This window comes from Urtica dioica, chromosome 3 (assembly GCF_054948205.1).
Source record: "Urtica dioica subsp. dioica isolate 48M chromosome 3, U.dioica_male_clone48M_v1_H2, whole genome shotgun sequence".
Taxonomy (NCBI): Eukaryota; Viridiplantae; Streptophyta; class Magnoliopsida; order Rosales; family Urticaceae; genus Urtica; species Urtica dioica.
In genome coordinates this window covers 14078676-14150460 of record NC_142758.1, presented here as the reverse complement: position 1 = coordinate 14150460, position 71785 = coordinate 14078676, and the positions used below count along the sequence as shown (strand labels likewise).

The 71785-nt window shown below is 48.1% G+C and overlaps 1 protein-coding gene across 2 annotated transcripts; it reads right to left on the bottom strand.

Annotated features, from left to right (window-relative positions):
- Positions 1–47673: 47673 nt before the first annotated feature.
- LOC149402403 (putative peroxygenase 4) lies at positions 47674–59806 on the bottom strand. Of its 2 annotated transcripts, XM_089609447.1 has the most exons (7): positions 59689–59806; positions 59262–59360; positions 57003–57088; positions 56603–56697; positions 56384–56509; positions 48018–48171; positions 47674–47802 (listed from the first exon to the last, which is right to left on the bottom strand). In XM_089609447.1, the coding sequence occupies exons 1-7, from the start codon at positions 59729–59731 to the stop codon at positions 47800–47802; spliced, it is 606 nt and encodes a 201-aa protein (XP_089465573.1). In that variant the 5' UTR covers positions 59732–59806; the 3' UTR covers positions 47674–47799. The 2 variants fall into 2 exon arrangements, with proteins under 2 accessions (XP_089465573.1, XP_089465572.1); XM_089609446.1 differs by having other exon boundaries at positions 47687–48171.
- Positions 59807–71785: the final 11979 nt, after the last annotated feature.

Sequence of the window (71785 nt, the reverse complement as noted above, 5' to 3'; positions counted from 1 at the left end):
CTCGACTCGAGGAATCGCGTGAAGAGTCGGCACGAGGAGTATTAGTCGACTCGCGGACTGGGAGCTCGACACGAGGAGCGAGCTCGACTCGAGGAGCGAACTCAACTCGAGGAGCGAGCTCGACTCGAGGAGCGAGCTCGACTCGAGGAGTTGCGTGAAGAGTCGGCGAGGAGTATTAGTTGACTCGCGGACTCGGAGTTCGAGTCGAGGAGCTAGCTCGACTCGAGGAGCGAGCTCGACTCGAGGAGCGAACTGGACTCGAGGAGCGCTCTCGACTCGAGGAGTTGTGTGAAGAGTCGGAACGAGGAGTATTAGTTGACTCGCGGACTCGGAGCTCGACTCGAGGAGCGAGCTCGACTCGAGGAGCGAACTAGACTCGAGGAGCGAGCTCGACTCGAGGGGCGAAATGGACTCGAGGAGCGAGCTCGACTCGAGGGGATATGTGAAGAATCGGCACGAGGAGTAACGGTCGACTCGTGGACTCTAACTCGACTCGAGGAATGTACTCATCTCGAGGTGTTACGGGGGGAGTCTCCCTTCGGGACCTTCGGCCTAACCATCGACCCCTTGAGACTTTACTATTATTATTATCTGTTTTCTGTTTCGAGAGAGTTGGCCCAACACGTTTGAGCTGACGAACCGAATCCAAAGACGTTTGGACGAAGTGATGAAGTCGCTCCAGATCGACTAGACGAAGTGGCGAGCTCGACAGATGAGGCGACGAGCTCTACCAGGCGAACTTGACCAGGCAAGGTGGCGAGCTCGACTAGGAGCTCGACCAGGCGAAGTGGCGAGCTCGACTAGGAGCAGTGGTGAGCTCGACTAGGAGCAGTGGCGAGCTCGACTAGGAGCTCCGCCAGGCGAAGTGGCGAGCTCGACCAGGAGCTCGACCAGGCCAACTGGCAAGGCGAGCTCGGCCTAGGAGAATTGGCGAGCTCGGCCTAGGCGAACTGGCGAGCTCGGCCTAGGCGAACTGGCGAGCTCGGCCTAGGCGAACTGGCAAGGCGAGCTCGGCTTAGGCGAATTGGCGAGCTCGGCCTAGGCGAACTGGCAAGCTCGGCCTAGGCGAACTGGCAAGGCGAGCTCGGCCTAGGCGAACTGGCGAGCTCGGCCTAGGCGAATTGGCGAGGCGAGCTCGGCCTAGGTGAACTGGCGAGCTCGACCTGGCGAACTGGCGAGCTCGACTAGGAGCTCGACAAGGCGAAGTGGCGAGCTCGACTAGGAGCAGTGGCGAGCTCGACTAGGAGCTCCACTAGGCGAAGTGGCGAGCTCGACTAGGAGCAGTGACGAGCTCGACTAGGAGCTCCACCAGGCGAAGTGGCGAGCTCGACTAGGAGCAGTGGTGAGCTCGACTAGGAGCTCCACCAGGCGAAGTGGCGAGCTCGACTAGGAGCTCGACCAGGCGAAGCGGCGAGCTCGACTAGGGGCTCCACCAGGCGGAGTGGCGAGCTCGACTAGGAGCAGTGACGAGATCGACTAGGAGCTCCACTAGGCGAAGTAACGAGCTCGACTTGGAGCAGTGGCGAGCTCGACTAGGCGCTCCACCAGGCGAAGTGGCGAGCTCGACTAGGAGCTCGACCAGGCGAAGCGGCGAGCTCGACTAGGGGCTCCACCAGGCGGAGTGGCGAGCTCGACTAGGAGCTCGACCAGGCAAATTGACAAGGCGAGCTCGGCCTAGGCGAACGGGCGGGCTCGGCCTAGGCGAACTGGCGAGCTCGACCTAGGCGAACTGGCAAGGCGAGCTCGGCTTAGGCGAATTGGCGAGCTCGGCCTTGGCGAACTGGCGAGCTCAGCCTAGGCGAACTGGCGAGCTCGGCCTAGGCGAACTGGCAAGGCGAGCTCGGCTTAGGAGAATTGGCGAGCTTGGCCTAGGCGAACTGGCGAGCTCGGCCTAGGCGAACTGGCGAGCTCAACCTGGCGAACTGGCAAGGCGAGCTCGGCTTAGGAGAATTGGCGAGCTCGGCCTAGGCGAACTGGCGAGCTCGACCTGGCGAACTGGCAAGGCGAGCTCGGCTTAGGAGAATTGGCGAGCTCGGCCTAGGCGAAGTGGCGAGCTCGACTAGGAGCAGTGGTGAGCTCGACTAGGAGCTCGACCAGGCGAAGTGGCGAGCTCGACTAGGAGCTCGACCAGACGAAGTGGCGAGCTCGACTAGGAGTAGTGGCGAGCTCGACTAGGAGCTCCACCAGGCGAAGTGGCGAGCTCGACTAGGGGCAGTGGTGAGCTCGACTAGGAGTTCCACCGGGCGAAGTGGCGAGCTCGACCAGGAGAACTGGCAAGGCGAGCTCGGCCTAGGCGAATTGGCGAGCTCGGCCTAGGCGAACTGGTGAGGCGAGCTCGGCCTAGGCGAACTGGCGAGCTAGGCCTAGGCGAACTGTCGAGCTCGACCTGGCGAACTGGCGAGCTCGGCCTAGGCGAACTGGCGAGCTCGGCCTAGGCGAACTGGCGAGCTCGGCCTAGGCGAACTGGCGAGCTCGGCCTAGGCGAATTGGCGAGGCGAGCTCGGCCTAGGTGAACTGGCGAGCTCGACCTGGCGAACTGGCGAGCTCGACTAGGCGAGGTGGCGAGCTCGACTAGGAGCTCGACAAGGCGAAGTGGCGAGCTCGACTAGGAGCAGTGGCGAGCTCGACTAGGAGCTCCACTAGGCGAAGTGGCGAGCTCGACTAGGAGCAGTGACTAGCTCGACTAGGAGCTCCACCAGGCGAAGTGGCGAGCTCGACTAGGAGCAGTGGCGAGCTCGACTAGGAGCTCCACCAGGCGAAGTGGCGAGCTCGACTAGGAGCTCGACCAGGCGAAGCGGCGAGCTCGACTAGGGGCTCCACCAGGCGGAGTGGCGAGCTCGACTAGGAGCAGTGACGAGATCGACTAGGAGCTCCACCAGGCGAAGTAACGAGCTCGACTTGGAGCAGTGGCGAGCTCGACTATGTGCTCCACCAGGCGAAGTGGCGAGCTCGACTAGGAGCTCGACCAGGCGAAGTGGCGAGCTCGACTAGGGGCTCCACCAGGCGGAGTGGCGAGCTCGACTAGGAACTCGACCAGGCAAATTGACAAGGCGAGCTCGGCCTAGGCGAACTGGCGGGCTCGGCCTAGGCGAACTGGCGGGCTCGGCCTAGGCGAACTGGCGAGCTCGGCCTAGGCGAACTGGCAAGGCGAGCTCGGCTTAGGCGAATTGGCGAGCTCGGCCTTGGCGAACTGGCGAGCTCAGCCTAGGCGAACTGGCGAGCTCGGCCTAGGCAAACTGGCAAGGCGAGCTCGGCTTAGGAGAATTGGCGAGCTTGGCCTAGGCGAACTGGCGAGCTCGGCCTAGGCGAACTGGCGAGCTCAACCTGGCGAACTGGCAAGGCGAGCTCGGCTTAGGAGAATTGGCGAGCTCGGCCTAGGCGAACTGGCGAGCTCGACCTGGCAAACTGGCAAGGCGAGCTCGACTTAGGAGAATTGGCGAGCTCGGCCTAGGCGAAGTGGCGAGCTCGACTAGGAGCAGTGGTGAGCTCGACTAGGAGCTCGACCAGGCGAAGTGGCGAGCTCGACTAGGAGCTCGACCAGACGAAGTGGCGAGCTCGACTAGGAGTAGTGGCGAGCTCGACTAGGAGCTCCACCAGGCGAAGTGGCGAGCTCGACTAGGAGTTCCACCGGGCGAAGTGGCGAGCTCGACCAGGAGAACTGGCAAGGCGAGCTCGGCCTAGGCCAATTGGCGAGCTCGGCCTAGGCGAACTGGTGAGGCGAGCTCGGCCTAGGCGAACTGGCGAGCTCGGCCAAGGCGAACTGTCGAGCTCGACCTGGCGAACTAGCAAGGCGAGCTCGGCTTAGGCGAATTGGCGAGCTCGGCCTAGGCGAACTGGCAAGCTCGACCCGGCGAACTGGCAAGGCGAGCTCGGCTTAGGCGAATTGGCGAGCTCGGCCTAGGCGAACTGGCGAGCTCAGCCTAGGTGAACTGGCGAGCTCGGCCTAGGCGAACTGGCAAGGCGAGCTCGGCTTAGGAGAATCGGCGAGCTTGGCCTAGGTGAACTGGCGAGCTCGGCCTAGGCGAACTGGCGAGCTCGACCTGGCGAACTGGCAAGGCGATCTCGGCTTAGGAGAATTGGCGAGCTCGGCCTAGGCGAACTGGCGAGCTCGACCTGGCGAACTGGCAAGGCGAGCTCGGCTTAGAAGAATTGGCGAGCTCGGCCTAGGCGAAGTGGCGAGCTCGACTAGGAGCAGTGGTGAGCTCGACTAGGAGCTCGACCAGGCGAAGTGGCGAGCTCGACTAGGAGCTCGACCAGGCGAAGTGGCGAGCCCGACTAGGAGCAGTGGCGAGCTCGACTAGGAGCTCCACCAGGTGAAGTGGCGAGCTCGACTAGGAGCTCGACCAGGCGAAGTGGCGAGCTCGACTAGGAGCTCGACCAGGCGAAGTGGCGAGCCCGACTAGGAGCAGTGGCGAGCTCGACTAGGAGCTCCACCAGGCGAAGTGGCGAGCTCGACTAGAAGCTCGACAAGGCGAAGTGGCGAGCCCGACTAGGAGCAGTGGCGAGCTCGACTAGGAGCTCCACCAGGCGAAGTGGCGAGCTCAACTAGGAGCTCCACCAGGCGAAGTTGCGAGCTCGACTAGGAGCTCGACCAGGCGAAGTGGCGAGCCCGACTAGGAGCAGTGGCGAGCTCGACTAGGAGCTCCACCAGGCGAAGTGGCGAGCTTGACTAGGAGCTCGACCAGGCGAAGTGGCGAGCTTGACTAGGAGCTCGACCAGGCGAAGTGGCGAGCTCGACTAGGAGCAGTGGTGAGCTCGACTAGGAGCGGTGGAGAGCTCGACTAGGAGCTCCGCCAGGCGAAGTGGCGAGCTCGACCAGGAGCTCGACCAGGCGAACTGGCAAGGCTAGCTCGGCCTAGGAGAATTGGCGAGCTCGGCCTAGGCGAACTGGCGCGCTCGGCCTAGGCGAACTGGCGAGCTCGGCCTAGGCGAACTGGAAAGGCGAGCTCGGCCTAGGCGAAGTGGCGAGCTCGACTAGGAGCTCGACCAGGCGAAGCGGTGAGCTCGACTAGGGGCTCCACCAGGCGGAGTGGCGAGCTCGACTATGAGCAGTGACCAGCTCGACTAGGAGCTCCACCAGGCGAAGTGGCGAGCTCGACTAGGAGCAGTGGCGAGCTCGACTAGGAGCTCCACCAGGCGAAGTGGCGAGCTCGACTAGGAGCTCGACCAGGCGAAGCGGCGAGCTCGACTAAGGGCTCCACCAGGCGGAGTGGCGAGCTCGACTAGGAGCTCGACCAGGAGAATTGACAAGGCGAGCTCGGCCTAGGCGAACTGGCGGGCTCGGCCTAGGCGAACTGGCGAGCTCGGCCTAGGCGAACTGGCGAGCTCGGCCTAGGCGAACTGGCAAGGCGAGCTCGGCTTAGGCGAATTGGTGAGCTCGGCCTAGGCGAACTGGCAAGGCGAGCTCGGCCTAGGCGAACTAGCGAGCTCGGCCTAAGCGAACTGGCGAGCTCGGCCTAGGCGAACTGGCGAGCTCGACTTGGCGAACTGGCAAGGCGAGCTCGGCTTAGGCGAATTGGCGAGCTCGGCCTGGGCGAACTGGCGAGCTCGGCCTAGGCGAACTGGCAAGGCGAGCTCGGCCTAGGCGAACTGGCGAGCTCGGCCTAGGCGAACTGGCGAGCTCGGCCTAGGCGAACTGGCGAGCTCGACCTGGCGAACTGGTAAGGCGAGCTCGGCTTAGGCGAATTGGCGAGCTCGGCCTAGGCGAACTGGCGAGTTCGGCCTAGGCGAACTGGCAAGGCGAGCTCGGCCTAGGCGAACTGGCGAGCTCGACTTGGCGAACTGACGAGCTCGAAATCCGAACAATCCGTTACTCAACTCGAGGACTCGTGGAGTCTGCACGAGGAGTTACGTGATAAGTCTTTCCTTGGGACCCCCGGCCTAACCATCGGCCCCTCGAGACTTTGTTGTACTTTAGTTTTTGTTTTTGAGTTGTTTTTTATTGAGCATTGATCCCTGTTAGCCCCCCGAGTTTCTTGCGTTTGTGAGACGAAGGCCAAGAAACTCTCATGTTGGAGGTATACAATAGTGTGCGTTACAACAACTCTTTATTGCAATAAAGGGGATCGTTACAGGTAGTCATGGCACTTGGCCTTCTTTTAAGAAAAATAAAATTATATTTTTGAAATAAAAGCGATCACGAGGTCGATCGAGTTCGGTCGTGAGTTTAAGGGTCGAAGTAACGACAATCATGGCTTGCTAGCAGATGCGACGAATTCCTTGAGATCCCCACCTTGAATCAGGGAATCAATTTGCTTCCTAAGTTGGTAGCATTCAGTGGTTGCGTGTCCGTGATCTTGGTGATAGTCGCATTGCTTGCTTCTGTCCCGCGTCGCGGGACCCGTCTTCAGCGGGGCCGGGGATCCTAGCTTTTCCTTTTGTAAGCTCAGGATCCGGTCGGGCGTTGCGTTGAGAGGGACGAAGGATCGCTTCAGGATTGGGATGGGAAGGCCATTAGGTGCTCGACCTTTTCTGCGTCTCTTCCATCGTGAGCTGGGAGCGACGGCTGATGCGGCGAGTGTGGCGGTGCGTTTCACTTTGGGTGCGTCGCTCGCGATCTCGCATCGGGCGTTCAGTTTTTCTCTCAAGTCAAACTCGTGATCTTCTCTTTGAGAACCGAGGCGGTCTCTCAAGTGTCTGGAGGCCGTCCCTATCACCCTTGGTAAGGGCGTGTCATTCCGACGACGCCCTTGATGGGGGCCACGACCATCGATGTTGTCATCTTCACAAGGGTTTTAGACGCGGATGGTGAGCTTGGAGCGTTCCTTTCGGGACCTCGAGACTAAGCATCCTCGAGTATTGCGTGAGTTTTGACGCCTTGGCGTGGTCGCCCGAGGGTGTCCCCTCTAGGGCGCGTGCGCGTGCTCATCAGAAAGTTGACGTCTCGGCGCGGTCGCCCGAGGGTGTCCCCTTGGAAGCGTGCGCGAGCGTCCCCTTTTGTGAACAACGTGGTCGAGGTTGGCCTCGTGGTTGACGTCGTCGACGTCGTTGGAGTCGAGGAGGTCGGCGACGAGCGTGTCGGTGATGCCGGGGCGGTTTAGGAGCTCGGCGAGCCTCCGAGCCTCGTCCTCTCGGACTGCGGCCTCGGGGTCATTCGCCGGGTCTCGGGGCTGGCTCTCATTATCATGAGGTTGCCCTTCGAGACAGCGCGCAGAACTTTGGGGGCCGTACCTCGAGCTAGTCGCTCGGGCGCCCACGGAGGTGGCGGGGGCATGACTCATCTCTCGAGAGTCACCGTCGAAGGTGGAAGAAGAGTGGTAGAGGGAAAGCGTCGATAAGGTCGGGAGATCCCCTCCCTCTACTAACGTCGGCTCAGGTGGCTGTCGACCTGGCAGGAGCTCTTCCTGCCGACGCTCGTGGCGGGCCGATCGGGGGTGAATCTTGGCGAGCGCCGAGGCTGGATTGCGAGCGCCGGGGTCATCCAGATCTACAGCGTCGACTGGGTTACGAGCGCCGAGGTCGTCTGGATCTGCAGCGTCGGCTGGGTCGCGAGCGCCGGGGCTGGATCGCGAGTGCCAGGGTCGTCTGGATCTGCAGCGTCGGCCGGGTCGCGAGCGCCGGGGCTGGATCGCGAGCGCATGGGTCGTCTGGATCTGCAGCGTCGGCCGGGTCGCGAGCGCCGAGGCTGGATCGCGAGCGCCGGGGCTGGATCGCGAGCGCCGGGGTCGCCCGGATCTACAGTGTCAGCTGGGTCGCGAGCGCCGGGGTCGTCTGGATCTGCAGCGTCGGCAGGGTCGCGAGCGCCGAGGCTGGATCGCGAGCGCCGGGGCTGGATCGCGAGCGCCGGAGCTGGTTCGCGCGCTCTGGGAGATCTGAGATGAAGACCCTGAGGAACCTCTTTTTTTTCGCTGGAGATCTGAGATGAAGACCAGAGAGGAAATCGTTGGCTTAGATTTTCTGTGGTCTTCCGTGGAGGAAGCGAGTTTGCCGGTGGAGAGCTCGTGGTTGTTCTCGATATCCCCTCCTTCTAGCGCCAAAATGTTGTCGCCATTTTTCGGACAACTATTTAGGAGCCACAGGCGGTTAGACCCAAGGTCGGACCGAGTGGTCTCGCCCGGGCTCGAGCGTGTCGGACCTGGTTGCCCAGGTCTTCCCTTGGTTATCGGTGGTGTCTGAGCTCACCGGGGTACCTGGAAAGGATGAGAGAACCGTGAGCTAAAAAGGGAAAACAGGGGGGGTGCCCCTGTTTACCTCTCCGACGCTCAACATTAGTGGGATTGAGGTGGATAATAGAGGGTTTAGGTGTTTAGAGGCCGAGACTTGAGAGAAACGAGCGAGGTACGAGCTCGGCAGCGTTTCAGTACTCAAGAATGGATTTTTGGATTACCTTTTTGAAGAGAGTGGGCCTCTCGTATTTATAGGCGACCAAAGGGGTCATTGGTGGGCCCCTTGGCCGAGTGAAGCAAATGGCCGAGTATAGGCCTTGGCAAAGGATAATGCAGGTTGACGTCAGTGGCATGTCCTAAGGAGAGGATAATGCGGGTTGACGTCGGTGGCATGTCCTTGGCAGAGGATAATGCAGATCGGCGTCAACGGCATGCCCTTTGGCAGAGGATAATGTAGGCTGGTGTCAGCGGCATGTCCTTTGGCAGGGGATAATGTAGGCTGGCGTCATTGGCATGTTCCTTCGCCGAGGATGGGCCTCTGACACCGAGCGAAGTGACGAGCTCGACCAAGGGCGAGCTGGCGAGCTCGACCGAGCGAAGTGACGAGCTCGACCAAGGGCGAGCTGGCGAGCTCGACCGAGCGAAGTGACGAGCTCGACCAAGGGCGAGCTGACGAGTTCGACTAAGGGCGAGCTAACGAGCTCGACTAAGGGCGAAGGGACGAGCTCGACCAAGGGCGAGTTGGCGAGCTCGACCAAAGGCGAGCTGACGAGCTCGACCAAGGGCGAGCTGATGAGCTCGACCGAGCGAAGTGACGAGCTCGACCAAGGGCGAGCTGGCGAGCTCGACCAAGGGCGAGCTGACGAGCTCGACCAAGTGAAGGGGCGAGCTCGACCAGTCAAAGTGGCGAGCCCGACCAGGCGAGCTCGACCAAGCGAAAGGGTGAGCTTGACCGAGTGAAGTGACGAGCTCGACCAGGGGCGAGCTGACGAGCTCGACCAAGGCCGAGCTGACGAGCCCGACTAAGCGAAGTGACGAGCTCGATCAAGGGCGAGCTGACGAGCTCGACCAAGGGCGAAGGGGCGAGCTCGACCAAGGGCGAAGGGGCGAGCTCGACCAAGGGCGAGCTGACGAGCTCGACTAAGGGCGAAGTGATGAGCTCGACGAAGGGCGAAGGGCGAGCTGACGATCTCGACCGAGCGAAGTGACGAGCTCGACCAAGGGCGAGCTGACGAGCTCGACTAAGCGGAGCGAAGTGACGAGCTGACGAGCTCGACTAAGGGCGAAGGGACGAGCTCGACCAAGGGCGAGCTGACGAGCTCGACCAAGCGAAGGGGCGAGCTCGACCAATCCAAGTGGCGAGCTCGACCAGGCGAGCTCGACCAAGCGAAAGGGCGAGCTGAGGCCGAGGTCGTCCTCGCGGGGCCGAGCTCGGTTTTTGGGCCGAGGCTGTCGGGCCGGCCCTTGTCCGAACAGGCCCACGGGCCGATCAATGGCCTGGGCACGTCTGACCGCTTTTTCCCCTATGATTGGTCGCGATTGGGGCTGGGCCGATAACAGATTGTTGATTTCTTCATGTTTGGAAAACTCTTGAGTTCACGGCGGTGCATAATTTTTTTTTTTAATAACATAAAATTTTTTGTCTTGAAATGAAAATTATGTAAAATTTTCGGTCCTTAATGGTTGGAAGCTTGCGTCCGTTAAGGGCCAAATAAGTGATTTGGTCCGAAGCCGAAGAGCACTTGTGTCCAAAAATGCCCAATTTTAACGGTGAATCGTTATTTCGATAAAATATATATTTAAAAAAAAAAAGTTTATGTAGATATGTACTCAAAATGTAACTTATAAGATACGTTCAATACATTGTCATACTCAAGAGAGACTATGTAATCATCCAAGGAGTTTTTGTAAATTCGAAATAGGATCATTTTGGCTTTTTATCAATAGTCTTTCATATATATATTTGTAATCAATCATTCATTACTAGTATTTTATTGCTAAAAATATGGATTAATCAACAAGAGAAAATATGGATTTGGTGAATTTGTAAATATTTTTAAGAGTTCTACAGAGAAATTGACTAGGCCTAGTATACATTGGGTGACACATTGAATCAAGTATTGTGACATATTAGTTACATCTCACTCATAGTACTTGTTCTTATTCTCAAACAGCTAATAAGTTGAATGAAATAATAATTAGAAAGCTAAAATGGTGATTTTTTTATTCTCTCATAATTCGTGAAGGGTAAACTTTGAAAAGAATTCAATTAATCTAATGTATTAAAGAAGTAATGCGACATATTAGCCACATCTCACTCATAATACTTGTGCTTATTCTCAAAAAACCAATAAGTTGAAGGAAATAATAACTAGAAAGGTAAAATAGTGATTTTTTTTAATTCTCATATAATTCGTGAAGGGTAAACATTGAAAAGAATTCAATATAGATCTAATGTATTAAAGAAGTAATGCATAGAGCACAATCTTAGAACATATGAACCGATATATTTTCAATGTCGATTCGTTAGTGAGTCAATTGACCTTCGGAATGAAAATTGGAAAGCGTGTGTGAAGTTTCGAGTCTAATGCTTTAATATTAAGCTTTCTTTATATGGGTCTATACGCTCTCTCCCCATCTAACCAAGGACTTGGGATATATTGAATTTTGGAATGAGATTCAAATGTTGGATATAGATCATTTTGAGAAATCGAACTAGAAAAGTCATTAAGTTCAAAATATGATTTTGTGGTTTATCATATGATGATAAATTAAATAAATATTAAAAGTTATATATTATAATATGGAATATTTATAAGGTAATAGGCAAGCTTAATTCTTAAATTTACACGTGTTATTTTCTTATTAGTCTTTAACTATTTATTAAGGCTGAGTGAAATTTACAAAATTGATTGGTTGATGAAAACATCATAAGTTGAATGCGCGCGCTCTCTCTTTCTCTCTCTCTAGACACTTTCCCATAGCTTCTTCTTAAGTTGGCTGATAATTTCAAGTAGCCATTTAACAAAAAAAAAAAAGATTGATGTCTAGTCACATGATTCACTTGTAACCGCACAAAAGTGTTAAGACACATTTATTTGAGATTATTTGTAGATTTGTTTGTTGGATTGCTCGTGCGCATCCATTCAAGAATGATAGGAGAGGTGTGTTCATAAATCCAAAGGTCTACAAAGTTCAAGCACGCTACAAAAGCTACTAAAGGTTGGTAACATTTTGTTATTGTTTAAATTGTCATGTGCATTGATTAGGTTGCATCAAATTAAACAATTTTGTTAAATAAGAAAAAAAAAAACTTTAATTCTGCCATAACATGTTATGTCAAAATATCATTTCCAACAAGTAGCCACTTACGTGTAATGTTTCCTCGGCAATTCCCTTATTTGATATATGGCACAACAGACTTGTCATGTATTTGACAATTCTATAAAGTCTCAAGTCAAAATTTGTAATGTCTAGTTCGTCAATAAAGTTTCAAAGTATGTGTCTTCGTTGCTCGGAAAACTTCATAAATTTCAATATTCATCTTCACTTACTATTACAATCCACGCTGCCCCCCTAGAAATCATATATACATATATTTGGGGACCTGCACAGAGCCCTTATTAAAATGGAAACAATTATATTAAAATGGTAGTACATCAATGACTTGTGTTTATATCTCTCGGAGCATAGTTGGAATCTTCAGCGTGTCACTGCGACCATGGCCGAGCTGGCATTCGATAAGAAAAAGTTTTTCCAATTTATGCATGATGTTGTCGGTCGTTTTCAGAAAATCCGGAACATCGAGAAGACATGCCGCTCAAGGGACCGATGGTCAGGCCGGAGGTCCTAAAGAGTGGCAACCTTCTTCCACGAGTCGACTGACAAGTCCTCGTGAAACTTACAGCTCATCGAGTCGAGTCTTTCTCCTTGAGTCGAGTTTGCTCCTCGAGTCGAATCTTTCTCCTCGAGTCGAGTTTACTCCTCGAATCGAATTTTGCGTCCACGAGTCGACTAACGAGTACTCGTGTCGACCCTAATTCCTCGAATAGAGTCTCTCCCATTTCGTGCGACTTGCGTGGAATCCCGAACTCCAAAATCCCAATGGGCTGGGTCGCCAAAGACCGCTAAGTTCCACAACTGTTAAGGCCCATATAAACGGTCCAAAAAGTCCAAGACCATGCTCCCACATGGAGTATAGAGTGGCCATTGCGTGCTCCCCGAAAGGAGCAGGCGCTCGGCGCGCCCTTCAAAAGGAGTGCATGAGCGCGCTCCTTGAAAGAGAGTGCACGCACGGCGCGCACAGCACATGGTGCGCCGCGCTGGACCGGCTGCGTGCCGCGCCCAGGCGTGCCCGCGCCGCGCTCCTTTTCAAGGAGCGCGCGCCCGGGACCTGCTCCCTGCTCCATGAGATGCGCCCATAGGGCTTGCTAGGCCTCCCCATTCACTATAAATTACCCCTCTCATCGAGAGAGAGAGACACATTCATTCCTCTCAAAGATTACTCGCTCTCAGACTGCCAGAGACTTTTTTAGCACAATTTCCTCTGATTGAGCATTTGATCTAGAGCGTAAGGCGCTCCGAGGAATTTCCACTGAAAATCCCCTACGCGTCTATGATTTTCAACTAAAAATCGCCTTCGCGTCCAACGCACCAGCCACATCCAGGATTTTCCACTGAAAATCCCCTACGCATCCAACGCGCCCGGAAATTCTCCACTGAGAATCTCCTACATCTCCAAAAGAGAGAAAACACACATTCTATCTCGGGTCACTCGATCCCGAAATTCTGAGACGTCGCCGAGGACTCCTCCGCGCTCCATCTCCTCTGTCGAGCACACCCTCCAGGCTCTACGCCTCATACAGCATTATATACGCATTGAATTACGTTCTAACTTGATCTCGCAACGCGGGTACGTGGGCAGCTCACAAGAAGCACAGTCACACCTCTCCTCAGAGAAGACCTCTGACTAGAGGAAACCTCATCTCGAGACTTTCGAGTTCACACCTTTTGTTCGGGTGCGGCCACTTGGTCCGGTCTTAGGTCGAACCGCCCGAAGCTTTAAATCGTTGTCCATTTTCGTGCGACAACATTTTGATGCTAGAAGGATGGGACTTCCTGACTTAAAGAGCCCGAAATCACTTCTATTCATCTTCTTCTTTTCTTCTGAAAACTTTGCTTTCTCGGACTTGAGAAAAGATGAGTAATCAACCACCCATGCGTTCGAAGGGCGTTAACAACCCCGATAACGCTACCGGGACCAAAGAATATTTCTTGCGCTCTCGAGCGCATGGTGACGGAGAGTCACTCCATGAAGAGAGCTCGACCAGCTCACCATCTCCATCTCTAGATAGTCGAGACAGCCGCATCATTGAGTTGGAGGAGAATATCCGCCGACTAAAGGAAAATAATGTGAGGTACCACAGCCGACTGGCTGCAAAACGACCTACGCATAATGTGGTAATCCTCAACGAGGATCCCGAGAACCTCAATGAGGGAAGTCGCGAACGCGACCTAGATTATGAGGGCACTGCTAATTTGGAGGATATCTAGACTTCTCTCACAAAGGACGGGGAATTCCTCGTCGTGAATGAAGCCGCTCCTTCGGATCCCTCACCCAAGACGAGGAATACACTTGCGGCCTCGCAAGAGGGGAACTCCCGACGTTCGGCCCATGACCGACTTGGTCAAAGGGGGAATGTTGTAGAAAGTCAGGGCACACGAAGAGCGCATCATCTTAGACGAAGCCTGTGCCTCCGTGCGATAAGCCTGGATCTTAGGGATTATCTTACTGCCCAACGCAACGAGTGCGGTGATGACCTTAGAGAGCGACTAAGCACTCTGCCAAACATCCACCTGGCAGCCCCAACTAACGAGAACCGCCGCACGGGTCAAGGGTACAATGAGAGGCGACAGGTGACTCCTCCCGAACAGGGAATTACTTCGACTACCGGTCTCGATGTGGTCACCATGATCCACAATCATTGAAACAAAGTACGAGATATCCGAGAATACGGAGTAGGGGGAAGTGCCTATGGGGTCGTCGAGGAGAATTCCTCGCCTTTCACGGCCCAGATATTGACCGAGGTATGCACGGAAAATTTCAAACTCCCGAACCTCGCTCCCTATGATAGGAAACCGGATCCCGCTTACCACATCCTGCATTATGAAACCTGGATGATGACGCAGGGTGTCGCTCCCGACGCCATGTGCCAAGCTTTTAGTCTTACCCTCGTCGGACCCGACTGCGAGTGGTTCAAGAACTTAAGGCTGGGAAGCATCCAATCGTTCAAAGACCTGTAGGATGTGTTCCTGGCACGCTTCGCTACATCTATGGTCTACAAGAAGACCAAGATGTATTTATGGTTAATCAGGCACGAGAGTAGCGAGTCTCTTAGGCGATACTGTTGTCGCTCGTTTTCGGACAACGATTTAGGAACCGAAAGCGGTCAGACCCAAGGCCGGACCAAGTGATCTCGCTTTGGTTCGAGCGTGTCGAACTTGGTATCCCACGTCTTCCCTTAGCTGTTGATGATGCATGTCTCGTCCCAACACCTGAAAAGTGAGAAAGAAAGCGTGAACTACAAAGGGGAAACAGAGGGGATGCCTCTGTTTACCTCTCCGACGCTCAATATTAGTAGGATTGAGGTAGGTAAAAGTGGTTAGGTGTTTAGAGAGCCGAAACTTGAGAGTAACGAGTGAGTTATGAGTTCAGCAGCGTCTCGGTACTCAAGTTCGGATTACCTTTGGCAGATGATGGACCTCTGTATTCATAGGCGACCAAGGGATGTTATGGGCAACCCCTTGGCCGAGTGGACACCTTTGGCTCGGCCATTGGCCGAGGCAAGCCTTGGGCCGGCCATTGGCCGAGGCTGGCCCTTGGGCCGGCCAATGGCTGGGTATGGCCTTGAGTCGGCCAATGGCCGAGGGTTCCTCGGGCCGGCCAATGGCCGAGGCTGGCCCTTGGGCCGGCCAATGGCCAAGTATAGCCTCGAGTCGGCCATTGGCCGACGCAGGCCCTTGGGCCGGCCAATGGCCGAGGGTACCTCGGGCCGGCCATTGGCCGAGGCTGGCTCTTGGGCCGGCCAATGGCCATGTATAGTCTTGGCAGGCCCTTGGGCCGGCCAATGACCGATGATACCTTGGGCCGGCCATTGGCCGAGGCAGGCCGTCGGGGCGCGCTTGACGTCGTCTCGCCTTCGTTCGGGGTCAGGCTGATAACATTAGCCCCCCAAGTTTATCACCGGGTGCAACCCGTGTGGTAAACTCAAAGTATTCTGTCACCGTCGGCCTGTCGGAGTGTTACTTCCTTCACTGCAGCGAGGTATGGTTTTATTATTATTTTTTTTATTCGCCTTTCGTCTTTTGCGTTTATCATTTTTGTCTCGACGCACGTGCCCATGGACCCCACCACCCACTTGTCGGCGTGTGAGGCCCCCGAAGATGACGTCTTCAACCTTTTCGAAGACCCGAGCGTGGATTTAGAGGAATTTTGGGCACGGTTTTCTTCTCCCCCACCCGATCACCACTTATCCTACCCAAGTTTTCCCGTTACAAGGGCAACGATGATGTCCGAGGATGATTTCTCCTCTGTTGACACGTGGCTGTCCGGCGAGGAAGGAATTTCACGTGCCGAGGATGAACCACTTCGCCCGAAGGATGCCGCCCCAGCCAAAGGACACGCCGGGAAACTTTTGCGCGCGAGCGACATCGGCCGGAGCAGCGCCAACGACCCGCGCGACCAGGGTAGGACCACCCTTGGCGAGGCCGGGGCCAAGGGAGGCGCGCCCTCTCCGGGTGGCGTCGTCTGGGTTGAGGTTGATGCCGTGGGAGATCCTCATCGACCGGGGAAGGGAGGCCGGCTGAGCCCAGGGCGCGCCGAGGGAGCGCGCGGCCCGGGTGACGACGCGCCCGACGAGCCGGGCCCAGGCGAAGGTGCGCCGGCCCTGGGCGACGTCGCCTGGGCTGGAGCCGCTGCTGGAGAAGACCCCCCTCGAACAGGGGGGAAGCTTGGCGACGCGCGAGCAGCGCTGTAGGGGTGCGCGAGCCAGGGGGCATCGCGCCCGGCGAGGAGGGCGCTAGAGACGGCGCGCCGGCTCTGGGCGACGCCGCCGGCGCCGACCTTGGTGTCGAGGGAGACCCCGCCTACCTAGGCGGGGGCACTTGGCTGCGTCCAGGCGGTGCTGGCGGGGCGCACACCTGGGGGGGAGCCACGCCTAGCGAGTTGGGCACCGGGGAAGGTGCACGAGCCCTGGCCGGCGACGCCAGGGCCGTTGTCGGCGCCGGGAAGGACCCAACCTGCTCGGATAGGGCTGTCTGGCAGGTGGGCGGCGGCGATGGAGGCTTGGGCAGCCTGGGCACGGTCGTTCCTGAGGGGGCGCCCACCGGTGGAGGACCGCCGGAGGTGGACGATGCCGCCGGTGAGGGTGCCGGTGCCAGGGGCGAGGAGCGCCGGCCGGCCAGCGTTGGGTTTGGGGTGGCGGCCAGCCGGGGTCCCCTGCAAACCCTAGACCCCGTTGGGCCGGGCCTAGATGATGAAGGCCCTCCTTGCCAACAGTTGGGCCGCGCGTCCGGGCCGAGCGCGTACCAAGGGAGCAGTCCGGCCGGCCCAAAGCTAGGCGGGCGCAAAGGAGGCCCGCTTGGGCCGGGCCTTGGCCAGGACGACCTTGGGGTCCGGGGGTCTGGCGCATGCGATGGGCCCATGGTGGGGCCGAGTGGATACACGAGGGCCTCCGACGGGCCGGACGCGCGAAGGGCAACCCTTGCCGGGCCGGATGCGTCAGTGGGGCTGCCTGTCGGGCTTGACACGCAGGAAAAGGGGCACGCGCGCACGGAGCCGGCCGGCCAACTCGAGTGATTGCCACGGGGAACCCCTTGAGCCGAGGATAGCCCACGAAAAATGTATACCTATTATCTGTTAGCCCCCCGAGTTTCTTGTGTACGCGTAGATGAGACTAGAAATTATAACGGCGTATGACAACGGTTTTTTGAGGCGAAATGCAATCCCATTACTATATTGAAACAAGTAAAATTTACATTTCCAGGCCACTGGCCTTATTTAAATTTGAAATTGTCTTTCACTAAAAAACGGAAATAAAATGAAAACAACCAAACATAAGGAAATCGGGAGCGGTCTCCTATTGGTAGTATTGTCGTAGGTGTTCGGCGTTATGTACCACCGTGGATGGCTCGGCACACACGATACGGGCCTTCCCAGGTGGGACCCAGGACTCCCGCTCCCTACACCTTAGTGTTTTGGAACACCCTTCTGAGGATGAGGCTCCCGTCAGCAAACTTCCGCAGCTTGACCTTCGAATTGTAGTACTTTTCAACATTCCTCTTCTGTGCGGTGAGGCGAGTGAGCGTCCGCCTTCCTCTCGTCTATGAGATCCAGCTCGAGCCTTATTACTTCGTTGTTGGCTGGACTATCTCGAACAATGACAGGGCCTCAAGATTTTTCCGAGCCTTCGACAGATATCCCACCATGTTAGGCTCCTTGGCTGCGTAGTCGCCTTTAACCTGGTTCACAATCAAATGTGAGTCACAATGGATGCGCAGGTTTTGGACTCCTAGCTTGTTTGCCAACTCCAAGCTAACGATCAGAGCCTCGTACTCTGCCTCGTTGTTGGAGGCCTTGAACTCGAATCAAAGGGTGTATCTCAGTTTTTACCTATCAGGATTTGTGAGCACGACGCCAGCGCCAGCCCCCGGGCGTTCGATGTGCCATCTACGTGTAAGTCCAAGACCGGCCCTATCAGGTCAATGGTCTTCTTCTTCGATGACCCACTGTGGTCGTTCTCCTTGTCTTCCTCGTTCTCGTTGTCTTTGTTGTCCTTGTCTGGTGAGGGCGCGTTGGTGAATTCGGCCACAAAGTCGGCGAGGGCCTGGCCTTTGATAGCGGTTCTCGATTGAAACTCGACCCCGTACTCGCCCACCTCTTGGGACCATATCGCCATCTGTGACGAGGTCCCTTTTTGTAAGGCCTTCTCGATGGGATGTCCCGTGCGCACCACGATTGGATGCGCTTGGAAGTAAGGGCGCAGTTTTCTTGTGCTCATGACAAGGGCGAGGGACAATCTCTTGATTTCCGGGTATCGAGTCTCGCATCGAGGAGCGCCTTGCTTACGTAATAGACCGGCCATTGGACCTTGTTTTCTTCGCGCACTAGGACCGCCCTCACGGCCCTGTCGGAAACCGCGAGGTAGACATACAAGGTCTCGCTGTCGTTTGGTTTCACAAGGAACGGAGGAGAGCTAAAGTAGGTTTTCATTTCGCGGAACGCCTCATCACACTCCTTCGTCTACACAAACCCGTCGGTCTTCTTCAATGCTTTGAATAATGGTTGGCACCTGTCGGTTGCCTTGGAAACGAATCGCGTTAAGGCGGCGAACCTTCCCGTCAAACTCTGTACTTCCTTGACTTTTTGTGGCGACCTCAATTCCAAGATCGCCTTGATCTTCTCGGGATTAGCCTCGATCCCGCGGCGGCTCACCATGTAGCCCAGGAATTTTCCGGACTCAACCCCAAAAGCGCACTTATTGGGATTGAGCTTCATCTTGTATCGCCGCAAGATTACGAACATCTCCCTGAGGTCTTGAACGTGGTCGTGGGCCTTGAGGCTTTTGACTAACATGTCGTCCACGTAAACCTCCTTTGTTCTGCCAATCTGGTTGGTGAACATTCGGTTTACCAGCCTTTGATATGTTGCACCCGCGTTTTTTAGGCCAAAGGGCATGACCTTGTAGCAGTAGAGTCCGCGGTTCATAACAAAGGTGGTCTTGATCTGATCCGGCTCATGCATGCGGATCTGATTGTAGCCTGAGTAGGCGTGCATGAAGCTTAGCAGTTCATGGCCCATCGTGGCATCCACGAGTTGCTCAATTCTCGGGAGAGGAAAGCTGTCTTTCGGGCAGGCCTTGTTGAGGTCTTTGTAATCGATACAAATCCACCACTTCCCTTTAGGCTTCTTCACCATGACTACATTGGACACCCACTTGGGGTGTTCCGCCTCCCTAATGAAATTGGCGGCGAGAAGCTTATCGACCTCTTCACCAATGGCCTGGTACCTCTCTCCGCTGAACGCCCATCTTGGTTGGACGCGTTCGGTCACCCTCTTGTCATCATTGAGGCGGTGGACCATTATCTTGGGGTTGATCCCCGGCATGTAGGCGTGTGTCCACGCGAAGACGTCATTGAACTCACGGAGGAAGGCTGGGAGCTGGAGTAAGATATCGATTGGGAGTTGGGCGCCTACCTTGACTACTTGGTCAGGTTTGGCATCGTCCAGCACGACGGGAGCGAGGTCATCCGGTGTCTCCATCTTCCGACGCTCAACATAGTCCCTCTGGTCCAATTCCCCGAAGGTGCCGCATTCCTCGATCTTGCACTGGAATTTGTCTCCGAGCTAGAAGACGGTGCTCACCATCTTCCCATTCCCCTTACCATCCACAACTTGGATGTAGCACATCCTTGCCATCGATTGGTCTCCCAACATTATGGCGATTCCTTTCTCGGTTGGAAATTTCATCATTAGGTGGTAGGTGGAAGTTATGGCCTTCAACCGATTGAGAGTCGGGCGGCCTATGATGATGTTGTACGCCGATGGCTGGTCCACAACTAGGAATGACACGACGTGGGTGACCTCGATCCCCCCAGGTGTCCCGAAGGTAACCGGGAGGTCGATGGTGCCCTCCGTCATGACTCTCTCCCCGGAGAAGCCGAAGAGTGGGGTCGAGATCGGGGTCAGTCTCAATCCGGTCAGCTTCATCCGGTCCAAAGCCGATTTGAATATAATGTCGGCAGAGCTGCCGTTGTCGATCAGGATTCTCCGGACAAGATTGTTGGCGACCGGGGCTGAGACGACTACCGATGGTCCCTCCATCACTCCTCGTTGTGGGTCCGTCTCTCTCCGATCGTCGTGTTACAACAACAATAATAATAATAACAATAGATTTACAAAAAATCCTATACCCTTTGAATTTCGGGTATACAAAAAAATCTAGAAAAGCAAGAATAAAAAATTCTACGATCAAGCACAAATCACAATTCACATAATCATATGAACTCGCGGAGGAAGGCTGGGAGCTGGAGTCAGATATCGATCGGGAGCTGGGTGCCTACGTTGACTACTTGGTCAGGTTTGGCATCGTCCAGCACGACGGGAGCGAGGTCATCCGGTGTCTCCATCTTCCGACGCTCAACATAGTCCCTCTGGTCCAATTCCCCGAAGGTGCCGCATTCCTCGATCTTGCACGGGAATTTGTCTCCGAGCTAGAAGACGGTGTTGTCGCTATTTTTCGGACAACTATTTAGGAGCCAAAGACGGTTAGACCCGAGGCCGGACCAAGTGGTCTCGTCTTGACTCGAGCGTGTCGGACTTGGTATCCCAAGTCGTCCCTTAGCTGTGGATGTCCCTTGAGTTCGTCAGAGTACCTGAAAAGGAGTAGAGAACACGTGAACTACAAAGGGGAAACAGGGGGGGTGCCCCTGTTTACCTCTCCGACGCTCAACATTAGTGGGATTGAGGTGGAGTATAGAGGTTTTAGGGGTGTTTAGAGGCCAAAGCTTGAGAGAAACGAGCGAGGTATGAGTTCGGCAGCGTTTCAGTACTCAAGAATGGGTTACCTGGACCAAAGGGGGTGCCTTGGTATTTATAGGCGGCCAAGGGGTGGTTTGAAGACCCCTTGGCCGAGTGAGCATGTTTGGGTCGGCCTTGGAGGAGGCTGGGTCGGCCAATGGCCGAGTGAACATGGTGGTGAGGTTCACTAGGCCATTGGCCGAGTGAAGGTCTTGGGCCGGCTGAGGTTCACTCGGCCAATGGCCGAGTGAACTGCTGAGGCAGCTGGGAGGTTCACTCGGCCATTGGCCGAGTGAACTGCTGGAAGGTTCACTCGGCCAATGGCCGAGTGAACTGCCTTGGCGGCTGGAGGGTTCACTCGGCCATTGGCCGAGTGAACTGCTGGAAGGTTCACTCGGCCAATGGCCGAGTGAACTGCCTTGGTGGCTGAAGGGTTCACTCGGCCATTGGCCGAGTGAACTGTCCAATGGCCGAGTGAGCCATTTGACCCAGCCAATGTCCGAGTGAGCCATTGACTCGGCCCATGGCTGGGCTTTGACTTGGCCATTGGTTTGGGCCGGCTCCTGGTTGAGTCAGGGTTCCGCCGCCCAAGACCTCGTACTAGCCATGTGGGTCGAAGAGATGCCCTTGTTCCCGTTGGCCCTAGATGGGCCAACAACATTAGCCCCCCGAGTTTCCGGTCGAGCGTAGGTCGAGTGGAAACTCAAAATCTACGCTTTTATGCGGACACGGGATGAATGCTCTCGGGTTTGCATCATGAGGAATGGCCCTCGCGCGTCGCGAGTGACGACTTTTTGGTTCGGGTTGATCGTGCGTGGCTCATTTTCTCGATCTACCAATGGGGGCGTGATCGATTAGCACGGCTTTATTGTGTTGTGCGCGTCTTATTTTCTCGACCTGCCAACGAAGGCATAATCGATTTGCACGTCTTTGTTGTATTGTGCGCGTCTTGTTTTCTCAATTTGCGAACGAAGGCATAATCGATTCGCACGTCTTTGTTGTCTTGTGCGCGTCTTGTTTTCTCGATTTGCCGTCGAAGGCATAATCGATTTGTGCGTCTTTGTTGTGTTGTGCGCGTCTTGTTTTCTCGATTTGCCACCGAAGGCATAATCGATTTGCACGTCTTCGTTGCATCGTGCGCGTCTTATGTTCTCGATTTGCCAACGAAGGCATAATCGATTTGCACGTCTTTTTTGTATTGTGCGCGTCTTATTTTCTCGACTTGCCAACGAAGGCATAATCGATTTGCACGTCTTTTTTGTACTGTGCGCGTCTTATTTTCTCGACCTGCCAACGAAGGCATAATCGATTTGCACGTCTTTGTTGTATCGTGCGCGTCTTATTTTCTCGACTTGCCAACGAAGGCATAATCGATTTGCACGTCTTTTTTGAATTGTGCGCGTCTTGTTTTCTCGATTTGCCACCGAAGGCATAATCGATTTGCACGTCTTTTTTGTATTGTGCGCGTCTTATTTTCTCGATTTGCCAACGAAGGCATAATCGATTTGCACGTCTTCGTTGTATCGTGCGCGTCTTATGTTCTCGATTTGCCAACGAAGGCATAATCGATTTGCACGTCTTTTTTGTATTGTGCGCGTCTTATTTTCTCGATTTGCCAACGAAGGCATAATCGATTTGCACGTCTTCGTTGTATCGTGCGCGTCTTATGTTCTCGATTTGCCAACGAAGGCATAATCGATTTGCACGTCTTTTTTGTATTGTGCGCGTCTTATTTTCTCGACTTGCCAACGAAGGCATAATCGATTTGCACATCTTTTTTGTATTGTGCGCGTCTTATTTTCTCGACCTGCCAACGAAGGCGTAATCGATTTGCACGTCTTTGTTGTATCGTGCGCGTCTTATTTTCTCGACTTGCCAACGAAGGCATAATCGATTTGCACGTCTTTTTTGTATTGTGCGCGTCTTATTTTCTCGACTTGCCAACGAAGGCATAATCGATTTGCACGTCTTTTTTGTATTGTGCGCGTCTTATTTTCTCGACCTGCCAACGAAGGCATAATCGATTTGCACGTCTTTGTTGTATCGTGCGCGTCTTATTTTCTCGACCTGCCAACGAAGGCATAATCGATTTGCACGTCTTTGTTGTATCGTGCGCGTCTTATTTTCTCGACTTGCCAACGAAGGCATAATCGATTTGCACGTCTTTTTTGTATTGTGCGCGTCTTATTTTCTCGACTTGCCAACGAAGGCATAATCGATTTGCACGTCTTTATTGTACCTTCTTTTTTTTTTTTTTTTTTGAGCGAGCGAGCTCTAGTTTCGTTGAGCATTGTTTCCCATTAGCCCCCCGAGTTTCTCGTGTACTCGTAGAGGAGACTAGAAATTATAATGCAGCAAGATAAAGACTTCGAGGTGAAATGTGATACAATTATCATGCACAAATAGTCAAAAATTACGTCCCTGGGCCATTGGCCTTATTGAAATTCGAGATTGTCTTAAAACCGGAAATAAAATGACATAATGAGAAATGGGGACTGGCTTCCGCTGCAGTGCCGGCTTCAGTAGCTTGACCGAGCTAGAGGATGGTGCTCACCGTCTTTTCCTTCCCTTTCTCGTCCACGCCTTGGATGTAGCACATCCTCGCCATCGACTGGTCTCCCAACATGATGGCAATCCCCTTTTCAGTCGGGAACTTCATCATCAGGTGATAGGTAGACGTTATAGCCTTCAGTCGGTTGAGAGTCGGGCGGCCGATGATGATGTTGTACGCTGAAGGCTGGTTCACCACTAGGAAGGACACGATGCGGGTGACCTCGAGCCCCCCCGGAGTCCCGAAGGTGACCGGGAGGTCGATAGTGCCCTCCGTCATGACCCTCTCCCCGGAGAAGCCGAAGAGTGGGGTCGAGATTGGGGTCGGTTTCAATCCGGTCAGCTTCATCCTGTCCAACGCTGATTTGAAGACGATGTCGGCCGAGCTGCCGTTATCAATCAGGATTCTTCGGACGAGATTGTCTGCGACCGGGGCCGAGACGACTATTGCGTCATTGTGCGGGTGGAGAACTCGTGTCGCCTCTTGGCCGGTGAAGAACATGGACTCGAACGGGGCCGGAGGGGGAGCCTCGTACGTGTGGTTGATGTAGTGCGCAACTTTTCCTCGGGAAACTTCGCGCACGTACTTCTTCCTTTGCGTGGACGAGTCCCCAAACTCCGGGCCACCCATGATCGAGCCCACGACATGCAGCTATGAGCTCTCCGGTTCTTCAATCGCTGCCTGGTCCGCGACAGTCACCGTCGTCGGACCCTTCCTTCCTTGCCGTGGACGGCCTTCGTGCACAGCGGCCGTCCCGACCGTTCTCAGGACATACTCTTTTAATTTCCCGTCCTGAATCAGGGCCTCGATCTGACGCCTAAGATGATAGCACTCGGACGTCAGATGCCCGTGATCCTGGTGGTACTCACAGAACTTGTTCTGATCCCTCTTCGCGGGATCCTTCGCAAGAGGAGCCGGACTTCCTAGCTTGTCGCGGTGCAGAGCTAGGATCCGCTCTTGCGGAGTGTTCAGAGGGGTGTATGTTGATGACGCTCGGAAGCTATCAACGTGCGACGATCTTGGACCGGAGAGGGGGCGACCGTTAGGGGCCCGGCCTCCCTTGCTCCTCTTGCTTTGAGGGTCGGGGCGATCTTTGTCTTGTTCTTCGCGGTGGCGACTACCTTGTCCTCCTGAGTTTCGGCCATCGCGGCCATCGAGATAGTCCTCGATTCCCATATGTGTGCGGGCTCTCGTCATCAGCTCCGCCATGTCTCGCGGGACTTGCCCGACAATGGACTTGAGGAAGTCGCTCGTGCGAACTCCCTCGGTGATCGCCGTGATGGCGTCCTTGTCGTCGAAGCCCTCGACTTTGTGAGACTCCTCGGTGAAGCGAGCGAGGTATTGTCTCAATGTCTCATCTCTCCCCTGTCCAATGGAGAGGAGGTGGGTCTTCGATTTCTTTTGTGCCACAAGCGTGGCAAAGCGAGCGAGGAAAGCCTCTCGCAAGGCCCGGAAGGACGGGATGCTTCCAGGCCTCAAACTTCGGAACCACTCAAAGCCCGACCCTGTGAGGGTCAGGCTGAAGGCTTGGCAGAGGGTGGCGTCCGTCTGCCCTTGCATCGTCATCCACGTCTCATAGTGTTGGACGTGGAAGTGGGGGTCCGTACGTCCATCATAGGGGGGAATGGACGGTAACTTAAAGTTTCCAACGCATGGCTGCGCGAGGACTTGTGTGGCGAAGGGAGAGTATGATTCCTCGATCCCTCCGTACGGCCTTTGCCTCCCTGACTCCCTCATCTCGATGATTTGATTCTGGAGGCTCTGAATCATCGTGACCACGTCAAGCCCGTTAGCAGGGCCGACCGTCGGGACCACGGGAGTCACCGGTTGGCGTTCGTTGGATGCTTGGTCCATGACATTGGCCTGAGGTCGGCCAAGAGTTGCGGCGGGGAGCGCGTCCCTTCGAGAATTTAGCCTTTGGCGGAGATCCTCCCCTCGGGAGTTTCTCTGCGCCGTCAAGCGCTCTCTAAGGTCCACGCTTGGTGCGTGACGAGGCGAGGTCGCCCTTGGTCGGGTCGTCCGGCGAGCGCTTCGGCTATCGGCTCCATCGTCGACCATAGTCGCTCTCTCCTCGGCGAGGGGCCGTGTCCGGCCACCTCTTGAAACCGAGGGGGCGAGTCCCCGGGACTGTGACCGTGCCTGTTGTCGCGCCGGGTACAAAGGATCGGCCAACGCACCATTGGCCCTCTCGGGTCGCGCTTGAGCAAGGCTAGGGGTGGCCTCGTCGGTCATTGACTCCTCCACGTATTCGGGGTCGGAGTAATCCTGAGCAGATCGATCCTCGACGTCGTAGCCGAGGAGATCGGCGATGAGGGAGCCGTCAACGCCGAGACGGTCAAGGAACTCCGCGAGCCGTCGGGCCGTGTCCTCTCGGAGCTCGGCCTCGGGGTCGTTCACCGGGTCTTGGGGCTGGCTCTCACTATCGCGAGGTTGCCCTTCAAGACGGTGTGCGAGGAGTCGGAGACCGTACCTCGAGCTCGTCGCTCAAGTACCCGCGGAGGTAGCGGGTAGGTGACTCATCTCTCGAGAGTCGTAGGTGTAGTGAGAGTGTGTAATGGAAGGGAGAGCGTGCTAAGGTCGGTGGTCCCCTCCTTCTAGCGCCAAAATGTTGTCGCTATTTTTCAGACAACTATTTAGGAGCCAAAGACGGTTAGACCCGAGGCCGGACCAAGTGGTCTCGTCTTGACTCGAGCGTGTCGGACTTGGTATCCCAAGTCGTCCCTTAGCTGTGGATGTCCCTTGAGTTCGTCAGAGTACCTGAAAAGGAGTAGAGAACACGTGAACTACAAAGGGGAAACAGGGGGGGTGCCCCTGTTTACCTCTCCGACGCTCAACATTAGTGGGATTGAGGTGGAGTATAGAGGTTTTAGGGGTGTTTAGAGGCCAAAGCTTGAGAGAAACGAGCGAGGTATGAGTTCGGCAGCGTTTCAGTACTCAAGAATGGGTTACCTGGACCAAAGGGGGTGCCTTGGTATTTATAGGCGGCCAAGGGGTGGTTTGAAGACCCCTTGGCCAAGTGAGCATGTTTGGGTCGGCCTTGGAGGAGGCTGGGTCGGCCAATGGCCGAGTGAACATGGTGGTGAGGTCACTCGGCCATTGGCCGAGTGAAGGTCTTGGGCCGGCTGAGGTTCACTCGGCCATTGGCCGAGTGAACTGCTGGAAGGTTCACTCGGCCAATGGCCGAGTGAACTGCTGAGGCAGCTGGGAGGTTCACTCGGCCATTGGCCGAGTGAACTGCTGGAAGGTTCACTCGGCCAATGGCCGAGTGAACTGCCTTGGCGGCTGGAGGGTTCACTCGGCCATTGGCCGAGTGAACTGCTGGAAGGTTCACTCGGCCAATGGCCGAGTGAACTGCCTTGGTGGCTGAAGGGTTCACTCGGCCATTGGCCGAGTGAACTGTCCAATGGCCGAGTGAGCCATTTGACCCAGCCAATGGCCGAGTGAGCCATTGACTCGGCCCATGGCTGGGCTTTGACTTGGCCATTGGTTTGGGCCGGCTCCAGGTTGAGTCAAGGTTCCGCCGCCCAAGACCTCGTACTAGCGATGTGGGTCGAAGAGATGCCCTTGTTCCCGTTGGCCCTAGACGGGCCAACAACAGACGGTGCTCACCATCTTCTCATTCCCCTTACCATCCACACCTTGGATGTAGCACATCCTTGCCATCGATTGGTCTCCCAACATTATGGCGATTCCTTTCTCGGTTAAAAATTTCATCATTAGGTGGTAGGTGGAAGTTATGGCCTTCAACAGATTGAGAGTCGGGTGGCCTATGATGATCTTGTACGCCGATGGCTGGTCCACAACTAGGAATGACACGACGTGGGTGACCTCGATCCCCCCAGGTGTCCCGAAGGTAACCGGGAGTCGATGGTGCCCTCCGTCATGACTCTCTCCCCGGAGAAGCCGAAGAGTGGGGTCGAGATTGGGGTCGGTCTCAGTCCGGTCAGCTTCATCCGGTCCAAAGCCGATTTGAATATAATGTCGGCAGAGCTGCCGTTGTCGATCAGGATTCTCCGGACAAGATTGTTGGCGACCGGGGCTGAGACGACTACCGATGGTCCCTCCATCACTCCTCGTTGTGGGTCCGTCTCTCTCCGATCGTCGTGTTACAACAACAATAATAATAATAACAATAGATTTACAAAAAATCCTATACCCTTTGAATTTCGGGTGTACAAAAAAATCTAGAAAAGCAAGAATAAAACATTCTACGATCAAGCACAAATCACAATTCACATAATCATATGAACTCGCGGAGGAAGGCTGGGAGTTGGAGTCAGATATCGATCGGGAGCTGGGTGCCTACGTTGACTACTTGGTCAGGTTTGGCGTCGTCCAGCACGACGGGAGCGAGGTCATCCGGTGTCTCCATCTTCCGACGCTCAACATAGTCCCTCTGGTCCAATTCCCCGAAGGTGCCGCATTCCTCGATCTTGCACGGGAATTTGTCTCCGAGCTAGAAGACGGTGCTCACCATCTTCTCATTCCCCTTACCATCCACACCTTGGATGTAGCACATCCTTGCCATCGATTGGTCTCCCAACATTATGGCGATTCCTTTCTCGGTTGGAAATTTCATCATTAGGTGGTAGGTTGAAGTTATGGCCTTCAACCGATTGAGAGTCGGGCGGCCTATGATGATGTTGTATGCCGATGGCTGGTCCACAACTAGGAATGACACGACGTGGGTGACCTCGATCCCCCCAGGTGTCCCGAAGGTAACCGGGAGGTCGATGGTGCCCTCCGTCATGACTCTCTCCCCGGAGAAGCCGAAGAGTGGGGTCGAGATCGGGGTCGGTCTCAGTCCGGTCAGCTTCATCCGGTCCAAAGCCGATTTGAATATAATGTCGGCAGAGCTGCCGTTGTCGATCAGGATTCTCCGGACAAGATTGTTGGCGACCGGGGCTGAGACGACTACCGATGGTCCCTCCATCACTCCTCGTTGTGGGTCTGTCTCTCTCCGATCGTCGTGTTACAACAACAATAATAATAATAACAATAGATTTACAAAAAATCCTATACCCTTTGAATATCGGGTGTACAAAAAAATCTAGAAAAGCGAGAATCAAAAATTCTACGATCAAGCACAAATCACAATTCACATAATCATATATTGAATTGCATGAACTTCATATCAAAATATAAATTCATTCAAACCATATTAAATTTAATCACATGAACGAATCAATTAATTAAGTAAATCGACTAGCTCTGATAGCACTTATCGGGGATGATTCCCCCATATAACCATATTAATGCGGAAAAATAATTAATTACGCTAATCATGAGCTAATTAATTCAATGATTATATGACAAGATCTAGATTTACGTTAATTAAAATTATGCGAGAGCATATAAGTCAAGCAACCGATATAAGAGTAAACGAGTACTTACATTGATTTTCGGTTCAGCTACAGAACGCTCCTAATCCAATCGCGTACTCCTTGCGTCGTCTTGATGAAGGACTCGAGGATGACACCTTAGTCTTCCAAAATGTAATCTCCGAGACGAATAAGAAAGATGAGTGAGCACAGTCTTTATCTCACTAGATCACGAAACTAGGTGTTTCGAGATCTCGCTCTTATTTTACTAAGAATGGAAACGAATTTCCGAGGGGAAGAGAGGCAGAAGTGCACGGCCAAGTTAGGCTAGGATGCACGAAATTCTCACAAAATAATTGCTTATTTTTGCCTTCTCATGAACCCCTATTTATAGTAGTAAAATGAGATATTCATGGAATCTTCCAGAATATTTTATTTCCTTTTATTGTGTTCACACTGGTGGATTAAATCTAGACCCTTGGATCTCAACAAGTGAAACCTACTTTTTCTCTCATCCATCAGATCAATATCTATGGGATATTATTCTCTATTTAAATAGAGAATATTTTATTTAGTGACAGAATAAAGGAGAATATATTATTTTCCTTTAAATATATTCTCATATAATCTCCTAAATACTTTCCTTTAAATAAAGAGAAAATATATGACAATATCTTATATTATTCTCTATCTTTTATTTAAACAACTAAAGAGAAAATATTGGTAAATACCAATATTAAATAGTCGAACTTGATGGCACACGGCCAAGGAGATTTGCGCAAATCCTAGTGCCAAAAAAACCCTAATTCGACTTTTCATGTGTGCAAGGCCCAATTGCTTAAAATCCAATTAATCATTTATTTACTTGGTCCAACAATAAACAAATAATTAATAATTGTTTATTTACTTGATCAAACAATAAAGAAACAATTCTACCATAAATATTTATTTAATTCTGCGAATACCCGTTTTCCAGAATTAATGCTGTCAATCATAATTACAACAAGTGAGATGAATAATGATAAACATTATTATACGAAAGTTGTTATCCGCCTTTATCAGAGCCGAATCGGGGACTATGGACCTAGTAATAGAAGCTTAACAAATCCGATGAAAAAGACGAAATAGTCATTTCTCTTTTTCCATCGATTCGTTTAATCTTGGTCAAATACTCCACTTTGTAAGCCAAGACTGAACTCTCCTTTATACTAGAATTATATTTACTCATTGTGACGAGTTTCCACTGATATAGTCAGTTCGTGATCAAGATCCTCCAGGTTCAACCCGTATCGAGAGAAGTCAATTTATTCTGTTATACTTCCCTTGATACACATCAGCCCTAAGCATTGTTGCTTCCATAGCGAAAGATTCTTTCGAACGTTACTTACTTCGAAAGTGCGCGCAATCTATCGGTTCTGGATTCAACCCTTAGGTGAGAGAACATTAACATTCTTTCAGGAAGGCTGGATTCCGTATCTGTAAATCATTTCCCACTCGAATTATGCTCTGAGATAACTCCCAAGACATAAGCTGTGATTAGCATGAATAGCCTTTTAGCGAATGAGTCAAAGAGCTCAGTAACATAACCCAGTGTCCATGGTCACTTCAGGATTTAGATCAAGTCTCACTGTGACCATCATAGTGGCCTCGGTTAGTGTGTCGTAACGGTCCTTAAACGACACATCTACACCAAGACCTTTCCAAGTCGTACACTTACCACAAGTATAGAATGCTCCCACATAGTGATCAGCCTTCACCTATGTGTTCCACATATATGACTTTAGATATAGTTTTCCAGGCGTATATCAGTCATCGACCATGTTTTAGCACACCGCCCGAACTCAGGTGCCCAGCACGTGACTCAGTTAGATACGAAGGCTATGGAATAATGAATGTTTAATAAATCTCATTAAATAAGAAATAACGCTTTCAATTCAAATAGATAATAAATGTCAAACTTTATTTTATTAATAATTTCAACGAGAATTTACATAAGTATCTGCTGGTGGGCAAGAATTCCTAACACTTCTTTCTTTGCGTGCTTGAGTCCCCGAACTCCGGGCCGCCCATGATCGAGCCCACGACGTGCATTTGCGAGCTCTCCGGTTCTTGGTTCGCCGTCCGATCTCTGATGGTTACCGTCGCCGGACCTTTCCTTTCCTGCCGCGAGCGTTCTCCATTTGCCGTGGTTGTCCCGATCGTTCTAAGGACACTTCAACTTCCCGTCTTGAATGAGGGCTTCGATCTGACAATTGAGCTGATAACATTCGGACGTCAGGTGCCCATGGTCTTGATGGTATTCACGGAATTTACTTTGATCCCGCTTCGCGGGATCTTTCGTGAGAGGAGCGGGGCTTCCTAGCTTGTCGCGGTGTAGAGCTAGGATCCGCTCTTGCACAGTGTTCAGAGGGGTGAACGCAGAAAACTTTCAGAAGCTATCGACATGTGAGGGTCTCGACCCATGGAGGGAGCAACCGTTAGGGGCCTGGCCTCCCTTGTTCCTCCTCTTTCGAGGGTCGGGACGATCTCCGTCCTGATCGTCGCGACGGCAACCGCTTTGACCCCCAGACTTCCGGCCGTCTCGACCATCGAGGTAGTCCTCGATCCCCATGTAGGTGCGGGCTCTCGACATCAACTCCGCCATGTCCCGCGGGACCTTTCAAACAATAGACTTGAGGAAGTCACTTGTGCAACTCCCAGCCTCGCCCAGTCTCAGTCCGTAAGGACGAATGGTGCCCCGGCCGGACCGTCTCACCCGGCGCGGCAATGCCCACGGTCACACTCCCGGGGGCTTGCCACGAGAGTGGGATTCTTCCGTGAAGCGAGCGAGGTATTGCCTCAAGGTCTCGTCTCTCCCCTACCAGATAGACAGGAGGTAGGTTTTCGACTTCTTTTTTGCCACGAGAGTGGCGAAACGAGCGAGGAAGGCCTCTCGCAAGGCCCGGAAGGACGAGATGCTCCCCGGTCTTAGACTCCGGAACCACTCGAATCCCGACCCTGTAAGGGTCAGGCTGAAGGCCTGACACAGTGTGGCGTCCGACTATCCCTGCATTGTCATCCACGTCTCGTAATGTTGGATATGGAAGTTTGGGTCCGTCTGTCCATCGTAAAGGGGGATGGACGTTAATTTGAAATTCCCCACACATGGTTGTGCAAGGATCTGAGAGGCGAAGGGAGAGTATGACTCATCGATCCCTCCATAAGGCCTTTGTCTCCCCGACTCCTTCATTTCGATGATCTGGTTTTGGAGGCTCTGGATCATCGTCACCATGTCGAGCCCGTTAGTTGGGCTGACCGCCGGTACCGCGGGAGTCGCCTGTTTGACTCTCATTGGACGCTTGGTCCCCGGCATTGGCCTGAGGTCGGCCAAGAGTGGCGGTGGGGAGTGCGTCCCTTCAGGAGTTGAGCCTTTGGCGGAGGTCCTCTCCTCGGGAGTTTCTGTGAGGCATTAGGCGCTCTCTCAGGTCTACGCTCGGTGCTTGGCGAGGCGAAATCGCCTTGGGCCGGATTGTCCGGCGAGCGCTTCGGCTATTGGCCCCATCGTCCCCGAGGGCGGCTCTCTCCCCGGCGAGGGTCCGTGTCCGGCCGCCCCTTGAAACCGAGGGGGCAAGCCCCGGGAGTGTGACCGTGCGCATTGCCGCGCTGGGTGAGACGGTCCGGCCAAGGCACCATTCGTCCTTACGGACCGAGACTGGGCGAGGCTGGGCATTGCCTCGTCGGTTCTTGATTCCCCCACATAGTCGGGGTCGGATTCGCCTTGGGCGGTTCTCTCCTCGATGTCATAGCCGAGAAGGTCGGCGATAAGCGTGCCGTCAACGCCGGGACGATCTAGGAGCTCAGCAAGCCTTCGAGCCGTGTCCTCTCGGAGCGCGGCCTCGGGGTCATTCGCCGGGTCTTGGGGCTGGCTCTCGTTGTCACGAGGCTTCCCTCCTAGGCGATGCGCGAGGCTTCGGAGGCCGTATCTCGAGCCCGTCGCTCGAGTGCCTACGGAGGTAGTAGGAATTTGACTCATCTCTCGAGAGTCGTAGAGGTAGCAAGAAAAGGGATTGGAAGGGAGAGCGTCGCCAAGGTCGGGAGGTCCCCTCCTTCTAGCACCAAAATGTTGTCGCTCGTTTTCGGACAACGATTTAGGAACCGAAAGCGGTCAGACCCAAGGGCGGACCAAGTGATCTCGCTTTTGTTCGACCGTGTCGGACTTGGTATCCCAAGTCTTCCCTTAGCTGTTGATGATGCATGTCTCGTCCCAACACTTGAAAAATGAGAAAGAAAGCGTGAACTACAAAGGGGAAATAGAGGGGGTGCCTCTGTTTACCTCTCCGATGTTCAACATTAGTAGAATTGAGGTGGGTAAAAGAGGTTAGGTGTTTAGAGAGCCGAGACTTGAGAGAAACGAGTGACTTACGAGTTCAGCAACGTTTCGGTACTCAATTTCGAATTACCTTTGGCAGAGGACGGACCTCTGTATTTATAGGCGACCAAGGGACGTTATGGGCAACCCCTTGGCCGAGGCTGGCCCTTAGGCCGGCCAGTGGCCGGGTATAGCCTCGAGTCGGCCATAGACCGAGCAGGCCCTTGGGCCGGCCAATGGCCAAGGGTACCTCGGGCCGGCCATTGGCCGAGGCTGGCTCTTGGGCCGGCCAATGGCCGGGTATAGTCTTGACTCGGCCATTGGCCGAGGCAGGCCCTTGGGCCGGCCAATGGCCGGGGCAAGCCGTCGGGGCGCGCATGACGTTGGCTCGCCTTCGTTCGGTCGCTCTCAGGGTCGGGCCGGTAACAGATACCTTGTTCGATTCACTGAAGAATCGAATAAGGTCGACCGCTTTGACGAAGGTGACGCAATTGCTGCCATCATTGAAGGCTGTCGCACAAGTGACTTCCTCAAGTCCGTCGTCGGCCGTGTCCCTTTTACCATGGCCGAGTTAATGACTCGAGCCAAGACCTTCATGGGAGTCGAAGATTACTTCGACGGCCGCAATAGAAACAATCAGAGCGCTCGTCATCGAGAAGAACCTAGCCACGACCAAGGTGAATCTTGCAAAAGGTGAAATAAGGGGAGTCAGTCTTCCAATAGCAAACCCCCCGTGCCCCAGAACCCGCGACTTGCAGAAGACTTTAAGGGTTACTCATCGTTCACAACATTGAACACAACGCCGGATCGAATCCTGGCATTGGCATGTGACAAGTTCACCACTCCGGCTCCAATGAAGAAAGATCCCGCAACTCGCGACCAGTCTAGATATTGCGAGTTCCATCAGGAATACAGTCACCTGACCTCCGAATGCTACAATATCAAAAGGAAAATCGAGGTTGGGATCCAACGGGGTGAGCTAAAAGAGTTCGTGTTGCGCATGATTAGCACTGCGGGCCCCACCTTAAGCATACCACAGTCTAGCAAAGCATGAGGAGCAACTGCAACTACTGACCGAACCACAGGTACTGCTGCTGCCAATCCACACAGCTCCACATTGTAACCACCATACTGGGCGGTCCACAAGGTGGAGACTCAGCCCGACAAAGGTATAAACTCCTAAGGGCCGCGTCCCGAGAAGATGCTGATATGCATATCAATCTCACCTACGAGGAACCTCCGTCCGTGCCTCACGAGACGATGTACTTCACCAATGAAGAGGCCAAGCGAGTTGTGCATCCGCACAATGACACGATAGTTCTCAAAGCCCAAGTGGCTAATAACCTGGTGAAGATGGTTCTCATAGAAAATGGTAGTGTTGGCGACATAATCTTCAAGACCACCCTAGAGCGCATGAAGCTCGGGAGGCTATGCCTAACTCCGACCTAAACACCCTTGTTTGGGTTCACTGGGGAGAGAGTCATGACCGAATGCATCATTGATCTACCGGTACCTTCGGAACTCCTAGAGGCATTGAAGTCGTTCACATCGTCACATTCCTAGTGGTCGATCAGAAGTCGCCCTACAATGTCATCATTGGCCGACCCAGGCTGAACAGACTAAGGGCTATTACTTCTACATACCAGCTACTGGTGAAGTTCCCTACCGAGGAGGGAATCGGCATCATGGCAAGAGATCAATCCCATGCCTGAATATGCTACATCTAAGGAATCGAGGGAAAACTCGCTGGAAAGGCGGTTAACACGATCTCCCAACTTAGAGATAGCGTCAATTCGACCAAGGTCCTCCACGAAATCCACAAATGCATGACACCAAAGTCCAAGGCGCCAGCTTTCTTGGCCCAAACTGGGAAGGACCATCAGAGTCTGCCAAGTCATACATTATGGGACCGACTACATCGAATACATAGACGGGACCCCGATCGGTCACCCATGGAATGTGGAATACTTGAGGCAGTACTACCAGTAGCCAGCACTTCCCCTATTTTATCGCTTTGATTTCCCACATTTAATAAGGCCTACGAGCCAATGTTTTAGGATTTTAAATTTTACGCAATATTAATAAAGTTTGGGGTTTTGCTTTCAAAATCCGCTTTATCAAAGTTTTTCGGTCATCAAGGTAAAGCTTGTAAACCTAAAAACATGGGGGGCTAGTGACATAGGCAACGGTAAGGAGATCCTCAAGAAAGTACGCTCCACCAAAACAAAACAGCCGAACATAAACGGCAACAAAGGCCTAAGTCGCCGTACGCGGCGCGCCGTCGCCATACACGGTGCACCTTAAGACGCCTACGCGGCGCACCATAAGACGTCCATGAGATGCAGGCTTAAGTCGCCATACACGGCGCACCTTAAGACGCCTCTGCGGCGCGCTGTAAAACATCCAAGAGATGCAGGCTAAAGTCGCCGTACTCGGAGCACCCTAAGATGCCTCCGCGGTGCGCCGTAAGACATCCAAGAGATGCTGCCTAAAGTCGCCGTACTCGGCGCACCCTAAGACGCCTCCGCGGCACGCCGTAAGAAATCCAAGAGATGCAGGCTAAAGTCTCCATACACGGCGCACCCTAAGACTCCTCTGCGGCATGCATAGGACATCCAAGAGATGCAGGCTCAAGCTGTCTAACCACGACGCACCTAAGCCGCCCACGCATGCGCACCTTAAGCCTTCTAACCACAACGCACCTAAGCCGCCCACAAAGGCGCACCTTAAGCCGTCTAACCACGACGCACCTAAGCCGTCCACGCAGGCGCACCTTAAGCCATCTAACCACGACTCACCCAAGCCGTCCACGCAGGCGCAACTTAAGCCGTCTAACCACGATGCACCTAAGTCGCCCACGTAGGCGCACTTTAAACCGTCTAACCATGACGCACCTAAGCTGCCCATGCAGACGCACCCCAAAGTCGCCATACACGACGCACCAAAAGCCGTCTAACAATGATGCACCCAAAGTCATCTTAAGGCGCACTCAAAGTTTCCTTAAGGCGCACCCAAAGTCGCCATAAGGTACACATAAGTCGTCTAACCCCAATGCAACTTAAGCCGTCTCACACGACACGCCAAGTCGCCTAGTGCGACACGGTCAAGGACAATAAACATGGCATGCCCACATCATCGCAACATTGTGACAAACTTGTCCCGACCCAAAGAAGCGGCATGTTCACTCTAGAACAATGACGCGAACCGTACAACGATTCACATATCTCAGGCCAAACCTCCGCAAAGGAAACAAGCCACATTGCTAAGGGAAGGAAAGCCAAATCCTACCAAGGTAGAAGACTTGTCGACACAATCGACAAGGATGCGTACCTACCGAGACACGCCACGGCTAATCGGAATGAGAACGCACGATCAAAATGAGAAGACTTGTTCAAAAGGTCAAATATATATATATATATATATATATATATATATATATATATATATATATATATATATATATATTTCATAAAAAAAGGGCAACTGCACCAAAATTCTTACAAAGAGTAAGCGCCAAGACAAGTGCGGCGAAAAAGGAAAAATCCTAAAAAAAACAAACGCTAAGACAAGTGGGCTAAGAAAGGAAACCCCTAAAGAAAGCAATGTGCTAAAAAATTGCGCGAAAAACTACTCGAACAAGACTTGTTCATCTCTGCCACTTGGAGGCTCGATCCCGTCAAGTGACAGGAATAGAGAGTCAAAGAAGTCAAAAGTGATCCCTCGAGACATTCTCGGCATCGATAGCTTCCCAACATTCCACCGCCGCAGTGCACCTCACCTCCTCAACCCCAACATCAAAGTCGTCCTGCAAGTCGGACGTAAGTTGCTCTGCTCCAACATTCTCCGCAGTAAGTCGAGCTACTTCCTCCGCCAAAGAGTCGTGCTCGCGCTCCGCCCGGACGCAGGCAGCCTCGCTTGACGAAAGTTGGCCCTGTATGATGTTCACCTCATCTGTTTGTCTGTCCAACTGTCGTCGAATGTCATGCACCTCGCTCCGAAAAAATTCCGTCGACCGAGTCCCCACCTCTAGAGCTTGATGCTCAATAGCCAACTCTCCAGCCATCTTTGCAAGTGCTGACTGGGCACGATCACACTTGCCTTGGACGACTCTCAATTCCACGCGAGTCTCTTCAAGTTGCTCGCGAAGACTCGCGAACTCCGCCCTTGAGTGAGAACCTCGCTCTCAATTCCGAATGAAATCATATAGAATCTTCTCGCCTCAGGTTGTATGTACGAGCACCTGAAGCGATTAGAAGAGCAAATGCAAAAGTGAGGTTGCCGCAAAATAGGGTAACATGATAAGAAGAGGGAAACTTACCCTCTGGGCGTCAGAAACCATTACGGAAGAACTCCACATCGCCACTAGACATGATGCCCTTCCACATCTTCAACGGGAGACTCCTCGAGACCCTGAGAACACTCCACTCTGATCTCCAAAGCCTCCACCTCGATCATCGAGTTCGCGCGCTTCGAGTCCGAAGGTGCATCCGGAAATGCCGAGGAAGAGGGTAGCTTCAAAGAAACGCAGGGAACGCTCTCCACCGTGCAATCGGCATCAGACTTATCCTTGTCGGTTTGCGCTACGATCCGAGAACAAGTCGCTGCCAATGACTTTGAGTCTCGAGAAGATCTCGCCAAACGCACACAAGCCCTCGCCTTAGCCAAGGAAGCTGCAAAAACAGCAAATGTCAAGGCTTTGACTAAAAGAGTTTGAAGCTACAAAACTAAGGGCGAAAGTACCAGGAAGACCGGTGCTCAAGGGAGACGACACAGCGCGAGGAACTTCCTCCGCTTACTGAACGTCTTCACAACCGGGAGGGAAAGACGGGAATGACCCAGTCGACGCCATCAACTCAAATGAGCGAAATCGCTCGTCGGCTTTCTGAGCCTTCGACATGCTTCAGATCTCCTTTACAAACTCGAGACTATCTTCCCCTGCATTAGCAAAAAAATTCAGCTAGAGGACCGAATCAAAGCGGCGCTACTCCAAATTCCTCGACCGAGACCCATACTCAAGCCTTCTTGCTGGGCATCTCGGGGTCTGTGATCAGCTTGGTCTTATGGCGATCACAGGCCATGTTAAAGCCGGGCTGCCCCAATGCTGGGAAGACCGGGACAAGGTTGCGGAAGTCTTCCACGGTCATTACCCACTCGGTTTGGCAATGTCACTCCATGTGACAATCGCCACCAAATGGTAGAACGCCGGGCTGAAACAACTAGAGTTCACCTCCCGGGGCCTCCCGAGCGATGAACTTGGAGGGCTAATGTTGTCGGTCGTTTTCAGAAAACTCAAAATATTGGGAAGAAACGTCGTTCAAGGGGCCGATGGTCAGGCCGGAGGTCCTAAAGAGTGGCAACCTTCTTCCACGAGTCGACTGACAAGTGCTCGTGTTGAAACTTATAGCTCCTTGTGTTGTCGCTGTTTTTCGGACAACTATTTAGGAGCCAAAGACGGTTAGACCCAAGGCCGGACCAAGTGGTCTCGTCTTGACTCGAGCGTGTCGGACCCGGTATCCCGAGTCGTCCCTTAGCTGTGGATGTCCCTTGAGTTCGTCAGAGTACCTGAAAAGGAGTAGAGAACACGTGAACTACAAAGGTGAAACAGGGGGGTGCCCCTATTTACCTCTCCGACGCTCAACATTAGTGGGATTGAGGTGGAGTATAGAGGTTTTAGGGATGTTTAGAGGCCAAAGCTTGAGAGAAACGAGCGAGGTACGAGTTCGGCAGCGTTTCAGTACTCAAGAATGGGTTACCTGGAGTAGGGGAGCGGCCCCTCTATTTATAGGCAGCCAAGGGGTGGTTTGAAGACCCCTTGGCCGAGTGAACTTGCTTGGTTCGGCCATTGAGTGGCTGGGTCGGCCAATGGCCGAGTGAACATGGTGGTGAGGTTCACTCGGCCATTGGCCGAGTGAAAAGCTTGGGCCGGCTGAGGTTCACTCGGCCATTGGCCGAGTGAACTTCTGGAAGGTTCACTCGGCCAATGGCCGAGTGAACTGCAGGGGCAGCTGGAAGGTTCACTCGGCCATTGGCCGAGTGAACTGCTGGAAGGTTCACTTGGCCAATGGCCGAGTGAACTGCCTTGGCGGCTGGAGGGTTCACTCGGCCATTGGCCGAGTGAACTGCTGGAAGGTTCACTCGGCCAATGGCCGAGTGAACTGCCTTGGTGGCTGGAGGGTTTTCTCGGCCATTGGCCAAGTGAACTGCTGGAAGGTTCACTCGGCCAATGGCCGAGTGAACTGCCTTGGTGGCTGGAGGGTTTTCTCGGCCATTGGCCGAGTGAACTGCTGGAAGGTTCACTCGGCCAATGGCCGAGTGAACTGTCTTGGTGGCTGGAGGGTTCACTCGGCCAATGGCCGAGTGAACTGCCCAATGGCCGAGTGAGCCCTTGACTTGGCCATTGGTTTGGGCCGGCCCCTGGTTGGATCAGGGTTTCGCCGCCCAAGACCTCGCACCAGCCACGTGGGTTCAAGAGATGCCTTTGTCCTCGTCTGCCCTAGACGGGCCGACAACATTAGCCCCCCGAGTTTCCGGTCGAGCGTAGATCGAGTGAAAACTCAAAATCTACGCTTTTATACGGATGCGGGATGAACGCTCTCGGGTTTGCGTCATTAGGAATGGCCTTCACGCGTCGCGAGGGACGGCCTATGGTTTCGGGTTGATCGTGCGCGGCTTATTTTTTCGATCTACCAATGAGGGCGTAATCGATTAGAACGGCTTTATTGTGCGTGGCCTATTTTCTCGACGTGCCAACGAAGGCGTGATCGATTTGCACGTCTTTGTTGTGTTGTGCGCGTCTTGTTTTCTCGATTTGCCAATGAAGGCATAATCGATTTGCACATCTTTGTTGTATTGTGCGCGTCTTATGTTTTCGATTTGCCACTGAAGGCATAATCGATTTGCACGTCTTTGTTGTGTTGACGCAGACCTTGAACCCATTTGTAACTCGTTGCCTATCGGCCGACGAGCTGGGCGGCGAGTGCGATGCCACATTTGTGTGGCGAGGTTTCCCGTGGACGCTGGCTAGACCAGATACGCCCTGCGGACGCAGACCTTGAACCCATTTGTAACTCGTTGCCTATCGGCCGACGAGCTGGGCGACGAGCGCGATGCCACATTTGTGTGGCGAGGTTTCCCGTGGACGCTGGCTAGACCAAATACGCCTTGCGGACGCAGACCTTGAACCCATTTGTAACTCGTTGCCTATCGGCCGACGAGCTGTGCGGCGAGCGCGATGCCACATTGTGTGGCGAGGTTTCCCGTGGGCGCTGGCTAGACCAGATACGCCCTGCGGACGCAGACCTTGAACCCATTTGTAACTCGTTGCCTATCAGCCGACGAGCTGGGCGGCGAGCGCGATGCCACATTTGTGTGGCGAGGTTTCCCGTGGACGCTGGCTAGACCAGATAGGCCCTACAGACGCAGACCTTGAACCCATTTGTAACTCGTTGCCTATCGGCCGACGAGCTGGGCGGCGAGCGCGATGCCACATTTGTGTGGCGAGGTTTCCCGTGGACGCTGGCTAGACCAGATATGCCCTGCGGACGCAGACCTTGAACCCATTTGTAACTCGTTGCCTATCGGCCGACGAGCTGGGCGGCGAGCGCGATGCCACATTTGTGTGGCGAGGTTTCCCGTGGACGCTGGCTAGACCAGATACGCCCTGCGGACGCAGACCTTGAACCCATTTGTAACTCGTTGCCTATCGGCCGACGAGCTGGGCGGCGAGCGCGATGCCACATTTGTGTGGCGAGGTTTCCCGTGGGCGCTGGCTAGACCAGATACGCCCTGCGGACGCAGACCTTGAACCCATTTGTAACTCGTTGCCTATCGGCCGACGAGCTGGGCGGCGAGCGCGATGCCACATTTGTGTGGCGAGGTTTCCCGTGGGCGCTGGCTAGACCAGATACGCCCTGCGGACGCAGACCTTGAACCCATTTGTAACTCGTTGCCTATCGGCCGACGAGCTGGGCGGCGAGCGTGATGCCACATTTGTGTGGCGAGGTTTCCCGTGGACGCTGGCTAGACCAGATACGCCCTGCGGACGCAGACCTTGAACCCATTTGTAACTCGTTGCCTATCGGCCGACGAGCTGGCCGGCTGAGCATATGGCCGGCCATTGGCCGGCTGGAACTTGGGCCGGCCATTGGTTTGGGCCGGCCAATGGCTGAGGCAAGGCTCCGTCGTCAAAGGCCTCGCGCCGATCGCACGGGTCGAAGTGATGTCTTTTTCCTCGTCGGTCCGAGACGGGCCGACAACATTAGCCCCCCGAGTTTCCGGTCGAGCGTAGATCGAGTGGAAACTCAAAATCTACGCTTTTATACGGATGCAGGACGAACGCTCTCGGGTTTTCGGGTTGATCGTGTGCGGCTTATTTTCTCGATCTACCGGTGAGGGCATGATCGATTAGCACGGCTTTATTGTATGTGGCCTATTTTCTCGACTTGCCAACGAAGGCGCGATCGATTTGCACGTCTTTGTTGTGTTGTGCGCGTCTTGTTTTCTCGATTTGCCAACGAAGGCATGGTCGATTTGCACGTCTTTGTTGTGTTGTGCGCGTCTTGTTTTCTCGATTTGCCAACGAAGGCATAATCGATTTGCGCGTCTTTGTTGTATTGTGCGCGTCTTATGTTCTCGATTTGCCACCGAAGGCGTAATCGATTTGCACGTCTTTGTTGTGTGGACGCAGACCTTGAACCCATTTGTAACTCGTTGCCTATCGGCCGACGAGCTGGGCGGCGAGAGCGATGCCACTTTTGCGTGGCGAGGTTTCCCGTGGACGCTGGCTAGACCAGATACGCCCTGCGGACGCAGACCTTGAACCCATTTGTAACTCGTTGCCTATCGGCCGACGAGCTGGGCGGCGAGCGCGATGCCACATTTGTGTGGCGAGGTTTCCCGTGGACGCTGGCTAGACCAGATACGCCCTGCGGACGCAGACCTTGAATCCATTTGTAACTCGTTGCCTATCGGCCAACGAGCTGGGCGGCGAGCGCGAACTCAAGACTCAACTCGAGGGCTCATGTAGAGCCTGCACGAGGAATAGTTAGTTGACTTGTGGATTTGGGACTCAACTCGAGGACTCATGTAAAGCCTGCAAGAGGAGTGGTTAGTTGGCTTGTGGACTTGGGACTCAACTCGATGGCTCTTGTAGAGCCTGCACGAGGAGTTTCGTGAAGAGTCGTCGCGAGGAGTATCGGTCGACTCGCGGACTCGGAGCTCGACTCGAGGAATGAATTCATCTCGAGGAGACATGCGAAGAATCGGCACGAGGAGTATCAGTCGACTCGTGGACTCAAACTCGACTCGAGGGCTCACGTAGAGCCTGCACGGGGAGTTACGTGAAGAGTCGGCACGAGGAGCATTAGTCGACTCGTGGACTCGGGGCTCGACTCGAGGAATGAACACATCTCGAGGATACATGTGGAGAGTCAGCACGAGGAGTATCAGTCGACTCGTGGACTCGAACTCGACTCGAGGGCTCACGTAGAGCCTGCACGAGGAGTTACGTGAAGAGTTGGCACGAGGAGCATTAGTCGACTCGTGGACTCGGGGCTCGACTCGAGGAATGAACACATCTCGAGGAGACATGTGGAGAGTCGGCACGAGGAGTATCAGTCGACTCGTGGACTCGAACTCGACTCGAGGGCTCGCGTAGAGTCCGCACGAGGAGTTACGTGAAGAGTCGGCACGAGGAGCATTAGTCGACTCGTGGACTCGGGGCTCGACTCGAGGAATGAACACATCTCGAGGAGACATGTGGAGAGTCGGCACGAGGAGTATCAGTCGACTCGTGGACTCGAACTCGACGCGAGGGCTCGCGTAGAGTCCGCACGAGGAGTTACGTGAAGAGTCGGCACGAGGAGCATTAGTCGACTCGTGGACTCGGGGCTCCACTCGAGGAATGAACACATCTCGAGGAGACATGTGGAGAGTCGGCACGAGGAGTATCAGTCGACTCGTGGACTCGAACTCGACTCGAGGGCTCACGTAGAGCCCGCACGAGGAGTTACGTGAAGAGTCGGCACGAGGAGCATTAGTCGACTCGTGGACTCGGGGCTTGACTCGAGGAATGAACACATCTCGAGGGGACATGTGGAGAGTCGGCACGAGGAGTATCAGTAGACTCATGGACTCGAACTCGACTCGAGGGCTCCCGTAGAGCCTGCACGAGGAGTTACGTGAAGAGTCGGCACGAGGAGCATTAGTCGACTCGTGGACTCGGGGTTCGACTCGATGAATTGCGTGAGAAGTCTTTCTTTGGGATCTTCGGCCTAACCGCCGGCCCCTTGAGACTTTGTTATTATTTTTCTTTTGTTGTTGTTGTTGAGTTGTTTTTTTATTGATCATTGATCCCTGTTAGCCCCCCGAGTTTCTTGCGTTTGTGAGACGAGGGCCAAGAAACTAATTTTGAAATAAAAGCAATCACGAGGTCGATCGAGTTCGGTCGTGAGTTTAAGGGTCGAAGTAACGACACTCATGGCTTGCTAGCAGACGCGACGAATTCCTTGAAATCCCCACCTCGAATTAGGGAATCAATTCGCTTCGTAAGCTGCTTGCACTCGATCGTCGCGTGCCCGTGATCTTCGTGGTATTCGCAGAACCTACTTCGATCTCGCTTCGCGGGGTCCTTTGTGAGTGGAGCGGGGCTTCCCAGCTTATTGCGGCGTAAGCTCAGGATCCGGTCGGGCGTTTAGCTTTTCTCTCAAGTCGAACTCAGGATCCTCTCTTTGAGAGTTGAGGCGGTCTCTCAAGTCTCCGGAGGCCGTCCCTATCACCCTTGTTAAGGGCGCATCATTCAGGCGACGCCTTTGGCGGAGGCCGAGACCATCGACGTTGTCACCTTCACAAGGGTTTTGGACGCAGACGGTGAGCTTGGAGCGTCCCTTTCGGGACCTCGAGGCTGAGCGTCCTCGGGCATTGTGCGAGCTTTTATGCCTTGATGTGGTCGCCCGAGGGTGTCCCCTCGAGGGCGCGTGTGGGTGCTCACCAAAAGGTTGATGCTTCGACACGGCCGCCCGAGGGTGTCCCCTTGGAAGCGTGCGCGCGTGTCCACTTTCGTGAATAGCGTGGTCGAGGTTGGTCTCGTGTTGATGTCATCGACATTGTTGGAGTCGAGGAGGTCGGCGATGAGCGCGCCGGTGACGCCGGGGCGGTCTAGGAGCTCGGCGAGCCTACGAGCCGTGTCCTCTCGGACTGCGGCCTCGGGGTCATTCGCCGGGTCTCGGGGCTGGCTCTCGTTATCACGAGGTTGCCCTTCGAGACGGTGCGCAGAGCCTTGGAGATCGCGCCTCGAGCTAGTCGCTCGGGCGCCCACGGAGGTGGCGGGGCTGCGACTCATCTCTCGAGAGTCGTAGAAGTGAGAAGAAGACTGGTAGAGGGGATGTGTTGCCAAGGTCGAGAGATGCCCCTCCTTCTAGCGCCAAAATGTTGTCGCTGTTTTTCGGACAACTATTTAGGAGCCAAAGACGGTTAGACCCAAGGCCGGACCAAGTGGTCTCGTCTTGACTCGAGCGTGTCGGACCCGGTATCCCGAGTCGTCCCTTAGCTGTGGATGTCCCTTGAGTTCGTCAGAGTAACTGAAAAGGAGTAGAGAACACGTGAACTACAAAGGGGAAACAGGGGGGTGCCCCTGTTTACCTCTCCGACGCTCAACATTAGTGGGATTGAGGTGGAGTATAGAGGTTTTAGGGATGTTTAGAGGCCAAAGCTTGAGAGAAACGAGCGAGGTACGAGTTCGGCAGCGTTTCAGTACTCAAGAATGGGTTACCTGGAGTAGGGGAGCGGCCCCTCTATTTATAGGCAGCCAAGGGGTGGTTTGAAGACCCCTTGGTCGAGTGAACTTGCTTGGTTCGGCCATTGAGTGGCTGGGTCGGCCAATGGCCGAGTGAACATGGTGGTGAGGTTCACTCGGCCATTGGCCGAGTGAAAAGCTTGGGCCGGCTGAGGTTCACTCGGCCATTGGCCGAGTGAACTGCTGGAAGGTTCACTCGGCCAATGGCCGAGTGAACTGCAGGGGCAGCTGGAAGGTTCACTCGGCCATTGGCCGAGTGAACTGCTGGAAGGTTCACTCGGCCAATGGCCGAGTGAACTGCCTTGGCGGCTGGAGGGTTCACTCGGCCATTGGCCGAGTGAACTGCTGGAAGGTTCACTCGGCCAATGGCCGAGTGAACTGCCTTGGTGGCTGGAGGGTTCACTCGGCCATTGGCCGAGTGAACTGCTGGAAGGTTCACTCGGCCAATGGCCGAGTGAACTGTCTTGGTGGCTGGAGGGTTCACTCGGCCAATGACCGAGTGAACTGCCCAATGGCCGAGTGAGCCCTTGACTTGGCCATTGGTTTGGGCCGGCCCCTGGTTGGATCAGGGTTTCGCCGCCCAAGACCTCGCACCAGCCACGTGGGTTGAAGAGATGCCTTTGTCCTCGTCGGCCCTAGACGGGCCGACAACACCTTGTTCGATTCTTTCTCCTCGAGTCGAGTTTGCTCCTCAAGTCGAGTCTTTCTCCTCGACTTGAGTTTGCTCAACGAGTCGACTGACGAGTCCTCGTGTCGACCCTAATTCCTCGAATAGAGTCTCTCCCATTTTGTGCGACTTGCGCAGAATCCCGAACTCCGAAAGCCTAACGGGATGGGTCGCCAAAGACCGCAAAGGCCCACAATGGCTAAGGCCCATACAAACGTCCCAAAACGTCCAAGACCATGCTCCTACATGAAGCATAGAGTGGCCATTACGCGTTCCCCGAAAAGAGCACGGGCTCGGCACGCCCTTCAAAAGGAGCACACGAGCGCGCTCCTTGAAAGAAAGCGCACACGCGGCGCGCACAACACATGGTGCACAACGCCGGACAGGTTGCGTGCCCGCACCGTGCTCCTTGAAGCCATACGCGCGCTCCTTTTCAAGGAGCGAGCACCTGAGACCTTCTCCCCACTCCATGAGGTCCGCCCCTAGGGCCTCCTAGGCCTCCTCATTCACTATAAATACCCTCTCTCATCGAGGGGAAGATACACATTCATTCCTCTCAAAGATTACTTGCTCTCAGAGTTCTGAAACGCTGCCAGAGACTTTCTGAGCACAATTTCCTCTGATTGAGAGCTTGATCTAGAGCGCAAGCCGCTCCTAGAACGTGTTTAACACACAAGACGCGTCCATGATTTTCCACTGAAAATCACCTACGTGTCCAACGCACCTGCCACGTCCAGGATTTTCCACTGAAAATCCCCTACGCGTCCAACGTGCCCAGAATTCGCCACTGAGAATCTCCTATGTCTCTAAAAGAGAGAAAACACACACTCGATCCCAGAGTTTAGAGACGTCGTCGAGGACTCCTCCGCGTTCCGTCTCCTCCGTCGAGCACATCCTCCTTGCTCTGCGCCTCATACAGTGTTACATACGCCTTGAACAACGTTTTGACTTGATCCCGCAACGCGGGTACGAGGCAGCTCACAAGAAGCACAGTCACACCCCCCCCATTCACCCCATTCTCTCCTCAGAGAACACCTCTGACTGGAGAAAAACTCAACTCGAGACTTTCGAGTTTACACATTTGGCTCGGGTGCGATCACATGGTCCGGCCTTGGGTCGAACCGCCCGAAGCTTTAAATCGTTATTCTTTTTCATGCGACAACACATGAACCACTTGAGAATGACTGGAAATCTTAAGCACATTCTTTGTAACTTTGTGGTATAGTGGACTATGACATTCACTTGGAAACAATTCGAATCCTGCGAGACATTCACACTGATTGGCTTTATTGATGCTAACTAGGCATCGTATATGCTTGATAACCGCTCCACCTTAAGTTATTGCCCTTACCTTGGCTCTAATAATATCTCATGGAAATCTAAGAAGTAGCACACCATTTATCGCTCCTCAACTAAAGCAGAGTACTATAGTCAGTTGATGAGGTCACCTCGGTGAACTCTCTTTTTAAAAGCTCCCTTACCTTACGACGTGAGATTCCACGACAGAGAATGACTGTCGCGGAAGCCTTCCACGACGATTTTTAGCTGTCGTGAAATCTCATATTTCTACCAGCGGACAACTTGATTATAACTCATTTGGTGGCAGAACCAAGTGCTCTATGCTCGTACCAAGCATATCGAGTTGATTTTTTTTATAAGTCCTCAACAAGCTCATTAAAGTGCATAACGTGCTCAGCTCTTGACCGAGTTGCAAACATACTCCACCTATATTTCGAAGTCTAGTTTTTCTAATGTACATACCTACTCAAGGTTTTCGATGCTCATACAATGAACTTGATGATGGGGTGTTAGTGCTGCTTCTCCATGCCAGCACCAAGTCGGCTTCTATCATCCTTCTTATAGTCTTGTTGTGTTTTGTTTTTATTGGCTATGTTAAGCCTTACTTTATTAGAGTCTATTACTATTTTACTAGAATGTATAAATGCTGTCATCATTCTCATTAGACTATTTTGAAGAACTTCATTTGTTGCAAGCTTTCCTAAAAGCAGTCCTCAAAATTTGTGAATACTATACATAAATACTTTATTAGCCTTTACTCATTTATGGACATCTAACGTCTTCATTCCGTCCTCGTCTTTTATAGTTTTTTTAAGGACAGCTTTGCAATCAATGAAGATTGAACCCACAACTTCCACTTTAAAAGTGGTATAAAATTACAAACTAGACTATGCTAAGTATCACCCTCGTCTTTTATACTTAGCAACTAAGATTTCACACTTCAATTGCCTACACATTATTCTCTTACTAAGAAAACAAAATCTGGATGTTCACATGTTAAATTAAACTGAACTCGTGGAAAGTCGAAAAAAAATTTGATATAAGAGATAATATTTGCCTTTTTATTATTTTACAACAAAATTGATAAATTAAAAAAACACAGAATTTTCCAACAGTAGATGTTTCTTATGGACCACCTTATCACTACATAGAAAAATTATAGATTATTTCAGTGACAAACAAAGATTATGGTCTAAAAAATCGAGAATTATTTGATAATGTATGGTCTGTAACGAGACAAAGAGAGAGAGAGAGAGAGAGAGAGAGAAGTCGTCCAAATGCTCACAGTTGTGGACAAACAAACACACACTTAGTAAGCATGGGTATTCCAATTTTCTCCGTCTAAAATATCATTTTACCTTTTTATTCTGGGATTTTGAATCCGTGCGGGTCTTTTGTAAATGCTCAAACAGAGTTCCATCATAAACATTTCGAACAGTCTCCTTTTGCAGCAAACCATTCTCGTCCTTGGCAAGAGAGAACAGGACGAGCCACTCAGCTAATGCACCGAGCCTGCAGTTTTTTTTAATATCAAATCATGCCAAATAGCATAAGTTATGTAAAACACATAGCAAATATGGAATGTCCCCTCAAAATTTGCCCAGTCCTTAAAATTCTTTATTTTTCGATTTTATTTATGATACACACAAGAAATAGGACAGTTCAGTGGCCTTCTGTTCAATTTTACGTAGAAAAATATTCTCTTAACACATAAATATATTTTACGCCTAGTTATTTTCTAACCAATGCGATTGTGATTATTTCACGTACAATAGAGTTATAAAGTAGACGCACAGGAAAACGACCCTAACAAAGACGCACAGGAAAACGCCCCTAACAAAGATCCACATAATGTATGTTGTGCAACAGAGATCATGTACAGTGATATGAGGAGCATTTTTGCTCCGCGGTGGCACAGCGAATACTCGCACTCAAAATGACACGGTGGTCAAAATATGTAGCACGTGGCTACCCCATGGCCAATGTATCACTGAAACTTTGAACCACTGTACTGGGCGACTTCGACTATCAAATCCAATTACATTTGATCCATTCTCTTTACAATTGATCGACTTAAACATTGGCAAAAGAATTTGGAAATGTGAGATTCACAAGGTAAAAATAATCGACACTCAAAATCACGGTTAACCGTCTAAAACGGTAAAAGGTTTAACCGGTTAACCGTGATTTAAAAAAAAAAAAAAAATCATAGCTTGGTTGTTAACCAGTGTTCACTGAAGAAATTGCTAGTTGGTTCTGTCCAATAGTTGACCGGTTAATATTTTAACCGTGAAATTCTGAAGCTATTTGCAGTATGTGATAACTTCTATGTTAATATTTCCCATTAAACCAACAGTAATGGAAGCAGAAATTTCTTACAGCGATATTATATTATCTTATATACTTATTCTTTTACATTATCTGTGTTCCTACGTTATTTTGCTAGCAGTGTATATTCCTATATCATATATTGCACACCAATAAAATAACATCATTAAAGCAATATCAGCAAACCCAAGAAGGGCGTGCAACGGTTAACCGTGATTCTAGTAGGAAGAAACGGTAGTTGTTTAACCGTGAGTCAGTAAGTGTAAATGGTTCGTTTTTTTAACCAATTGGTTAACCACGGTTAATCATAAAATAACCGATTAAAATTAATTGTACAATAACAAACAGTTAAAATTATCCTCACGACTAATTTTAACCAGATAAAATGTAAGTTAACCGATCAGTTAATTTTAGTAGGATTAAATGCCCACTACTTGATAGGATTAGTTACATGTTTCACAAGCAATGCTATTTGGTTTATTAAAAACAGGGCTTAAACGCTACAAAGATTATAATAGAGGGGAATGCGAATAAAATGACGTATTTCTTACGAATTCCAGGGGATTGTGTTAAGTAATCAAGAAATAGATATTTTATCAAACAACTCACTAACATATGGGAAAAAAAAATGCTGTTGTAAAATCAAATCTATGCATACCGTGACATATAGGACAAAAATATCTGTGACCCTCGTTACTTTACATTTTTTTTTCTCATTTCCGCCTCTATTTATTCTCAATCACTTCTACGGATAGGACTTTTGGCTTCGGAAGGGTATTGAATGCGATTAGTCGCATCCAATGCTTGTCGCATCCAATAAAGCATTGGATGCGACTAGTCGCATCCAAAGGTGTTCCCACGAGTCAAAAACTTCGGTAATTAAATTTGGTTTTTTTTTAGCATTGGACGTGACAAATCGCATAAAAAAGAAACCTTGAGTATTGGATGCGACAAAGTGGCATCCAATACTCGAAATTTAAAGCGGGATATAATTCCTCCCTTTTATTTTCGTTCAATTAATGACGTGACATTTTTTCCCCAATTTATTTTTAATACATTCGGATGCGACAAGTCGTATCTATATGGACCTTCGGATGCGACTAGTCGCATCCTAAAGTATAATTGGATGCGACAATACCAAGGTCTTTCTATTTAAAATCGTCTTCTTCCTCGCATGTTCCTCATTAGAAATCCGTACCAGCTTTCCAAATTTTAAATCTTCAGACCACCCAATCTCCTCCAAATCTCCTCGTCTCAGACCGCCACTCCTCGTCTCAGACTCCTTCCCGGCCCTCCTCCCCATCCCCACAAGGCTCTTCTTGGTTCGCTGTCGTCGTCTTCTTCCTCGCTCGCGGCTCCAACTCCGACCGCCATCACCGGCTCCGAGTGCCATCACTAGCTCGCGTTCAAACCGTCACTAGACCGCCATCACCGGCGCGAGACACCTCTGGCGCGAGACAACCTATCTTGGTATCTATCTCTCTGTCTCTCCATTTTTCTCACGTTCTCTCTGACTCTCTGCACTAGTCACCAAGGCCTCGCTGATCGCTCGCTCGCTGTCGTGGCCTCTCTCCGGTGCTATGTCTAGATCGCTGCCCCACCGCCTCTCTTTCATTCTCACACAGCCTCTCGCTCTCCCTCTTCTCTTGGATATCTCGGTCCGAAACTCTTGATCGATCTATCTCTCTATACGTATAGGTTAGTTTTTTTTTATATGTTATTTTGGTAATTAATATATGGTAAAGTGTTTTAGTTTAGTATAAATGTTTACATTTGTGTTATTTTAGTAAATTCATTGGTTACGTAACATGTTTAGGTTATTTGTTTTAATTAGTTTAGGTTAATTTTTAATTAGTTTAGGTAAATTGTAATTGTAATCGAAATTATCAATTTTTAATTGTAATTAGTTTAGTAACATGTTTTGTTTAGGTTGTTTATTTATATGTTTTGTAATTATAAATGTTAATACGACTAAATAAGTTTTGAGCAACAGTGAGCATTTGAAACTGGTGAGAGAAATTGGAGTTGATGATATCGACGATGCGCATAGGAAGGAATTCAAAATTTGGTTTGCGAAAAAGGTAAATACAACTAATTACATTTTTAGATAGCATATGTTACACGTATTTATCAATGCGTTGTTTTGTAACCAGATTTATGATATGAAAGCTAGTGGCTCTGACGTCTCTGAAGAACTCTACGCGTTATCTCTCGGGTTCTTTCAAATCGCTCATCAGTATGTAAGTTGTGTGGTTAACGGCGTCAAGTTCATCACTCATCGTCGTGACAATCAACGAATCACTCAAAACTGTGGTGTATGTGGGCATGTGGATGAGTACGTTTACTAGGGTCGAATGGAAGACGACATCGTGCTGAATTATAGGCATAATTGTCGTGTCGTATTATTCAAATGCATTTAGTATGGTGATAAGTATGATGCGAGGAGAAGAGTGCACGATGACAGGATTTGTGGAACGACAAGTGCTTATACCGCGAAAGAGTGGTTTACGGACAAGCCGTACATACTCACGACTCAAGCGAAGCAAGTCTTATATAAAAGATCTTGTCAAATGTGGCGAATGGGAAATCGTTAAGGACTACAATCATCGAGGGATTTGGGACAATATTAATGAAGTTGACGCCACCGCATCGGCCTTAGTTCCATTGACAATACAATTGTCAAACACCGAGCTTTTGAATCATCGAAATGAAACAGCTGAAACTGAGCTCGTTATGATGTTGACGACGATGAAGAAGTCGACGATGATGAAGATGAGGCGCGCATCGTTTTTTAGGGAGAATATGTCGATGTCGATATAGAAGATGATACTAACATTATATCGAGTGATGACGATGAATGAGTAGGATGTCTTTTTCTAATTGTTTATTTTGATGAAACAAATAACTTTTTACTATATTTTTTTTTATCTTATAAGATGTCAATGGCCACTGGAGCAGGTAGATGAGAAAGCAGTCAGAGGGGTCGAAGGTGCGAAGGTTGTTGGCTATGATCCAGTACAGCAAACGTTCTATCAGAGGGTTAGGGAAAAGAATAAGAAGATCGGAGTATTCTCCATGCGCCCGAGAGTCCATATCTGCGGCTCGATTCCGATGCACATCTCTAAGCTAGCCAGACGTATCGCCTCAGCCTGTCGACAGTATTTTGATTGGACTCAATAGTAGTTCACTTTCGTGTGTAGAGATCCTTACACTAACGAGATACGCTCAGCAGATTGCTATCGAGCCGAGATTGACGCTGCTACCATTCGCGATGCAAAGCAAATTTTTCGTAGTGCGAAGTCGAAATTATCGAGGAAGTTCAGAATCAAATTTTGCGGCCAAAAAGATCTCGCCAAACAAGAAACGCCAAAGGACGTGAGTCAGGCAGATTGGGAAAGGAAACTGGACAACGGAAGCCGTGAAAGGCCTCTATGTAAGTTGTAATTTTTTTTACAAAAAATTAGCGAAATAGCCAACTTAAACGTTAGCAATTGCTAAATAGCCAAGGTTTTATAAATATTAAATAAATAGCCACTCAGATGACGTGGACCAATCAGATTTTTATTTAATTCCAGAGCGTGTCCTTTTAGCATTTAAATCTGAAAATATTTGAATTTTGAATATTTTCAAATATCTCGAAATTCAGTGTGAACAAAATTTGGTGGTTAATTTCGGATCCTTATTTTTAGCAACTGAAACATATATTGTTTCCTTATTAGTTATATTTCCTCAATAATTGTTTATTCTTCTTTTATTTCAAGCGCTCATTTTTTTCATTCAAACTTCTGGGAATTGCACCGATTCACACGATGGCTGAGTTTTGTTTAATTGAATCAGGTGGGGTTCTTTATTTTTTGAATATTTATGTCGTTTTCGCACAGGTTTACGTTAAATTACCCATTTATTTACGTATATTTATTGTCGTTGTTATGTTGCAGTTAAGCTTTTTGAACGACAATGGCTGGAAAATCATTATCCATTGTCAGGTGGTGTAAATACAAAATGTAACCAAAATGATTTACAAACGGTAATCATAATATTTCTACCGTTTTCGCAAAGGTTTACGTTAAATTACCCTGTCAATGTTATATTGCAGTTAAGCTTTTTGAACAATAATGACTGGGAAGATGAACGGATTTCCTCTTCGGAGAAGAAAGATGAACTTCCGTTTTTTGGGTTGCGGTTATCAATTTGATTTTTAATGCCCTTGATTTATTTAAATAGTATTAGAAAGTCTGATTGGGCGAGAATGAAATTGGGGCAATTTAGTAAACTTTACCGAGTAATTAAAATCTGATGGCTATTTACCTAATATTTACAAAACGTTGGCTATTTAGCAATTCTCAACGTTTAAGTTGGCTATTTTTCTAAATTACCCAAAAAGATCTTGCGGCCAAAAAGATCTCGCCAAATAAGAAACGTCAAACGACGTGAGTTAGGCAGATTAGGAAAGGCAACTGGACAACGAAAGCCGCGAAAGGCCTCTATGTAAGTTGTAATTTTTTTTATTAATCATGTTAATTACTAATTAATAATTATTTGATAATCTTTAAGGTTTTCTAATCACATTTGTAACGAAAACAAATCAAGAGTCAACTGACGAATATTCAGCGGTTAGCGGAAGAAGAAGGCGTAGAGGGGGACATCGATGATGTAGAGCAGGCAGCGATGCGTTTAATTCTCGGGCAACATCGAGATTGGGAAACAGGGATAGGTCCCACGATCCCCAGGGGAGCATTGCTCCTCGCTGCAGCTCAGGACGCAAGCTTGTCATCAAGTTCATCTTCTCGCACGCGGCACGATCCAGCTGTTAGCGAATTGCAGTCAACAGGGCAAGCCCAACAGGCCATGATGGAGCAGATGCAGGGACAGGTCTTCGAGCTCACACAGAGCTTGAGAACGAGTCAGCCATCGCTGTCGACACCGCAGCCTTAGACTACGCCGCCACCAGCTACAACGGCTGATGACCAGACGCCAGCTTCTGTCGAGTTTCGGCGAGAGTGTCCCAGCGGAAGCAGCGCAAGAGGAGACAGAATGCATCCCGAGGAAAAAGCGAAAGAGGATCAGCCACAATGGAAAAGTGGTATCAAGCGCGTAAGAAATAGTTGTATATTTCTTATTATCGAATTTATTTTTACGTTTTATAAGATATTTTCTATTACGTTTTATTGTTATCGAATGTATATAATATTTTCTATTACGTTTTATAAGAAATTTATTTTATAATTCAAATTTTTATTTTGATTATTAAGTATTTAGTAAATATTAATGAATTTTTTAAAAATAAGACTACTATTGGATGCGACACGTCGCATCCAATACTCTGCCCGCCACAACGAGGGACAGTCTATTGGATGCGACTAGTCGCATCCAAAATGTTCCCACGTTATGGCGAGATAAGATGATATCCCACCAAATAAAATATCCCGCCATAGTTTTTGAGGTGATAATAGATGTGACTGGTCGATCAAAAAACCTAGACTTTTGGATGCGACTAGTCGCATCCACGATCTTTGATGCGGACTATTGGATGCAACATGCGACATTTCGACTTTTGGATGCGACTTACAAAAAGTCGCATAAAAAAGTGTTATTTGTCCTAGTGAATCTCTATCGTATTTTTAACTGTGTCCCCTCTCGTTCTTCCAAAAATGTTATTAGGCAAAAGCACATTGCACTTTAGTAAGAGCCATTAAGCTATTAATTAGGCCCGAGGAGCCTCCTCCCCACTTTTAATATTGGGATAATAGTATAATTATTACCATTAAATATTTTTAGACGAAAATTCATTAGTTAAATTATGTTTTAAAACTATGACTTTATTTTGAAAAATTAAGGTTTTAAACTTTTTTTTTTGTATTTTCATTTACCTCTCCTCATAAATCAAAACCTTTGTTTAAAAAAACGAGATGTTAGTTATTTATTAATAAACATTTCCACGAATTTTAAAAAAAAATCCCCGATTCTTTAAAAACTTATTGACGTCTAAGAATTTCTTGACAAACATGTCAAATGTCAAATGAATCTTCAAAGAATTCTCAAGTTCTTTATAGATTTATTGGCATCTAGGAAATTGTTAACCAACATGACTATAAATCTTTAAAGACGAAAGATTTCCTTATTTGAATACTTCGAAAGTTAACAAAAAAATACTTCGAAATCATATTTTTTTTTTAACTTCGCATACCACTTAATTTCGCATCGAACATATATTTAACAAAAAATTGGCTACGTAAGCCACCTAAACTATAGGAATTGTAAATTAGCCAACATTTGGTAAATACTTTGTAAATAGTCAACTTGCATACGTGGCAGCCTATTAACTACCTATTTTTAACATGTCCGACTGGGTTGAATAAGTCTTTTACTAACCTGTTAATAAGTCCACTTGGCTATTTATAAGAAATTAATCAAATGTGGGCTATATCTCAATTCACAATAGCCGTGTGGCTATATAACTTAATAACCCAATATTTAATGTAAAGCCCTAGCCTTAAACATTAAAACAATAAAAAGTAATTAAATTAACATGAAAATATGAAAAACTAAAGCCTAACCTTGAAGAACTCTAGAGAGAGAGAGAGAGAGAGAGATAGATGATAAATAATAAGGGGTATTTTAGTCTAAGTTTTTAGAATAAAAATCAATTAATAAATTTTGGTAAAAACAAAAATGTAAATGGTCATAGCTTTTTAGTTATCCTTTAAATATTTGGTATTTTTTTTGTAGTTTTGTAGCTAGTTAGAGTAATATTATAGATATTGTTTCCTTAAATGACCCCCTCAAAAAATTAAAACAAAAATTTAGCAATATAAGTCACATAAACATAAGTGTTTGCGTTTTAGCCAACGTTTTGTAAATCGTCAAAAAATGTTGGAAATATTTCGTAAATAACCATATTTACTAGAAATTTACTCTCCATTTTTTGTTATTTTTATAACGTAAATAGATTTATGTGGTTATTTACAAAAAATTAACGAAACGTTGGCTATTTCAAAATTCTAACGTTTCATATGGTTAGATTGCTACTAGACCCAAATTAAAATGCTACTTGTTGTCATTTACTGTTTTATGTCATATATATCAAAATTAGTTGAGACCATATATGAATTATTCATATACATTGTATAGCCAAAGTTTTAATTAGTTACAGTTTACGGTCATTTACTAGGAGATGATCATTTACTACAAACTTAAAATGTTTTTACTTGAAGGTGAAACGCGAGTCTGTATACATGCATTAAACTGATGTTTATACTTGTAAGAAAAAAATAAAAATAAAAATAAAAATCTCCCAAGCATTACTGATTTACCTAAATAAAAATAACAAAAAAAAAAAGTGATATTTGCGAGTCTTGAATCGAGATAAACAAAAAGTAAATTAAAATTGACTGACCGTCCACCGATGTCCTTGGGTTCTCTATTGGCTTTCAGCAGTTCCTTTAACTCCGTCTTAGTCAACGCATTAGGATGTGTGCGAGCATGCTTGATGAAAATCTGGTCAAACTTTTCAGGCACAAACCTATATGATATATAAAACCCACGATAAAGTAAGCAACTATTTCCAAATCCGGGACAGATAGACAATTTATTATAATTAATGTGATGTATGTACCTTCCTTCATTATCGTAGGCGTCGGTGTCGCTTCCGTGTTTGGCTTTGTGTATGTTTGCAATCTCAATGGGAAATAGTAGATTTGTAAATTTTCCCTGTCCGTATTATAAAATTCTCAAATATGCAGATGTATGAACGACGCTTTTAATATCTTAAGAAAACGTTTCTACAGCCAACACTTTTATTAAGTTTTATTAAGAAAATGTTTCAAAGGCAATTTCACAAAATAATTTCGGATATTTTGCACAAAAAATTATGTTTCAAGTTTCAACTATTAAATTGCCAATCCGCAACGTTTGAAAGTATGGAGTGAAATATAAAAAAATTAATTGTTTTAAAAAATATATACATATAAATAATTAATAGGAGAAAGTAAATAAGAGAGCGAGAAAAGACGTACAGGTCGGGTTTTTCCACTCAAACCAATATTGACGAAAATGGCAGCTGCCAGAGATACGAAAATACCACTTCCTATCGCGCGCATTCCTGTTTTGCATATTACAAGGAATTACATTTTATATCATGAGTTTGACTCCTAAATAAATGGTTCTTACTTTTTAGAGGAAAGCCTTTTTTTTATTATTAAGACTTTTCTTATGGGCACTGTAGTTTAATAGCCAACAAAAATATTCATGTTTTGCAAATAGCCAACGTTTGCAAAATTTTGAAAAAAATAGCCAAACAGCTTAGGTGGCATGAGTGATAGCTATTAAAAGTTACTTTTATGACTTTAGCTTTTTAAATTCGTCATTCTCTCCTGATTTTGAATTTGTCACTTTCTCTCTCGTACTTTTTTTCCTATTTTTTTTCATAAAAACTTCAAAAATCCATATCTATCTCATACGAACTCGAAATTGATTAATTTCAAATCCTACGGATTCGTGACGTCGAGATCATCAAAAATAGATTCATTGTGTTTGATGAAAAATCATATTTAATCCGTCATGTTTACGTATGTTTGTAATGACTTTTCCAGAAATATTCAATTAATTTCCATTTATTTTCAGATTATTTTGAAAATTTTCAGTTATTTCCATATCTAAGACAGAAACGTGATTTTTCTACATCAATGGCATTAAAAATTATTTTTCATCCAACACAATGGGTTTATTTTAAAGAGATCATGGCGCCACAAATCCGTAGGATTTGAAATCACTCCATTTCGAGTTCATATCAGATAGATATGGATTTTCGAAGTTTTGATGAAAAAAATTGTTGAAAAAAGTATGAGAGACAAAGTGACGAATTCAAAATCAAAAGAGAGAGAAAATGACGAATCTGGGAAAAAAAAACCTCTATAAATTGATTTAAGGACACTTTGAAAATTTTAACTCATTACCCCAACTGCTACCTCATACATTTGGCTATTTTTCCACAACTTTTTACACGTTGATTAAATCTCAAACGTTAAGATTAATATGGCTTAATTAGTTACAAATTTCTTTTTTTTATTATCTCATTTTAAGATTCTATATAATATAATTTAACATTTCATTGTTTAATTTAAAATAAATTTGATAAATTATTTTTCTAATAAAATAAAATCTTAATTATTTTTTAAAAAGAGGTTGAATATAGTCTAAAGGGGAATTGACATTAATAATACCATCCCAATGTCACTTACCAAATATAGCCCAAAATGAAAAAAATGACACATATGATACCTATCCTATTATGTAAAGACTATTATACCCTCTTAACTATCTTAAACACACCCAGACTATTATACAGTTCTTCATCTTCTTCAATTCGCTCAAAACCCTCTTCCAGCTCAAACCCATCTTTTTTCTCTCTCTCTCTCGCCCCTCTTCTATCTCTCTCTCTCGCCCTTATTCTTGCTCTCTCTCACCCATCTTCGTGCTCTCTCTCTCTCTATGTCTTGCCTCTTCTCGCTCTCTATCGTCCCTCTTACCAAAATTTGTTTGAAGAATTTTGGATCTTTGATTTGAACGAAGATGAGCTTGGATATTTAATATTGAACAACCACTATGGGTTTCAGAGGAAGAAGAAGAGATTATGGCGACAACGTGTGCAGATTCCGGCGAGGAAGAAGAAGAAAAACGTTGAGTTTCAAATGGGCGTGAGAAAGAATAAGGAAAAAAATGGGTCTCAGTTTTTTTAGCGTGAGAAGTTGGGGAATAGAGTTGGGGGTAAGAAACTTATCGTCGACGAGCAAGATTTCGGCGACCCAAGTGATGAAGAACTCAAGCAAGCTTCGTCAACTTCTCCAGCTCAGACCCAAACGAGGGAGAAGAAAAGAAAAAATAACCGGCCAAACTTGGTTTTCAAAAGAAAAAAACGTAAATGAGGAGATGGTAGGGTTGAGGGTAATTGGGGAAAAATTAATTTCTCGCACCTATCATAAGTACTACTTTTGTCAAATTTTTCATTTTGGGCTATATTTGGTAAGAGACATTGCAATGATATTATTTGTGTCAATTCCCCTAGTCTAAAGAGTAAAAAATTATAAATCGGATATCTTTATTCTTAAAAGAAACTGTTTTACTGATTTTGTCAATACTTTATCGGATTCCAATAATTGTCCATATATCTTCCAAAATATAATGCAATCATTTTTAAGAAGGGAAGATGGTTAGATTTATAACTATATGCACAGAATAAAAAATTTAAAGAATAACGACAAATGTGAATATATTACCCTGGAAAGTCTCCCAAGGGTAAATAAGACCATCCCCGTTTCGGTCGAAGAACGCAGCATGCTTTTTCAGAACGACCTCGTCCCCAAATTCTTCATTGCCTACTTCAAAAATGATACCAAATTGGTAATAATAATAATAATAATAATAATAATAATAATAATAATAATAATAATAATAATGATAACACCGATTTCGTTACATAAAATAATAATAATGATGATTAGGCGATTTTAGGGGTTATAGCCCTTGAAAAGTTTATTTTCTTATAGGGGAAAAAACTTGCAAGGACTGGTTGAACACAGTATATAAACACTAGTTTGATAAATAAATAAATAAAATGGAACGAGTATACTAAAAAATCAAAAGTTTGAATGAGAATAAATTTCTACACTTTTTCTTTAACAAAAATACTTCTGCGGTACATACGATTTGTTGAAGTTGAACTGCCTAACACATGAGAGGAAGCCATTATCTTAGGGAGTGCCTGAAATGGAGCGAAGAAGCTAACAATAGCAATATTTTATTGCAAAGTACATAAACCGCCACACATATATTATATATATACACATATATACATACCCATATATATATTTGATTGATAATGGACCGCCATAAACTTTGAAACGTGAGCCAAGGTGGCAATTATGGGATCGACACCGCATCCTTATAGAGATATTAACGTGATCTTTCCAAAAAAAAAAAAAAAAACATAAAGAGATATTAATGAGGAAATAAATACGTCGTCGTAACATTTTGATTAAAAATAACGTCTTGGTGGAATCCGTTTTAAGCGGATCGATGTAAAAAGTCTCATACACTCTCAAAGGAGAAACGTGTAAGGAGACGTTTCGATTCTTACTAGTGACTTTCTAGTAGGGCGGCGCAAAAAAACCGTAAAAACCGTAAATCGGACCGGATCTGTGATTTTTAGACCGCCGGTCCGGTTTAAAACGGTTTTTTTTCGCCGGTCCGATCCGGTCCGGTCTACTCACTTCAAACGGTCCAGTCCGGTTTTTTTTTTAAAAAAACTGTTAAACCGGACCGGACCGGTTTATTTAAAAAAAATAAAAAATAAATAAATTAATGTCCAATTAACCAAATTAGGCATTTGTGCATGTATTTCCCTCCCATACATGACTATATGTTTTTGTTTTTGTGGAAAATTAATGGTTTTTTTAATTTTAATTATGTAAAACGGTTCAAAACGGTCCAAAACGGTCCGGTCCGATCCGGTCTAAATGGTTCAAAACGGTCCGGTCCGGTCCCGTCTAAACGGTTTAAAACGGTCCAAACGGTTCAAAACGGTCCGGTCCGGTTTACACGATTCAAAACGGTCCGGTCCGGTCCGGTTTTTACAGTTTTTTTGTCTGGCCCGGTTTGGATTTTTTTGGACCGTTTTAAGCGGTCCGGTCCGATTTTTTGGCCGGTTTTGGACCGGACCGGACCAGACCGTGCAGAGGCCTAGTTTCTAGTTAGGATAATCATTTAGTTTAAAATTTAAGATAAGAAAATATTTATATACAAAAAAAAAATCTATGTTTTTTAGAAAGTATGTGTTGTTTTCAAACCCGGAACTTGTTCTTTCTCTTGTTAAGCGGGCCCTATTAATTTGTTTGTAAATGGGCCTTATTTTTTTATCCATCTACATGAAGACATCACTTGTTTTGCCCAACATTTTTATCATATTTCAAGCAACATATCAACATTGTTCTAAAGGTGTTTCCAACTACTTAGACCTTCAATCTTCTTCCATAAGTTATCATACAGTTAGGCATATATCACCCGATTTCTTTAGTTAGGTTGAATTGATAAGGTGAGTGCATATCTGTTGTCGCTCCGTTTTAGGTCTCTGAAACGTCATGACGGCTTGACCGGGCCCAACTCGGTCAGGTCCACAAATACGCACATCCATTGGCGGGAACGTTGTCAAACACGCTCAATATGGACGGGGTCAGGTCGACCGAGCGTCAGCCATCGGCCTCATGGGAAGGCTCCTGGCCGAGCGGCTCTCGGCTCTCGACCCGAGGCATGCCTCCCGTCCAAGATGGCCGATAGGCCTTTAGCCATCGTCGCCTAGACGATGCCCCAGGCTCCCTTAGCCTTTATGGTCGGCCGGCTATCAGCCAATCTGTACCCTCCATGACCGACAGGCTCATCTGTCCGGTAGGCCGATCAGCCCTTGGTCGAGGCAGACCGGGCGTCGTCCATGTAGCTAGTGAATGTGTGCAAAAGACTTCTTGAGCTCCAAGGAGTGTTTCCCGAGGTCTATAAATAGAGACCTCGACCCGCAACGCAGATAACACATTTTTTAGTACCGAAACGTTGCTGAAACCCTATGAAAGTCCGTTTCACTCTAATTTACAATCTCTCATTACCAAAGCTCCCTAAAACTCTCGTTTAACCACCTTAATCATTCTAATGTTGAGCGTCATAGATGTAATAAGAGACAATGCCTTTGTGTCCCTTTGGACGTGGTTCTTTTCATCTTATTTTCAGGCCACCTCGAATGACATGGAGGATACTCACCACTGGGAATGGACTCGGGATACCGAGTTGAAGACACATAGGCTCGAACGCGATCACTTGGTCCGAGCTTGAGTTGAACCGTTTGTGTCTCTAAGTAGTTGTCTGAAAACGAGCGACAATAATATCTCAATAAAAACTCCTTGTGGGTGTTGAGGATGTCTATCTCGTCCAAACACCTTGAAAGTAAGAAAATGAGTGTGAACTACAAAGGGGAAACAGAGGGGGTGCCTCTGTTTACCTCTCCGACGCTCAACATTAGTAGGATTGAGGCGGAATATAGAGGGTTTACGTGTTTAGAGGCCAAAGATGAGCAAAACGAGTGAGGTATGAGTTCGACAGCGTTTCGGGAATCAAAATTAGGTTACCTATCTCGAGGGGTCGAGCCTCGTATTTATAGGCGACCAAGGGACGTTTTGAAGGCCCCTTGGCCGAGTGAGATTGAGTCGGCCATCGGCCGGTTGAGACTCGATCGGCCGATGGCCGAGTAAACTGTTGGACGCCGGATGAGGTTCACGCGGCCATTGGCCGACACTACTACAAATGTTATATTCCATAATGGATATTCCACAACGAAACGATGTCCCGTTGTGGAATCATGACGTTTCCACAACGGGACAAGAGTCCCGTTGTGGAATCTTGATGTTTCCACAATGGGACAACTGTCCCGTTGTGGAATCTTGATGATTCCACAACGGGACAGTTGTCCCGTTGTGGAATTAAAAAAAATTAGGGTTTAAACAACGGGATGGTGACCCGTTGTTGAATCTCGCCGCGGCCAAGGCATAAACTCGCCGCGGCCAAACTCTTCCACAACGGTACAATGTACCGTTGTGGGAGAACTGTAAAACCAAACATTTCGCCGCGGCGAGCTTAAGCCTTGGCCGCGGCGAAATGTTTCCAAAACGGTACAATAACCCGTTGTGGAAACATTTGGCCGCGGCGAAATGTCGCAGACTGGAACTTAAAAACTTCCCTCTCGATTTTTTTTTCAAAAATTTCAGAAATTTCATTCTCTTCTTCTTCTTCTCTCTCTCTCTCCCCGACCCAACCCCACTATCTCTCGCTCTCTCTCCAACCCACTCGCCGCCCCTCCTTCTTCCTCCGCCGCCGTCGCCGCCCTCTCTCTCTCTTCTCTCTTCTTCCTCCGCCCTTCTCTTCTTCTCACCTTTTTTTCCCTGCCCTTCTTCTTCCCCGCAACCCTCTCCTTATTCTCCGCCCTTCTTCTTCTTCCCCGGCCTCCTTTTTCTTCTCCGCCCATTTCTTCTCCCCCGTCCTCCATTTTCTTCTCCGCCCCCTTCTTCTTCTCCGCCCTCCTTCTTCTTCTCCGCCTCTCCTTCTTCCAAACCCACCAAACCCACTCTTAACAAACCCACCAAACATTCCGACCCACCCCCACACAAACCCACAAACCTTGCCTCCGACCACAACCCACATCTCCGACAACTTCATTGACTCACCACGCCCCATGCTCGTCGTCTTCACTCCAAGTAAGTATTTTTTTATTTAATTTGTATTTTTATGTTGAAATTAGGTTAGAATTGTTTATTTGTGTCTAAATTATATAGATATTGAATATTGAATTTGATATTTATGTAGAAAATGAGTTTGGAATTGAATTTTGGTTTGAGTTTATGTTGGATTTGAGTTAGAATATTTGATTACCTTGAGTTTGAGTTGGAATTGAGTTAGAATATTAGATTGAATTTCGGTTTTAGTTTGTGTTAGAATTGTTTTGAATTGAAATTGAATTTCGGTTTAAGTTTATGTCGGAATTAGTTTGAATTGAAATTGAATTTCGGTTTGAGTTTGTATTGGAATTGGTTTGAATTGAGATTATGTTTAATTTTGTTTTTTCATAGATTATGTCTACTACAACCAAGAAAGATGATAAAAAGGTAAATTAATTACATGTTATTCGAAGTATTTCATTTACACGAATATTTGTTTTCTAATGTTTTTTTGTTGTTGTAGTAGACAATAACAAAAACCTTGCCTCCGACCACAACCCACATCTCCGACAACTTCATTGACTCACCACGCCCCATGCTCATCGTCTTCACTCCGGGTAAGTCTTTTTTATTTATTTAATTTGTATTTTTATGTTGAAATTAGGTTAGAATTGTTTATTTGTGTCTAAATTATATTGAAATTGAATATTGAATTTGATATTTATGTAGAAAATGAGTGTGGAATTGAATTTTGGTTTGAGTTTATTTTGGATTCGAATTAGAATATTAGATTGAATTTCGGTTTGAGTTTGTGTTGGATTTGTTTTGAATTGAAATTGAATTTCGGTTTAAGTTTATGTCGGAATTAGTTTGAATTGAAATTGAATTTTGGTTTGAGTTTGTGTTGGAATTGTTTTGAATTGAAATTGAATTTCGGTTTATGTTTATGTCGGAATTAGTTTGAATTGAAATTGAATTTCGGTTTGAGTTTGTATTGGAATTGGTTTGAATTGAGATTATGTTTAATTTTTTTTCATAGATTATGTCTACTACAACCAAGGAAGTTGATAAAAAGGTAAATTAATTACATGTTATTTGAAGTATTTCATTTACGCGAATGTTTGTTTTCTAATGTTTTTTGTTGTTGTGCGTTAAGGATTTTTTTTTTTCAGATTTCAAGCTTCACAACCAAGGAGCCCGAAGTAACGTCAACCAAACTTTACGTACAATTGAAGAAGTCATATACACCGGATAACTTAGAAAACGTTCAAGAGGAGTGGGTATTTTACGTACAAACTTTTATAGAATGAGAATATTAGTTTGATTTTGGATGATATATATATTTGTTTTGGTTGTTTTTGGATATATATTTGGTTTTGGATGTAATGGATATGTTTTGGATGTTATGGATATTTGGTTTTGGATATATAATTTCATTTCAGGTTTTTTTAATTAGAAAACTGTAAAAATAACTCTCAGGAACAATTTCGCCGCGGCAACGTGTATATTTCGCCGCGGCGAAACTTTACACAACGGTACGATTGTACCGTTGTGGAAAGATTTTCCGTGGCGAACTATACACGTTGCCGCGGCGAAGTGTTAAAATCTGTTAAATTTTTTCACAACGGGACTGTCCCGTTGTGAAATCATGGACATTTCCACAACGGGACTCGTCCCGTTGTGGAATCATTACTTTTCCACAACGGGACGAGTACCGTTGTGGAAACATTCCACAGCGGAGGATTCCACAACGGTACAGAACCGTAGAGGAAGCTTTCTACAACGGTTCTGTACCGTTGTGGAATCCCTAGTTTGTAGTAGTGCGAGTGAAGTGCTAGACGCCAGATGAGGTTCACGTTGTCAATGGTGCCCACAAGAAGAGTTGTAGTGTGTATTTATGTACATTTGATGTCATATAGTCTTACGAAGACTCTTGCTTGTAACTGCTTTTTTATTAATAAAAGTTGAAACGTTCATTCAATCTTCCTTGTCTGAAGCTTTATGATAAAATCTTAGTCTTTTAGTCCATAAACAAACTTAACAACTTACGAAGAGACAAATGTAGATTTGCATGAACAAACTCTTCGTAGTTTTCTTAAAACGATATATTCGCAATCTAAGGGTCAAAGGCCTATTGACCTCAGTATGATTGTTAGAAGAATCTATGATGTCTTGTTCTGAGGCATTGAGAGTTGGAGACTCTATAGTTCTTCTAAGTATCTTCCGAAGGTACTGAATTGACCAGTGCACTTCTAGAGACAAAATAAGAACAAACCATTTAACCTCTTATGTCTCGAACTCACTACGTATGAATTGCATCGTGCTTACCTTAATCCTGAAATGAGACATGCCATTTCACAACTTACGTATTCTCATTTGAGAAAGTCAGAGTTCGGACTCACTATGTGATTCTGAACAGGGCCTATTGGTGAAGTACTAAGTTGTGAGAATGTCATGAGTAACTTTGTGAAGTTCTAATAGATATGGAATTCATGTACAAGATTGCTGAAATGCAATGTATATCACCTCATGCTTTGTTCCTTGGAGTGTGAATAAATGAACTGGTCATTGTCCAAATTGAATCTTGACTCTTTTGGATGAAACAATGTGACTTGTTAGCTCCTCGTCAATACATTGTTTCTAACTTATTCACAAGCGAGAAAGGAGTTGAGGAAATAACAGCTAGAAGGGTAAAATGGTAATATTGTAAATCCCGACTAGCTAATGATATTCATGAAGGGTAAACACTGATAATATTATGTGGATCCACTCATTACAATTAGGTTGAATTCTTGAGTAGAAAATAAATTCATTTGAACCGAGAGATTTTCAGTGTCAACTCTTTAGTGGAGTCAGTTGTCATTAAGCTAAACTTGGAAAAGGTTTGTGAACTTTTGAGTCCAAGTATTTAGCTCAAGCTTTGTTCATTTGGATCCATGAGGTCACTGTCACGAATCACAATGAGTAGGAATAGTTAAACTGGAAGATAAGTTAAAACAAGAACGAAAATTGTCAAAAGGGTATTTTTGTCTTTTGAGACATAGGATGAAATGAATGTCAATAAATTTTTTGACAAGGTCATTTGATGACTCAATAACACTCGGCCATGACTTGATCATTGGGCCTTGTGGATTAATTTCATTTCATAAGAATTTTATTGAAAATTATTAATGGGCCTTTTTCATGTTGTCATGAACAAATGGAAAAGCTTCTAGAAGGGCTTTCTAGAATGAATATAGGCGCCCAACATACCCAAAGAAAGAGAGAATATTTTGTGCATAAATGTATCAAGATACTTGCCAAAAGAAAAAGAGGAAAGAAATTTCCCCTAAGAGGAATCAAGGTGGGCGCCCAAGTAGAGTCAAAGGGAAGCTAAATAAAAGAGGAAACAAATACAAGGATATCTTGGATCCTCTTTGGCCATGTGAAATAAGGAGAAGAAAAGGAAATTGGTTCATGAATATGTGATATTCAATATAGAAGAGGAAACTACCTTATTGAAGGTGAGACCTCTCCTATAAATAGGAGCCTCATTCCTCTCATTTCATTCATCCCACATAAGTTAGAGATTGAGAGCTTCTCTCTCTAGACCTTGTGGCCGCCCATCTCCTCTCTCTCTCTCTAAGTTCTTTTCATTTTTGTTTTGGCACCTAGGTCCTCATTCGACCTAGTGTTTAGCTCTGCTACTTCAAGACTCGTTCTTAAGTCGTAGTGTTTAAAAGTGCCCACACACTAATTCCTTTTCTCTCGAGTGATTTAGTGATAGAAACTTTCGTGGTTGCTCGAGTTGCCGAGGAAGGAAGAGAGACGTGCTGCGAGGGGAGACGAACGTTGCAACCTTTTTCCAAAAGCTTCGCAACGTTCAAGCATCTAAAAAGGTTAGTAAACTTCTACGCTCATATTATTTTTCATTTACATGTGCTTGCTCTTTGTCTAGGTTAGTAAAAACCGTTTTACTTGAAAAAGAAAATTTTTAAAATTCCGCCGCTTACCGAAGCGTTAAACTTTTTCTTAAACCCTAGATCAATTCCAAAAAATGGTATCAGAGCTATGGTCAAAGATATTCATGTACATGTATTTAAAAAATATGAGCTTGAAAATCGTTTTCGAAAGTTTACTAATTTTGTGACAAGTTAGAATTGTTATCTTAGTTTTTTTTTTAAATTTATTGCTCTTGCCTTTAAATTAAAAATCATGTTGTTTTTCTATGATTTTGGGATGTTATTAAAATACATTAGAATCAGTTCTAAAAGTTTTTAATTTTTTATATTGAAAAACGTGTTTTAAAAGTTTGAGAAAATTTCGAGTAAATTTTGTGACTAGTTTTCTTGTCTTACTAGTTTCTTTTATTTACTTGAATCGTTTTATGCATGTTGTTATTTCTTTTATACCATGTTATTACCTTGCTAATAAAACACAAATAAAAGAATTAACAACATCCTAAAACATTTCGTTACACTCGATTCTTTTTCGCACCTAAAAGGACCAAGCTTTAATTATTTCTTTTTCTTCGAGCTGGAGTAAAACCTGCAGTAAAAGTGGCATAACTCTCTCCTCAGAAATCAAAATTTAATGATTCTTGAATAAAATTAAAGCTCTGTCTGTCCTCTGTCCAATTCCACCGGTTTCAGGTCAAAAGGACATCGGAGCCGCCAGTTATGGCGATTTTACTCCGAGGTGCGCGGCTGTTCCGAAAGTCCAGTTTTTTAGAATTCCGGATTTTCAGCCCCACTACCATGAGTTATAGAACTCTAATGAGAAAAATTTCTTGAGCAAAAATGTTTTTCATAAGGTTATAAACATGATGTGTAAGATTAAAATGTTTTGATTTTTGAAAGTTTAATTGAAATTGAATATTTACAAAACTAGTTTGAATTTTGAGAAACCGTTTTCGCTTTCAAATTTGAAATTTTTTGTCATCCAAATCAAATAAGTTTTCAAAATGTTTTCAAAACTATATCTATATCACGTATGTTCAAAATCTATATGCTCTTGAAATATTTGAGTGGGAGGTCTCCTTGTAGACAAGCCGAAAAATAAAAAGATGTGTAATCTCAAACTTTCAAGTGTTCGAGTGAGTTTAAGTTCACACTTCCCTCATGCACATTCCCGAAATAGAAAATAGGAAAAGATCCGTTTATGTCCCTTGTGCCTTTATATACTAACACTGCTCCGAACTTATAAGAGTCGATGTACCAACTCCAAAAACAAAGTGGGAGGGTTATATTTGTTGTTTGTAACCCACGATCGCCAACACTAATGAAAGAAGCAATTAACGTGGGACTAAGAGCCGCTCTTGCGACCCTCTCTTAAATGGGAGTACTCCAAGGCGTTTTTTCTTCGATCATTGATCAATGAGCTACGTCCGAGAGTGAGACGATGATGACAAGGCCTACCCTTGGGGGATTGTTTTTCAAAGTAGACCTTTCAGACTAAGTGGTTGGTTGCACACTTAGGCTCAATCCCTAGTAATCCTCCTTTGAGGCTCTGCGAAAGGATGTGAGTGATCAAACCAATTTACAAGGTGGCTAGTAAAAAATGGTGTATTGACATCTTGGCTAAGCATTAATGATGTGTCATTTACTTATAAATAGAGATTTTTTGCGGCCTTCTCTTGAGGGAGTAAATTATCTTTTTGTTTATAACACCTTTGGATTTTATCAAGTCTTAAATAAAACTTAAATCCTAAACTAAAGACTAATCATAAACTTGTTTCAACTTAATTAAGCAACATGTCTCGCAAACATCCCTCGATCATCTTTTCCTCGAACAAACTCGAAACCAAGAACTACGTAGATTCGAAACATAACCTCGATATCATCCTTACCATTAACAAGCACACATGGGTACTCACCACCCCGTGTCCTCCTCAAACGAATGATGATTAGACTCAAGAGGACAATGACGCCTTAGCGGCCTGGCTTCGATCCGATGAGATTGTGAGGTGCTATATCTTAGCATCTATGAACAATATGCTGAAAAAGCAACATCGTGATATCGAGACTGCCGCCGACATGCTCTACAATCTCCTTGAGATATTTGGAGGGCAAAGGCGTCAGGCAAGGCAACAAGCAGTTCGACAGTTTATGAACTGTCATATGAAGGCTTGGACTCCTGTTAGAGACTTTATGATACTGATAATTAGTTTTCTGAATAAAATGGAAATCCTAGGATCTGAGACTGATAGGAAGAATGTCATAGATATGATCTTAGAAACTCTCCCCGCATCTCTTGATACCTCCAAGATGAACTACTCCATAAACAAGCTAGAGTACACTTTTACCAAGCTTATGAAGGAACTTCACACTGCTGTAGGTCTCACTAAGAGAAAGAGGAATCAAGGAGAGGCACATGCTACTGAGCAAAAGGCCTCCGCCTCTGGAACTAAGAAGAGACCTCACAAGACCGATAAAAAGAACCGTCCTGCCTATCTCAAAGCATAGGAACATAGTATTGTACTAGTTACCGAAGCATGCTTAGTAGCTGATAATGTATCAACATGGATTCTTGACTCCGCAGCTACTAACCATATTTGCTGTTCCTTGAATGGTTTCAAGAAAACCAAAAGTTTAGAAGAAGGCGAGTTCTGTTTCAAATGGGGTGATGGGAGCCTGGTGTCTGCGAAGGCTGTGGGATCCGTGACGCTGTCTTTTGAAGACCGCACTTTAAACTTGAATAATGTTTATTTTGTTTCTACCTTTGGGAAGAACTTAATATCCGTTGCTCGTCTTCATGAGCAAGATTATTGTTTAAAGTTCATTAAGAATGGAATTCGTATTTCGTTTCCTGATAATTCTTTTATCACTGATGCATGTATGAAGAATGCTCTTTTCTACATCTATCCCACTCAACCTTCTCTTTTAGACACCGAAATAGATAATGATCTAATTAGGGAGCCAAAAAGGATCAAATTTTCTGAATCCTCCGATCTAACAAAATCAACATATCTCTGGCACTTGAGACTTGGTCATATTAGTCTAGATAGGATTAAGAGACGTGTGAGGGACCGTCCACTCCAAGCCTCTGCAATAGGTTCACTACCTACTTGTGAATCCTACATAGAAGGAAAAATGACTAAGCGACCTTTCTTCGATAAGGGTCAAAGAGCCACTGAGTTGCTGGAACTAGTACATTCTGATGTATGTGGTCCGCTCAGCCAACACGCACGTGGAGTATACGAATACTTCGTTACCTTCACCGATGATTACTCGCGATATGGTTTTGTCTATTTGCTCAAACACAAATCCGAGACCTTTAATGTATTTAAGGTCTTTAGGGCTTTAGAGTGAAAGCAAACTGGCAAAGTGATCAAAACCCTTCGATCTGATCGAGGTGGTGAGTATATGTCTGGAGAGTTCGATGAATTTCTTAAAGAACAAGGTATCGCTTCTCAGCTTACCGCACCTGGCACACCTCAACAAAACGGAGTGTCAGAGAGAAGAAACCGATCTCTTATGGAGATGGTTAGATCAATGATGAGTTACTCATCACTCCCTCTTTCCTTTTGGGGATATGCCCTCGAAAAAGCCGCTTACATTCTGAACCAAGTTCCGTCCAAAACAGTTCCTGGTACTCCTTATGAACGATGGACTGGCCGTAAAGTGAATCTGGGCCACATCCGAATTTGGGGTTGCCCTACACATGTGCTAAGGCAAAAGACTAGCAAGTTGGCTAGTATGTCAGAATTGTGCCTGTTTGTGGGATATCCAAAAGAAACCAAGGGTTTCATCTTCTATAGTCCCGAGGACGATAAAACTTTCGTTAGCACGAATGCTCGTTTCCTTGAGGAGGACTTTATGAAAGATGCAAAACCTAGATCAAAATTGTGCTTGAAGAAAAGTTGGGTGAGGAAGCTTCTACCTCATCTGTAAGAACTGTTCTTACCCCAACTGAAACACAACCTAACTCATCAGAATCTCGTCAAGTAGTACTTCGACGTAGTGGGAGGGCTACTCAAAAGCCTGATAGGTACATTTCCTATGGAGACTCTCTCGTAGCCGTCTCTGACATGGATGATCCTGTTTCCTATAGCCAAGCGATGGCTTGTTCTGAATCAAACCTTTGGCTTGACGCCATGAAAGTTGAGATGCATTCGATGTATGTCAACAAAGTCTGGAAACTTGTAGACCATCCTGAAGGGATTAAACCCGTAGGGTGTAAGTGGATATATAAGAAGAAAAGGGGTCCGGATGGGAACGTCGAGATGTTCAAAGCACGACTTGTGGCGAAGGGTTATACCCAAAAAGAAGGGATTGACTATGAAGAAACCTTCTCGCCAGTCGCGATCCTTAAATCCATCCGCATACTCCTATCCATACCTGCAGCTCTTGACTATGAGATCTGGCAAATGGATGTCAAGACAGCCTTCCTGAATGGCAATCTTGACGAGCGCATTTACATGGCTCAACCAGACGGTTTCGTGGAAGAAGGTCAAGAGACCAAGGTTTGTGAGTTGCTTAAGTCCATTTATGGATTAAAGCAAGCATCTAGGTCATGGAATATTAGATTCGATGAAACTGTAAAGAGCTTCGGCTTTGAACAGTCAATAG

What these genes read in the sequence shown, in the direction of transcription:
- LOC149402403 (XM_089609446.1), bottom strand. Translation starts at nt 59,731, where the DNA reads ATGGCTTCCTCTCATGTGTTAGGCAGTTCAACTTCAACAAATC. An exon ending in CAGTTCAACTTCAACAAATC is followed by an intron (nt 59,361 to 59,688) that starts GTATGTACCGCA and finishes TTTTTGAAGTAG; the next exon opens with GCAATGAAGAATTTGGGGAC. An exon ending in TGAGTGGAAAAACCCGACCT is followed by an intron (nt 56,698 to 57,002) that starts GTACGTCTTTTC and finishes TAATACGGACAG; the next exon opens with GGAAAATTTACAAATCTACT.